General features: G+C 35.5%; 4 protein-coding genes across 4 annotated transcripts in view; all 4 read left to right on the forward strand.

Annotated features, from left to right (window-relative positions):
- The window catches only part of LOC101901413 (uncharacterized), a 9,035-nt gene extending 6,731 nt beyond the window's left edge, over positions 1-2,304 (forward strand). Inside the window, exons 3-4 of the mRNA XM_011293338.3 lie at positions 1,443-1,471; positions 1,544-2,304. Coding sequence (XP_011291640.2) covers positions 1,443-1,471; positions 1,544-2,257 — 743 coding nt within the window. The 3' untranslated portion in view covers positions 2,258-2,304. The remainder of the gene's footprint in view (positions 1-1,442; positions 1,472-1,543) is intronic.
- A 25,752-nt stretch (positions 2,305-28,056) lies between these two features.
- LOC101901247 (uncharacterized) lies at positions 28,057-30,189 on the forward strand. The gene is made up of 2 exons (XM_005181392.3): positions 28,057-28,139; positions 28,303-30,189. Exons 1-2 carry the CDS (start codon positions 28,137-28,139, stop codon positions 29,992-29,994), a joined length of 1,695 nt encoding a protein of 564 aa, XP_005181449.2. The 5' UTR covers positions 28,057-28,136; the 3' UTR covers positions 29,995-30,189.
- An 8,796-nt stretch (positions 30,190-38,985) lies between these two features.
- On the forward strand, positions 38,986-43,919 carry LOC101901078 (nuclear pore complex protein Nup58). Its single transcript, XM_011293334.3, has 2 exons — positions 38,986-39,143; positions 42,855-43,919. The coding sequence occupies exons 1-2, from the start codon at positions 39,078-39,080 to the stop codon at positions 43,866-43,868; spliced, it is 1,080 nt and encodes a 359-aa protein (XP_011291636.2). The 5' UTR covers positions 38,986-39,077; the 3' UTR covers positions 43,869-43,919.
- Positions 43,920-49,912: 5,993 nt separating this feature from the next.
- On the forward strand, positions 49,913-54,458 carry LOC101900897 (dentin sialophosphoprotein-like). The gene is made up of 2 exons (XM_059119010.1): positions 49,913-49,921; positions 53,520-54,458. The coding sequence occupies exons 1-2, from the start codon at positions 49,913-49,915 to the stop codon at positions 54,456-54,458; spliced, it is 948 nt and encodes a 315-aa protein (XP_058974993.1).
- The last annotated feature ends 17,631 nt before the right edge of the window (positions 54,459-72,089 follow it).

The following is a 72,089-nucleotide window of genomic DNA, read 5'->3' on the forward strand; positions in this document are numbered from 1 at the left end:
CAGCATAGACAATTTTCTGTCACGGGCTGTAGCATCCATTACGAACTTCAAATACGACATCTCAAACAACTTGGGTGGGTGTTGTACCTAAACTTGTCAAAATACCGAATATAGGGAGGTACTGATATATGGGGCCTATACGAAGACCTGGACCTGCATAGACAATTTTTTGTCACAGACTGTAGTTTCGATTACGAACTCTAAATACGTAATTTGAAACAATTCCGGTGAATAATGACGCTTAAATCATCAAAATACCGAATATCGGGCGGTACCGTTATATGGGGGCTATACGAAGACCTGGACCTACACAGACAATCTCCTGTCATAGGCTGTAGTATCCATTGTGAACTTCAAATACCAAATTTGAAACAGTTCCTGTGAATAATGTCGCTAAAATCAACAAAGTGCCGAATCTGGGGAGGTACCGTTATATGGGGGCTATATGAAGACGTGGACCTGCATAGACAATTTTCTGCCTTAGGCTGTAGAATCCATTACGAACGTCAAATACCAAATTTTTTAACAATTCCGATGAATAGTGTCGCTAAAATCACCAAAATACCGAATATGGGGAGGTACTGTTATATGGGGGCTACACGAAAACGTAGATCTACATAGCCCATTTTCAATACCAAAGGTCCTGCAGACATAACATGCATTTGAGTAAAATTTTATCAATCTACTTCAATATGTTTGAAAGCTAGAGTGATTTCTGCATACGGACGGGTATCGCTAAATCGACATAGAATTTTATGCTGATCACAAGAATGTATATACTTTGTGGGGTCTAAATTGTATATTTAGAGGTGTTACAAACGGAATGACGAAGATAATATACCCACCATACTATGGTGGAGGGTATAAAAACTTCGCCATCTTTTATCACAAAATTAGTTCCCTTTCCAAGTGGTCATCACTTTTTGTGCTCCACATAACTGGTTTTTAGTTTTTTTCCCTTAAAATTGAAATTAATTCAAACACATAAACACTGAATTCTAAACTAATTTCTTAACATGGGGAGAAACGGTGTGGCTTGGAGCAACGACCAAAACAAAAGATGGGCTTTATGATTTTATGCTCTGTCTATTGTTTGCGACTTTGGTGTTGGTCTTTTTTGGAATATGGTCTATTTTTTGTCTCAATACCGCCTCTATTTTGTTAATGAACCCATTAGAGCAATAGATGTGCTAAAGTTGAGGAGTTCCCGCTGACCAATTGGCAAAGATGATGATCATGATGATGATGATGATGCTTCTTGACTCATGCCGCCCATCAATCAAGTCGGGATGAATCGCTGAATGAAAGAAAGTTTTCCATTTGGCGAGACAAATAAATGTCTAAAAAGAACGCTTAGAATGGCAATGGAGAGAGAAATGAGGAGAACGATGAAGACATATATAAAGATGATGTCCAAGATGAAAGTTTTTAATTCGAAATAGTTTGGCAGTGGGAAAAGTTAAGCGAAATGGTGAGTGGCGGAATATTTTGATAACTTTGAAATGAATAATTTATTGTTTTGGCTGTTTTCCATTTGGAATAGGGTGCTCGTCTGTTTATTTTGGGAGTTTTGGTGGCCTTGGCTGCGGCCGATGTTAAGGAATTGTCGCGGGAATATTTGCCACCCAAGATGGCTGTTGCCGTAAACCGCGAATACCTGCCACCAGCTGAGGAGCCTAGTGTGTCCCAGTTTGTTAGTGTTCAAGAACCTACCACCAAGTTAACCCCAATTGTGGAGGTACAAACTCCAAGTGTCAAGATTGAGGAGGATGTACCTCAAATTCCTGAACCGCAACACGATGAAATTGAAAATAACAACATTGAATTGCCAACATTGAATTTGAGACAAGGTCCATTCCCCGGCGGTTTCCCTGGTGCTTTCCCCGGTGGCTTCCCCGGCGGCAATTTCCCTGGTGCTGTTCCTGGTGGCTTCCCAGCGGCATATCCAGCATATCCTGGTTTCCCTGGCCAAGGTTTCCCCGGACAAGGTGGTTTCCCTGGATTTGGTTTCCCAGGTCAGAATTTCGGTTATCCCGGCCAAGGATTTGTCAATCCCGGTTTTAATGGTTTCCCTCGTCCCAATGCTTTCCCAGGTTTTGGTAACTTCTTTTCCGAACAAATTAAGGAGGAGAACAACAACTCCGACAGCCAAGCTCAAAATGGTGACCTGAGCCTGCGTGATGCCACCAACAGCGAAACTGTTTACGACAAAGAAAACGGTGGTTATCTCTATAACAAACCAGTTAAAACTTTGTAAACAAAAAAATTTTTTGAATTACGAATCAAATGTTGATGGCTACAAAACTCGGTTAAAATAAAACGAAACGAAATTATTTGCTACAACAAAAAGCAAAAAAAAATGTCTATCTATTTCTGATGGTGAGGGGGGAAATTGTTATGCAAATTATCGTGCGAAATCAGGCAGACATTCACACTTTGCAAAATTTACAAAATTTTCAACGACAATATATTTTTTTTTTTTTATTTTTTTCCAAAACAAATGATGATGGACATCCGTTTACAAGCAATTTGGCGATTTTGTATAGTTCGGGTGTTTTTGGTTATTTTTTGTTTTATTTGTTGCTTTTCAATACATCTGCTTAAGTGGTAAGCGTGTTGGAAGAAAAATTTAAAAAAATATTATAAATAGCTTTTGTTTGTTACCACTTTTGTTGTTTGATTCATTTTGGGCGATAACATCTTCAACTGGAGCACCATCAATTGTTTACGGAGGTTATTTTAATGATTATTTAACCTGGGTCGTGAGCACAAATGGACCGACCACATGAATGTTAAAATATTGTAAAAATAAAACCAAAAACCCAGACGAAATAGCTGTAGACAAAACAATTTAGGCTACCATCTTCAACCGAAGGGCATCATTATACACACATGCTTGTGATTGTTGTAGCAATTAAAACAGAAGCACCTCGGAGCCTAACATGTGCAGATAATGTGTTACATTAATTTGTATGTCGAACTCTTCTTAAAGAAGGCATTAACACCATTACTCAAGTATTCTAAGACAAGATAATGGACGGATTATAAACAATTATTACACCGCTCTCGGTCATATATCCATTAGATGAATAATTATTACAGCAGGTTAGAAGAAGACATTCGTCAATGCCGATAGATATTTACGCACAAAATTTCTTAATCAATTTTGGCCCCTAAGTATTGTTCAATTCTCAGCGCATGCCAATATTTTTATACCCTTCAGCACTATGTGTTGGGGGTATTATAAGTTTGATTGGCCCTAAAATTATGTAACACCTCGAAATATGGGTTTCCCACATAGGAAAGTATATATGGATCTTCTTATCTCGCCGAGATGAGTCGATCTAGCTATGTATGTCCGCCTGTCCGTCTGTCCGTCTGTCCATGTTAATTTGTAATCAAGCTGCAGGTCGCAATTATGAACCGATCCTCACGAAATTGAAAATGGAGGTGGGGTTATGGTCAGAATAGAACCCTATTGTTTTTGGAGATGATCGCACGATATTTAGAAGTTGAAATGGACCAAAAATATACAAATTTCCTGATTTTGCAGTTGCTCTATAGGCCATAATTATGAACCAATCGACGCGAAAATTTACATGGAGTTAGAGTTTAGGAGTGGGCAGAATCCTACCAATTTGGGCGGACAATAATTAGCGGGTAAAATATACCCTAACTTTTTTGTAAGAAAATAGGAAAATGTCCACTAAGCTGCGAATATTTTCAACCCCAGCCAAATCACAAATACATTAAAAGATCACTTCTGACCATTACAGTGATGCTAATAGCCAAGAAATCCGATATATAGAAGAATAGGTAAAATATATATGTAAAAGAATTGCTCTTATTTATTCTGCTTATAAATCAATTTGGAATGGTCTCTTGCCAGAAAACGATAAAATCTGAGAAAATCGCGGAAAAATATACCAATAAAAAAGTGAATATCTCTTGTCGGTTTTTTTTTTTGTTGTATGTTCTATTAAATTTTGATGAACATTAGGTTCGATGGGGCTAAATCGACTGAATGTGTATGAAGTGTTATTTTAAAGAAGAATATACACTAATAGGAAACCTGTAAGGAAAAGTCAAAAATCGAGCAGTGCCGACTATATGATACTCTACACCATACATTTATTTCAAGAAGATCAAACCACTTATCAATATTTGGCTTTAGAACAGTTATAGTTTGCTATAGAGCGCACGATGTTAAACTACAACGATTATATTAAACAAGTAAAAAAGCTGCAAGTTCGGCCGGGCCGCGCTTTGAATACCCTCCACCATTTGGAACGAATTTGGCAATTCTCAAAAACAATAAAACCTCTTAAAAATTCTGTTAAAAGCTTAAAAATGCCAAATGTAGCTATTATATTAGGGTCTATATGACGACATGGTCCTGTGTAGGTAACATTTGTCATAAACCATTACAATATTCAAATGCGAAACTTAAAAAAAAAATCGGTAACAATGTAGCTAAAATCATCAAAATACCGAATATCGGGGGGTACCGCTATATGGGGGCTATAAGAAGGCGTGGACCAGCACGGACGTTTTTCTGTCTTAGGCTGTAGTGTCCATTACGAACTTCAAATACCAAATTTGAAAGAATTCCAGTGAATAATGTCGCTAAAATCATCAAAATACCGAATATCGGGAGGTACTGTTATATGGGGGCTGTACGAAGACGTGAACCAGCACAGAAAAATTTCTGTCTTAGGCTGTGGTATCCATTGCGAACATTAAATACCAAATTTGAAAAAATTTCAATACCAAAAGTCCTGCAGACATAAAATACATTTGAGTAAAATTTTATTAAACTACTTCAATTCGTTCGGATGCTAGAGTGATTTCCACAGACGGGCAGACGGATAAACGAACAGACGGACGGACATCGCTAAATCGACACAGAATTTTATGCTGATCAAGAATATATATACACTTTGTGGGGTCTAAAATGTATATTTCGAGGTGTTACAAATGGAATGTCAAACTTAATATACCCTCCATACTATGGTGGAGGGTATAAAAAATATTTATCGGAGCCGAGTTGCACAAAATGGAAACATGCGTCCCGAAATTCACTCCATTTGGGCTGATATTAAACACCAAATCAGATGAAACATATATAAGGGAGCTTTAGCTATATCTGAACCGAGTTTCAATGAAGTTCATGTACCTGTTTCTAGATTGAATTCGGTCGGATATGCCGAAATTCAGTCAATTTGGGCTGATATTAGACATTTGGTGCACAATTTACCCGAACTCGGTTGAGGATATATATGGGAGCTATATCCAAATCTAAACCGATCTTGACAAAATTGTATACACTTATTTCAGAGCTGTATCTGATATCTGGTACCAAAGATCATTGTTGTGGAAAGCATATTGCGTTTGTGAGGGATTTTAAACCCCAAATTGGGATAAAACATATATATGGGGACCATAGCAATATCTGATCCGATTATCATTTCAATACGGTTCTTCCTTGCGCCAAACAAATATTGTTTGCAAAATTTCACCTCAATCGGATAATAAATGCGACCTGCATTTTGTTTACAAAAATATATAGACGGACGACGGACGGACATACATAAATCGACTCAGAAAGTGATTCTATGAAGATCTTCAAAAGTAACGATCTTGCTTCCTTCTCCATGTTACAAACAAATGCACAAAGACACAATACCCTAACCACTATGTGGTGTAGGGTATAAAAACAGCTAAGTGTAGTCGGTCCGAACTTTTAATACCCTATACCATTTTGAAGCAACCTGAAATACCTCCAAAAATTTCGTCGAAAAATAGCGCTTAAAGGAAACCCGTTATATGGGGGCTATACGAAGACGTGTTCCTGAATAAGAAATCTTTGATATAGGCTGTAGAACCCTTTACGAAGTTTAAATATGAAATTTGAAACTATACCGGTAAAAATGTCGCTAATTTCTTCAAAATTAAAGAAATTCCGGAAAAAAATATCTCATCAAAATACCGAATAAAGTGAGGAGTCGTAATATATGGGATATACGATATTTAGACCACTGTTTCCAGGGGGTAAAGTACTCAGAAGGAACTCTTTGTTCGGATTTTCTGACAATTCTATTGAAAAAAAGTGGCTAAAATCATCAAATTACCGAATATTGGTGAGCTCCTTTATATATACGATATCGTGGAACGATATAATAACAATAAATATTTAAAATTGGACCCTTCTACCAGATTCACTCCAAATCTTGTGTTGATAGAAATATTGGGATGTATGACATTTGAGGAGAGGTACCAGAAGGAGTCGTCCGATATATTCCATCTTCACAACAGATCATGTATTTGTAGAATCATTACGATATGCTGAGTTTGAAAGGAATCGGATGCTCATTTTGCGTCTTTTTAGTTTCATGGCTATTTGAAATTTTGAACCTTTGTGGAGGAGGTACCAGAAGGAGTAGATCGATATACACCATTTTCACACCAGATCTTGTGCTGGTAAAAATATTAGAATATGTGCAATTTTAAGACAATCGGTTTCTCATTTCATATTTCATAAAAGTTATAAATATTCAAAATTTTGACCCTTTGCGGGGGAGGTACCAGAAGGGGTTTGGCAGATATATACCATCTTCACATCAGTTCTTGTGTTATTAGTAATATTGGGTTGTGTGAAATTTGAAGACAATCGGACTCTTATTTCACTTTTTCTAAGAGTTATGATCAGTGAAAATGTTGACCTTTTGCGGGGGAGGTACCAAAAGGAGTGGGCCGATGTTGCCAATCTACAAACTTGATCTAAGTTTGGCAATAGTATTACAATGTACTAAGTTTGGACACTCGGATACTTCTTTCTTGAGTTATCGTGCGCACCAGCCAGACAGACCGACGGACACCCCTCGATCGACTCTAAATGCCTGAAACGGATTTGGTCCCGTTATTTAAATGAGACACATTTTGACCTATTAAATGATATATACTCTCTGTAGCCATATGGTTGAGGGTATAAAAATGGAAAAAATCTTGCGATCACAATTCGGCAAAACTAAATAATTCTTGAATGTCCTGGAGCGTGGTGTCGGTCGGATCCTTGAACTGCATGAAACTGATCTGGAATTCCATCGAAAAATCATCATGACCGTTAAAGCCCATTCCCAACTCTTTGGCTACGTCGCATCTGGGGCTGTAAAATCCCAAGAGTTATAGTTGTTATGGTGGTGCCATTGAACTCTTTCGAAAATAAGTTATGGGGAATGACTAGTTATCTCCCGCAATGTTGAAGGGGATTCAGGTTTCAACTTGTGTACGTTCCACGTCTACGCCAACAACCCAATGACGATTCAAGACATCAAAGGCAGTCACATTTCGATTTGGTTATGCAAAAATTTCATGGAAAGTATGTGGTCCTGTGGGAATGTTCGTGGATAATTGATTGATTTTTTAATCAAAATCCAAAATCCAAATATTCTTTGGAGACTCCATAAAGTATATACATATATGGTCAGCATTACATTTTAGGTTGACTTAAAGATGTCTTACATATAGACAAAAATCAATATAGATTCAAAAATTTCAAGATATATAGGTCCACGTTTTCCCACACCCCAATATAACGTTATCCCTAGAATTTTTTTTTTAGATTTTTCATATCTTTGTGCTGGACGTTATTTAAATAAAACTTATTAAAGGAAGTTGTCTCTTTCCATTAAAGATGAACATTAAAACTTAATAATCAATTTACCTTCTTAAAATATACTAGAAACCTAAAAAGCTGTAGTATCTTGAAAATAGGTGTACCAAAATTACAATTATTTAACACATACCTTCTCTGACCTTGTATCCAAAATTTCAGCCTTTGTGATATCAATGTCAAATGAGACGATCTCGAATACTCGACAAGTACAAAACATATGAACCCTCGACTAGGAGAAAACATATGAATGAACATATGAGGGTGTCAGTGGGACTTTGAGCTTAGTTCTATCCTTTCGATTATGTCTAAGGTACATAGGACTGTCAAGTTCGAAGATAGGCTATCCATACTGCGATATTGCAAAATTTATGTCATTCCACAGGATTAAGTCATATTTTTTGGTTCTTTGAAGGAGGAAACACTTCTTGCACAAAATGATTAGTATATCACCGTTCGTTGGTATATCCTTTGGTGGCTGATACGAAAAAATTTTAGGACTAAAATTTATGTGTTTAAGTTTATTTTCCAGTTTAGTCCCCATATATAGGTGTTATCGAATATAAGAATTTTACCGAATTTCACTATGCAAATGACTGCAATTTAGTTAATATATATAGGAAAATCCCTTTAGGTCCAAACCAATTTTGGTCGATTTATTGAAATAATGCAATACAATCCTACAAATGCTTTATTTAGAACGAATTGAGGAGATAGAAGTCTAAAATTTTGCATACATTCATAGTTTACCAGTATGCACGTTAAGTTCGTAAATGGGCCATGTCGGTCGACGTTTTCGTTTAGACCCCATATATCAGTACCACCCGATATTCGGTATTTTCATGATTTAAGCAACATTATATCAAATTTCGTATTTGAGGTTCGTAAGGTATACTACAGCCTATGATATAACGGTACCTCCCGATAGTCGGTATTTTGATGATTTCAGCAACAATATTCACCGGAATGGTTTCAAATGTAGTATTGGGTACTGCACCCCCCGATATTCGGTATTTGCATGATTTGATCCATTATTTACCGGAATTTTTTTCAAATTTCGCAATTGAAGTTCGTAATGGGTGCTACAACCTATGACAAAAATTTTTGCATGCAGGTCCACATCTTCGTATAGCCTCCATATGACGGTACCTCCAAATACTCGGTATTTTTATGATTTGTGCAACATTTTTTACCGGAATTGTAATAAATTTCATATTTAAATTTCGTAATGGCTACTGCAGCCTATGAGAAAAAATGCGTATGTATTTTCTCGTTTTCGTGTATCCCTCATATAACGATACATCCCTATATTCGGTATTTTGATGATTTTAACGACATTATTCAATTGTTTCCAATTTGGTATTTGAAGTTCGTAATGGGTACTACAGCCTATGATAAAAAAACTCGTAAGCAGGTTCACATCGTCATATAGTCTCCATATAATGGTTTTCAATTAAGTGGTAGTTTTCGGATTTTTTTTTTTTTTTGAAAAATTTCAAGTTCCTTCCAAATGAGAGAGGGTATTAAAATTTCGGCCCGGCCGAACTTAGCTTCTTTTTTACTTGTTTAATTTTTTTCTGTATGGTGAAGTATATTAAAATTCAGCCAGACCGAACTTAATGCCTTTCTAGCGCTTTACTTCTTACATTTAATTTATATTTTTCGAATAAAACTTTATTGTACGTTGACCCTTCAACTTAAAAAAATTCTCGTTTTTTTATTAATTTGATTAATCTATTTAGTATGCGTCCCCAAGACTTTTACTCACGACATTATTTAAATATCATGCTTGTTTTTTTTTTTAATCTCTACAACTGTATAAAGCTTTCACATCCCCAGAAACAAAAGAAGAAAAATAAACCAACATTTTCATACAACTTTCAAAAAGATATGCAAATTTGGAAACAAACAAACAAAAGTAGGTGAATCTTGACCTCAGTCAATGGACATGCTATCACTTGGTCATTTGTTGGACAAACGATTTAGGTTTCCTAAATGCATAATTATTCAACCTCCGGTCAGCTGAATAATGGTGCTACAGCAGCTGATGGACGACCCATTCTGTTGTCACACGGCAAATGTGAATAGACTCGCGTTAGCTACTGCATCAAGGGGTCGTGACGCAGACTAATTTTATAAATTAGTGATAGTTTTTTTTTTTTTTCGAAACTCGTTCGCACGTACCCTATGAGGCAAACATGAATGATAATTTTGTTTAACGTTTGTTAACGCAAATGAATGGTTTTTTTCTCACATTAATTATAAAATATGTAAATCTATAAATATATCTGTTTAGTATTGTAATCTTTTAAACATTTGCCGGGTAGTTTTTTAATCAAAAAATGTGGACTAATTTAAAAAGTTGTAATAAAAGTTAGAACTATTTAAGTTTAACAAAAAAAACTTTCACTGATTTAATCAACTTCATTCTGCAGCATCTGATTTTGTTTAAATTGAGTACATCTTAAAAACTTAGATCTAGATCAATTACGACATTGGCAAAATTATTTCTGAGGATAATACAGCTGTGGGGGAAGAAGATATTCCAGGTGAGATACAAAATCTGCAACATAGTCAACGCTATAATATTTACCTTTTTTTTCAAATTTTATTGAATGAAAGCAAAAAATGTCGAAAGTAGCATCAAATTATAGAACAAGTTTATATTTGTTCGAATTGGTTACCCTTGACACGAATTATGACCTTCAAACGGCGAATGAAACCGTCACTCGGTGCCCGAATTTTGCTCTGCGGTATTTTGGCCAATTCCCGGCGAAGCGCTTGCATGAGGTGGTCGACACTATGGTATTTTTTAGTGCCAACCTTGCTTTCTAAAATACTACAGACACAGTAGTCCAACGGATTGGTATCCGGAGATTTTGGTGGACATTGTGCGTTGGAAATGAAGCGATGTAACCAATCTTGGGTGGCGCGTGCTGAGTGCGATGGTGCTGAGTCCTATTGGAATGTCCAAGGTCTGCTGCCAAATCGTTTACCCTCCAGAATATTTTCGCGATAATATTCAGCATTTACTCTGATGCCACGGTCGAGTAATACAAGCGGAAAGCGACCATCGGCTCTTATAGTGGCCCACACCGTCATCATGACCGGCGCTGGAGTGGTGACCAAACGAAGGTGCACATTTTCAGCTTTGGCAAGTAAACACGGCTAAGCGAAGCACCTCTTTAGCTATTTTGAGTCGATTTTCTTTCTGTTGCGGTGTAAGTTCTTGCACTTTTTGGAATTTCAATGGCTTTGCTCCGAGGTCATTTTTTCAATATTTGCCGAATGTAATATTGCGATATGTTCAACTCACGAGTTTTTTTTCGGCCACTGGGACGCGGCTTTCGACCAATTCGCTTCTTTTCGAACCATTTCTGCTGATGTTGGTGTTTTCTTCCGTCCACTTCCATGACGTTGTGCTACGGTACCAATATTACGGTAATGAGCGTGGGCTGATATTGGCCATTTGGTGCCCAATTAACCCGAAATCGGTTGAAGATTTATATGAGAGCTATATCGAAATCTGAACCGATCTCGATCAAATTTGGCAGAGGTATTTCTGGGCTGTATCTGTTGTCTGTACCAAATATCATTGTTGTCGAATGCATATTACGAATGTGAGGGACTTAAACACCAAATCGGATGAAACATATATGTGGCAGCAAAATTTGATGTACTTGCTTCTAAACTGAATTCAGTCGGATATGCCAAAACTCAGATCATTTGGTGCACAATAAACCTGATATCGGTTAAAATTGTATATGGGAGCTATATCCTAATCTGGACCGATATCAATAACATTTGACAGAGGTATTTTCGAATCGTATCTCATGTCCGGTACCAAAAATCATACTTCTGGAGTGCATATTACGCATATTTGGGACTTACAACCCCAAATCGAATATATAAAAGCTGTAGCTATATCAGAACCAATTTTCTCCAAATTTGGTGTACTTGCTTCCAGGCTTAATTCGATCGAATGTGTCAAAATTCATGTCGTTTGCACTGATATTGGCAATTTAGTGCACAATTAACCCGAAATAGGTTGAAGATATATATGGGAGCTATATCGAAATCTGATCCGATTTTTACCAATTTTAATATGTCTCGTCCTTTTGCCAAACAAATATTGTTAGCATAATCTCATCTTAATCGGATAATAAATGCGACCTGCATTTTGTTCACATGGATACATGGACGGACAGACGTACTGACATGCATACATCAACTCAGAAAGTATTTCTATGAAGATCCTCAAAAGTAACTATGGGTCTATCTCGCTTTCTTCTCCCTGTTACAAACAAATGCACAAAAACATAATATCCTTACCACTTTGTGGTGTAGGGCATAAAAAGGCTGACGGAGTGGATGACAATTGCTAGTTAAAGATAAACCAGTAAAGAAAGTCTTAAAGTCGGGCGGGGCCGACGTTTGGTGCACAATAAAAGGCAAATCGGACGAAGATATATATGGGAACTATATCTAAATTTTTACCGATTATCTCCAATTTCAATAGGGTTCGTCCTTGGGCCAAACAAATGATTTGTGCAAAATTTCATCTGGATCGGGTAATAAATGCGAACTGTATTTTGTTCACAAGAATACATGGACAGGCGGACGGACGGACATGCATAAATCGACTCAAAATGTGATTCTATGCAGATCATCAAAAGGAACTATGGGTCTATCTCGTTTCCTTTTGTCTGTTACAAACAAATGCGCAAAGACATAATACCCTGACCACCTTGTGGTGTAGGGTATAAAAAGCCTGTCAGGTAGATGTGAATAGTATTCCCACTCATGCAGCCACCGGACAGGCCATAAAACAATACGGCATAAATTCACACCACTAAAAATTAGCAAATGCGTGCCGCATCCCAATCCCACTTCAATATTAAAATATGTTTTCTAGGAATTTTGCAGTTGTAGAGCTCAAAACGTAAAACAAAAACATATCAAGTCGAACCATCTAACGAATGGTTTCGGTAGTTGCATATAAAACAAAAACAATACATCGAAGTGGAATTGAAAAGCAAATAAATAAATATGGCTGGGCGATACATTAACTCAGCAGCCAGGCACGCTGTGTGTCTTCAAGGCTTACACTCACAGACATCTCGATTAGTTTCGAACTACTGTTTGACCACAAACTGGTATCATCTGAATAAATATTAGACCAGCTGAACACTGCTCAGGTGGTAAGTGTTGAGCTATTAACATAATATGTCAAAATAAATCATTTTTAGATTTGTCAAAGAGATAATTATGCTTGGGTCGCCTTCTTTCATTCATAAAATGCATACAATACGCAGTTGGCTTGCCGTTGAGAGTGGTAGATTTGTATTTGGCGATATTAGTTACAAGGTTAACAATTAAATAACAATAAAAGTGGATATAAGAGAAGATAGCCATTTCAATTTAGCTCCAAATTAATTCATTTCCAGTCGTGCACATGTTGTTAGGCATTGTTGTTCGGGTTATAAATTACTTCCTATAAAACAACTTCAAATGGACGAAAAAAATTTTATTTTCAATTTTAGATTCAATTTTAGATCAGACATCAATCACTGTGATTTTATTATTATATTGTTTTCAACAATTATAATATAAAAGAAACAATCAGACACAACAATGCGACCTAGTTGATAGGCCGAAATTAATCATGGATTTAATTTTCGTTATAAACCTATAATTTCAATCAATGCCTTTGAATTATTTGTGCATACAGTGAAATGAAATATCATAACCAATAATTAAAAATGATTTATTGCATATATTTTTTATGACTTATAGTATTGGATGAGATTATAATACGAATAACAATTAATGAGTTCCTGCGGAAACAAATATTTGTTATTTTGCAGTAATTTGGCTACAGGTGTTTTATAGCAGAAAATATTTAAGAAATGGCTCAACAAATTTATCTTTTCGTTTGTTGCAATTCGAATTATTTGTCATAGTCTTCACAAAGTATACACTTTATAGATCAGTGTAAATTTCGTCAGCGAAAAGTCCACCTTAAAATCTTAGATTCGTTCAAACAGGCCGTGTTGGGTTTTTATAGCTCTGAAAATGTGCCATATTTTCAGTTTGAAAATTTCTTTTTAATTAAAGCTTCATACATCTTACTAGTCTCTCTCTCTGAACCTGGTGCGCTTCGCTACCCCTTTTGATTTTATATGCATTAAAAATTTTATATACAAATATTTTTTTGTTGAAAAAAATAAATAAATAAATCAAATTCAAAAATTAGAAAATCGCAGTTTTTGCAATACTTTATTGCGTAAACAAACTTTAGTGCGTACCAACGCGTGAACATGGCAGGAACAGCTGACCATGAGAAAAACAGGAACATGTCAAATTTAGTCCAAAATTTACTTTTACACTAAATTCCGTCACAACTACAATATTTCATTGAAATTGGAGGTATATACCGTGTTTGATGCATCAAATATGTGGATGAGGGAGAATATATGTGGGAGCTATATCCAAATCTTAACCGATTACTAATTTATTTGTCAAATTTATTATTGTAAACAAATTCCGCTACACATTCTAAATTTCTTTGGAATCGGATATACATATCGTGTTTGATGTATAATATAAAAGAAATCGGCCGAAATATATATATATATATGGGAGGTGTACCAAAACCTCAACCTATTTCAATATAATTTGGCAAATTTATATTTGTACCAAATTTAGTCACCCATTCCGAATTTCATTGGCATCGGTTATATCTATCGTGTTTGGTGCACCGAATATGTGAAATCGGGCGAAAATATATATGGGAGCTTTATCCAAATAGGAACCGATTTAAATATAATTTAGCAAATATATGTTCGTTTTAAATTCCGGCCGAAAATATATATGAGAGCTTTATCCAATCTGAACCGACTTCAATATAATTTGGCAAATATATTTTCTGATAAAATCCCGTCACTCATTCCAAATTTGGAGACTGTATCTGTAGTCGATCAATAGATATGTGCATACAAAGTATAAATTTTTAGGAGGTACCTCCGATTTTGATGCTATATCTCCAGTTCCAAAAGTTTTCGACTCCATAAATTACAAACTAACATATAAACATTTTCCTCTTTTAAATATATAGGTATATACATAGAAATCTTTCATTTTAAATTTTACGGAGGAGTATATTATTAAAACAACTGCACAATGGATCCACATTAAAATTATCTGTCCTAAACTATTTCAACTTCTCCATATATAAAAACCAACAGTGACTTCAATAACAAATGTCAGTATTTCAGCTCTTTCTCTTCGGCTAATACCAAACTTAGGAACATTCTGTAGGCATATCCAAAAAAATCTACATCTTTTCATCTTATACACCAACAATGATCCAAACTTAGTACTGTTTAGAACGTTCCACACAATTATAGTACGCCTTTGCAAAATTTCAGCCCTATCCCTTCACCCAATACCAAATTTAGCACCATTTAAAACTTTTCGTATAATTATAGTACACATTTCCGAAACCACCTTTATATGTCCAGCCTACACGTGGGCAGTAACCCTTATTCCAAATTTAAGATTTCAAGGAGTATCTGTACAGCCAATACCAAATAGGGCAAAATATAGTACTACAGGATGAGAAAAACTGTCGGAAATAGCATCAAATTTTAGAATAAGTTTAGATTTGTTCGAATTGGACACCTTTGACACGAATTATGGCCTTCAAATTGCCAATGAAACCGTCACACGCTGCCTGAATGCTACTTTGCGGTATTTTGGTATATTCCTTGCGAAGCACTTTTCTTATCGGAGAAAACCAAATTCGGCAGTTCATCACTTTTGTCTAAGCGAAGCAACTCTTTAGGTCTCTTGAGTGTATTTTCTTTCTGTTGCGGTGTAAGTTCTTGTACTTTTTGGAATTTCAATGGCTTTACCCCGACCTCATTTTTCAATATTTGCCGAATGGAATATTGCGATATATTCAGCTCACGACCCATTTTTCGGCCACTGCGACGAGGTTTTCGATCATGTTGCTTCTTTACTTTTCGAATCATTTCTGCTGATGTTTTCTTTCGTCCACTTCCTTGACGTCGGGCTACGCTACCAGTATCACGGTAACGAACGATGGAACGTGACACAAAAGATTTATTCACATTTAAATGGTGGAGTGCTCTAAAGATAGCCACTTGTGGCCAAATATAAATAAACTAGCTGAACCCGGTGCGCTTCGCTACCCCTGTTGATTTTATATGCATTCAAAATTTTATTTACGAACATATGTTGGATAAAGAAAAACAAATTTAAAAATTAAAAAAAAATAAATATTGCACTAATTTAATGCGTTAATAAACAAAATCATTACAAAAGCAGTAACATGACATGCATACACGAAGGATTTGTCCTTTGGATTTATTTATTTCATAGCAAATACCAAGCGTGCAGGAAACTGCAATTTTTTTAAGTTGAGTGGCATTTCTATTGCAATTAGTGAATTCGAGATAGCAACATACTTCGCCGTAATAAGCGTATTTCAAATAAATTGTTGTGTTGTTTTTTTAGTGTTAGCCTAAGGCGTTGTGGGTCAATGGTTCTTATTAAAATCATATCCCAGTCTGATCCGATTTAAATATAATTTTACAAAAATTACTTTTACACCAAACTCCGCCACACCTTTCATATTTCATTGAAATTGGTGCGTCAAATATGTGAAATCGGCCGAGAATATATATATGGGAGCTATATCCAAATCTTCACTAATTTCCAATTAATTTATCACATTTATTATTATAACCAAATTCCGCCACACATTCTGAATTTCATTGGAATCGGTCATATATATCGTGTTTGGTGCATAATATGTATGAAATCGGCCGAAATATATATGTTAGCTATATCCAAACCTCCACTGATTTCAATATAATTTGGCAATTTTTTTCTGGTGCCAGATTTTGTCTCTCTCGCTTTGGGTGCATAAAATATGTGAAATCGGCTGAGTATATAAATGGGAGCTATAATCACATCTGAGCGTATTTGAATATAATTTGTCAAATTTATTTTTGTACCAATTTTAGCCACTCATGCCGAATTTCGTTGGAATCGGAAATACGTATCGTGTTTTGTGAATCAAATATGTGAAATCGGCGGAAAATATATATGGGAGCTATATCCAAATCTGAACCGATTTTAATATAATTTGACTAATTTATTTTCTAATCAAAATCCCGTTACATATTCCAAATTTCTTTGGAATCGAACATACATATCGTATATGGTGCATAAAATACATGGAATCGGTCGAAAATATATATGAGAGCTATATCCAAATCTGAAACGATTTTAATATAATTTGACAAATGTATATTTGTTTTAATTTCCGCTACACATTCCAAATTTCATTCAAATTAGAGATACATAGCGTGTTTGGTGCATCAAATACATGAAATCGGTCAAAAATATATATGGGAGCTATATCCATCCATATCCATATATTTAATTTGAGAAATTCATTTTGGCTCCCAATTCCGTTACTTATTTTAAATTTCATTACAATTGGAAATACATGTCGTGTTTGGTCCACCAAATACATGAAATCGGCCGAAAATGTATATGGGAGCTATATCCAAATCTGAACCGATTTCAATATAATTTGGGAAATCAATTTTTTAGATAAAATCTACCACACGTTTCAAATTTCATTGAAATTGGGGATACATAGCGTGTTTCCTGCATAAAATGCTTGAAATCGGCCGAAAATATATATGGGAGCTTTATCCAAATCTGAACCGATTTCAATATAATTTGACAAATTAATTTTCGGATTAAATCCCGTCACACATTCCAAATTTCATTGGAATCGAACATTCATATTGTGTTTGAGGCATCAAATGAACGAAATCGGTCGAAAATATATATGGGAGCTATATCTAAATCTGAACCGATTACAATATAATTTGGCAAACATATTTTTGTTCCAAATTCCGTTATGTATTCCAAATTTGGAGACTGTATCTTCAACCAATCAATAGATATGTGCATATAAAATCTAAATTTTTGGGAGGTACCTCCGATTCTGATGCTATATCTCCAGTTCCAAGTGGAAATTCAAAAATGTATATAGCCTATGTTACTTTCAGGCGATATTGCAGTATATATGGAAATTTTCAGGAAAATCTATTCAGCGGTTTTCGAGTCCATAAATTACAAACAAACAAACAAACAAACAAACAAACATACAAACATTTTCCTCTTTTATAGATATAGAAGATCACACTATAACGCTTGCATTCTATCACGAATAACCTTTTTTTTTTGGAAAATTTTCACCAAAATGTTTTTGTACGCTTGTAAACAATAGAATGTGCAGTCACTGGAATAATTTTAATAGCTGTCAGACGAGTGGCTTTAAAATGACAGCAGTCTGAAGTTGGTTGCACTGCCGTGCCTTTGCACTGACAGTGACCCTAATGTCAAATATCAGTACAATTTAGTACCTTCCGTATGCTTACTGATCAAATTTCCAACCCAAACTCTCTTTCTAACCCAACCCACCAGCAGTGACTCCAATAACAACTTTTCAAATTAGCAGCTTATTCTGTTCACCCAAAAAGGAATTATACCAAATTTTGTACTATTTAGTATTTTTTCCAAAACCACCTTCCTATATCAACTCCATTTCCGGGTATTGACTCTCGTACCAAATTTCAATTTTTTACCACTACCTGCTCACAGAAATACAAATTATACCAGATTTTGTGAATTTTAATACACGTATTTTTAGGTTTTGTAAAATTTAGTATTGTAAAAAACGTTTACAATATCATATCTCTCAAAATTTCAGATTACCAAATACCAAATTTAGTACCATTTCGTACTGTTTTGTACGTATTTCCAAAACCACCTCCAAATCTTAATCCTACACACTAACATCCCACTGCCAAATTTCAGATTTCAAGCAGTATCCATTCACGCAATATGTATTATCTAGTACCTTTTCTACGCTTGATGAACGCATTTCCAAACCAATACTTTATATTTGCCCTAACCCTCTCAATGCCAAAATTTTAAATTTCCAGATTAATCCGTTAAACCAAATTCAAAAATGTCAAATTTAGTACCATTTAGTTGTTACTGAATCTGTATCCGTTCTCAAAATACCACAAAGTACAAAATTTAACGCTTTTTAGTAATTTTAGTACACTTTTAGTCCAAATTTCAAAAAACCCAGCCTTATTTGACACCTTCGCACCAAGAGTGACCCTCATCCAATTAGCAATGACATTCGACAACATAAAGTCAAGTCTAGTGAATATGGATTAAGATTAAGGTTTCGAACGTTACTTTCAACCGATTTCAAATTTAGAATGCTACAAATATTAATTGATTTATTAATAATTAAATTGCCAATATGAACTCTCATTTGCTGTATGTGACTGTACTAAATATTCATAGTGACATTGGATATCACAAAGTCGGCCCTTGTTAGCTCTACTTTCATAATCCTTCATAAAAAAGAACAAGTAAGCAAAGGCTATAGTCGTGCGGAGGCGACCATGTGATACCCTACAACACTACAATATGTTAGAAGCTCCCTTATGTCCAAATCCATTTTGGAAGATTTCGCTTTTAAAATTATGTCACGGAACACTGCTTAGATATTACCCTTAGCATTTTGACCAGGGACATTTGCCCAATATTTGCAGTTATTGTGGTCCATTTTACAGCTACATATAATCCAAGGGTCATCCAAAATACTAGAATTCTTCCCTGTCCTTAACTCTCTTCTCAGGCGTGTCTATTGGCTTTAATTGTGTGCTCAGGAAATTTTTTCTGTTTTTGGTTTATTTGAACCCCTAAAGGAAAGGTCCCTCTGCATCTCCAAATTTAGACTCATCTATATGATTTGCTTGTATAGGATATTTGGCTGTATTCGTCAACGAAATCAGCATAAAAAGCCAGAAGTTCGCCTTTTTTGTATTTTGGATTTCGTCTGTAATTTATTTTCAGTGTTTCGGTAGAATGGAAATGATGGTATTTTTTCACACAAAAGTAGTGGTCCATTCTACTCGCTGTCCTAAACTCAAACTTAGTGCGAGACTTCGTGTTCTTTGGTTTCTATTTGTGACCATTATAACGGCTGCAAAATCAGGAACATTTTTGTTGTTGATCCATTTCAACCCCTAGCTCTTCTGAGCCTAGCCTCACCCTTATGAAAATTTTTCTGAGGATCGGACGTAATATATATAAAATATCCCTAACCTGTGTTGTAAGGTGAAAAAAATATTACAAAATGTACACTTCAATATTATAAGTCAAATTGAAAAAATCGCATGCGATAAAAAACATGAAAGAATAAAAAAAAATGTCACAAAATACTGCAAAATCTATATTAACATCATAACTGAAAACGTTTTATGCGATTTTTTTAGATTTTTTATTTTTATGCCAAGAGACAAAATTTGTCAAAATCGGCCAGCCATTCTTGAGATATAAGCATTCAAGCTAACATCCCCTCCTTTTGCATATACAAATTGTATATATTTCGCTATATATCCGATCTATTTACTATTGGCATCTACGTAACGGTTAGAATTGACCTTTTCGTCTATTTGTGATTTCGACGGCATTAAAAATATTTGCGGGTTAATGAAAAAATTTACTTTTATTAAACACAAATGTTATGGTCTATTTCACCTACTAAATATTACCCGATGACCATCAAAATTGGAAGGCTTCTGCCCAGCCCTAAACCCTAGCGCCGTGCTAACTTCCGCTTCGATTGGTCCATAATTGCGACCGTCCGTCCGTCTGTCCATGTTAATTTGTAATGACTCTACAGGTCGCAATTATGGACCGATCCTCACGAAATTGAAAATGGAGGTGGGGTTAAGGTCAGAATAGAACCCTATTTCCTTTGGAGATGATCCCATAATATTTAGGTGTTGAAATGGACCAAAAACTGAAAAATTTCCTGATTTTGCAGTTGCAAATTTTTCAGTTTTTGGTCAATTTCAACACCTAAATATTGTGGGATCATCTCCAAAAGAAATAGAGTTCTATTCTGACCTTAACCCCCCTCCATTACATACATAGCTAGAACGACTCAGCTCGGCGAGATAGGAATATCCATATATACTTTCCTATGTGGGAAACCAATATTTCGAGGTGTTACATAATTTTAGGCCCAATCAAACTTATAATACCCCCAACACATTGTAGGGTATAAAAATCGCGTAAAAATGTGAAATTTTAAAGTTCAAACTAACAAAAAACCGACGCAGCTGAAAGGGGCTGAAAACGTGTACCTTCCTCTTTCATATGACAATAATACGTCCAATGAAAACTCAAAATGCAAAATTCATTGAGACTGCAATCAGTGAAATTCCGAATATAAAGAGGCACTACAATATGCGGACTATACAGTATGGTAGAGCTAATTTAGAATTTAGTAAGAAAAGGATTCATATCATAATAAGGGTATACCCCGATTTCAAGTATTTTTTATATTTTTTCAAACTTATTTTGAAAAATTTTGGTAACCTGAGAATTTAAAAAGAAGAAATGTCCTTTCAAAAATTATAAGTATGGGTCCATGTTTTGGCATAACCCTCATATAAAGTATCACGCTGATTTTAGCTTTCCGAACCTTGCCATATTTTTCAATTGATTGGCCCATATTTGGCATCATGCCTTCTAAGAGGTGAATGTTTTAGAGTAGCACCAATATAAAGGTTCCTCCTGATTAAACCTAACACAATTTCAAATATATTTATGTTCTTGTTTCACAAATATTTCAACTATCTTAAGAAAGCAGCATCGAAATGTCTAACTTGCTCGAATATGCGTGTTCGCATTTAGTTAATAATGGTTTTTACGTTTATAACACAAAATGCAAAACAAAACATCAACAATAATCGCTGAGATTTCATTGTTATTTTAAATAGTGGCGTTTATGTTCATAAATTTTATTTGTGCAAAAATAAGCCAAAGGCAAAATTTGATTGATTTAAACTAAATATTTGCATAAATACCAGTATTAGGCATGCCAATCAAAGATTTGGTTCACCATCATAATAGGTAATAATTATGATGACATTTTTTTTTCTCAAATTTTTATTGTCTATAATATTATGGGCTTAGCAATGCAAAAAATGGAACAAAACCTAAAACTAAAAATATATTATGGTAGGCGTAATCCTTGAAAACAAAAAGCAAGGCCGAAATCATGAAAAAATGTCTAGACTATTTTAATACAATGTTGTGAGGTAACAACAACATATATCTGTCAACACCGATGATACAAAATATCAAAATTGTATAATTGGCATTAACTAAATGTGCTGATTTTTAAAGTGTACATTGAGTATCTGACCATAAGGATCAAATATGTTACCATTAATATTAAGCGATTATGAAGAGGTCGATTTTTATTCCATTATATCTTCATAGTCTACAAAATGTACATATTGTACTAAAAGATGGGAAGTAGCAATGAACCGTAAAAAATAGGGTTTCATTTGCATGGGGATATGGAAAACCAAACCTTTCATTAATAGTGAGGAGTTGTGACAAATATGTTCCTTCAACATTTGACCACTTTTTGTACCCTCCACCATTCATAGTATGAAAGGTGTATTAAGTTCGTCATTCCGTTTGCAAACAACGAAATAATAATTCTTCATCAGAGTCTAAGTCCGTCTGCTGTAATCAGGCAAAAATCAAAACGAATTAAGATAGGAAGCCAAAATTTTGCAGAGAGCAGTATTTTGTCTGTAGCAGGTCAAGTTCGAATATGAGTTGTGTCGGTCCACCATATCGTATAGCTCCCATATAACGGTATCCCCGATTCTTAGTGTTTAGATGATTTTAGCCGCATTTTTATTGGAGTTGTTTGAAATTCTACAGTAGTTCTTTGTGAGGATTTACCCCTGAAAGAGTATTGTCCATATAGGCCCCCCTGACATCCGGTATTACAGGGTGAGATAAACAAAAACTACAACAAAGTCAAACGCCATAATTTTTTTTTTTAATTTTATTGAATGAAAGCAAAGAATGCCGGAAAAAGCATCACATTTTAGAATAAGTTTAGATTTGTTCGAATTGACCATCTTTGGCATGAATTATGGCCTTCAAACGGCCAATGAAACTGTCACACGCTTCCTGAATGTTGCTCTGCGGTATTTTGGCTCATTCCCGTCGAAGCGCTTGCTTGAAGTGATCGACACATTGGTATTTTTTAGTGCCAACTTTGTTTTCCAAAATACTCCAGACACAATAGTCCAACGGATTGGTATTCGGAGATTTTGGTGGCCATTGTGCGGTTGAAATGAAGCGAGGAACCTCATTTTGTAACCATTTTTGGAATGTCCAAGGTCTGTGGCCAAAATGTTTGCCTGCCCATGGCTTTAATACACCCTCCAGAACATTTTCGAGATAATATTCGGAATTTATTCTGATGCCACGATCGATTAATATGGGTGGATAGCGACCTTCGGCAGTTATGGCGACCCACACCATCACCATGGCCGGCACTTGAGTTCTGGTGGCCAACCGAAGGTGTACATTTTCAGTTGACCTCTTTGGCAAGTAAACACGATCATTTTCTTTGTTTACAAACTGCTAGACAACGAATGTTTTCTCATCGAAAAAAAACCAAATTCGGCGGTTCACCATTTTCGGCCAAGCGAAGCAAGTCTTTAGCTCTTTTGAGTCTATTTACTTTCTGTTGCGGTGTAAGTTCTTGCACTTTCTGGAATTTCAATGGCTTTACCCCGAGCTCATTTTTCAATGTTTGCCGAATGGAATATTGCGATATGTTCAACATTGCGACGCGGGTTTCGATCAAGTCGCTTCTTTACTTTTCGAAGCATTTCTGCTGATGTTGCTGTTTTCTTCCGTCCACTTCCTTGACGTCGCTACCAGTATCACGGTAACGAGCGATGGTACAAGACACAAACGATTTATTCACATTTAAATGCTGGAGTGTTCTAACGACAGCCACTTGTGGTTTTCCAGCCAAATATAAAAAAAGTCATACTATCGCGCTTGAATTCCATCACGAATAATTTTTTTCTGGAAAATTCTCACCAGACGCTTAGAAACAATATAATGTGCTGTCACTAGAATAATGTTAACAGTCTGAAGTCGGTTGCTGTTTTTTCATTTTTCAAATTTTTCTATGGAATTATCTGAAAATCCACGCAAGAAGTTCCTTCCGACTCTACCCCCTGGAAGGGTATCTATATCTATAAAAGAGGAAAATGTTTGTTTGTTTGTAATTTATGGACTCGAATACCGCTGAACAGATTTCCCTGAAAATTTCCAAGTATACTATAACGTCGCCTAAAAGTATACATTTTTGAAATTCCACTTGGAACTGAAAATATAGCATCATAATCGGAGGTACCTCCCAAAACTTTAGATTTTATATTCACATATCTATTGATCGATTACAGACACAGTCTCCTAATTTGAAATGCGTTATGGTATTTGGAACAAACACATTTCAATGAAATTTGATATTTGTGGTGGAATTTTTCGAAAAATTTGTTTGCCAAATTAAATTGAAATCTGTTCAGATTTGGATATAGCTCCCATATAAATTTTCGGCCGATTTGACATATTTGATGCACCAAACAAGATGTGTATGTTCGATTCCAATATAATTTGGAATGAGTGACGGAAATTGATCAGAAAATAAATTGGCCAAATTATATTCAAATCGGTTCAGATTTGGATATAGCTCCCATATATATTTCGGTCGATTTAACATATTTGATGCACCCAACGCTATATGTTTGTCCGATTCCAATGAAATTCGGATAGAGAGGCAAAATTTGGTACCAAAAATAATTTGCCAAATTATATTAAAATCGGTTGAGGTTCGCTATATATAGCTATATAGATCTATATTTCGGCTGATTTCATGTATCTTATGCAACAAACATGATATGTATGTCCGATTCCAATGAAATTCAGAATGGGTGACTTAATTTGGTTACAATAATACATTTAATCGTTTCAAATTTCGTATTTAATGTTTGAAATTGGTACTTCAGTCTAATACAAAACAAGTAAAAAAAATTCCACCATTTGGAACGAATTTGGCTATTCTCAAAAACAAAAAAATCCGTTAAAAATTCTGTTAAAATCTTCAAAATACCGAATGTAGCCTTTACATTAGGGTCTATACGACGACATGGACCTGCATAGGTAACTTTTGTCATAAGCCATTACAATATTCAAATGCGAAACTTAAAAAAAACCAGTAAAGAAAGTCTTAAAGTCGGGCGGGGCCGACTTTATGATACCCTACACCACTTTGCTAATTAAGTAGAGCTCCACATAACAATTAAAAGTTTTTATGGGAGAATTCAATCATACACGCTATGATTATAATTATAATTTAAAGTTCAAAAGATTAAATATGCAGAAGCAAGCACAAGTAATTTGAAATCGGGTAAAGATATATATGGGATCCAAACCTGAACCGATCTCGATAAAATTTGGCAAAGATATTTTTGAGCTGTATTTTATATATTTCCCTGAATATCGTTGTTACGGAGTGCATATTACGGCTGTGGGTAACAAATATAACAAATCGGAGGAACAATATATATGGAAGCTATAGCTATATCTGAACCGATCTTCACCAAATTTGACATACTAGCTTCTAGACTCAATTCGGTCGTAAGTGCCAAATTTCATCCAATTTGGACAAATATTAGACGTTTGGTGCACAATAAAAATTAAATCGGACGAAGTTATATATGGGAGCTATATAAAAATCTGAACCGATCTCGATAAAATTTAGCAAATGTATTTTTGAGCTGTATTTGATATATTTCCCCAAATATTGTTTTTGCATAGTGCATATTACGGCGGCGGTGGACAAAAATAACAAATCGGATGAACAATATATATGGGAGCTATAGCTATATCTGAACCGATTTCGATCAAATTTGGCATACATATTTTCGGGCCTAATTTGGGTGTATACGCAAAATTCCATACAATTCGGGCTGATATTACACGTTTGGTGCACAATAAAATGCAAATCGGACGAAGATGTATATGGGAGCTATATCTAAATTTTGACCAATTATCTCCAATTTCAATAGGGTTCGTCCTTGTGCCAAACAAAAGATCTTTGCAAAATTTCATCTGGATCGGGCAATAAATGCGACCTGTACTTTGTTTACAAAAATACACGGACAGACGGACGGACGGACAGACGGACGGACATGCATAAATCGACTCAGAATGTGATTCTATGCAGATCATCAAAAGGAACTATGGGTCTATCTCGTTTCCTTCTGCCTGTTACAAACAAATGCACAAAGACATAATACCCTGACCACCTTGTGGTGTAGGGTATAAAAACAGTGAATAATGTAGCTAAACTCATCAAAATACCGAATATCGGGAGGTACCGTTATATGGAGGCTATACGAAGACGTGGACCTGCAGAGACAATTTTCTATCATAGGCTGTAGTATCCATTACTAACTTCAAATAGCAAATTTGAAACAATTCCTGTGAATAACATCGCTAAAATCATTAAAAATACCGAATATCGGGTGGTACCGTTATATGGGGGCTATACGAAGACGTGGACTGACACAGACAATTTTCTGTCATAGGCTGTAATATTCATTACGAACTTCAAATACCAAGTTTGAAACAATTCCGGTGCATAATGTCGCTAAGATCATCAAATTGCCGAATAACGGGAGGTACCATTATATCGGGCCTATTCGAAGACGTGGACCTGCACAGACAATTTTCTGTCACAGGCTGTAGTATCCATCACGAGTTTCAAATATCGAATTTGAAACAATTCAGATAAATATTGTGGCGAAAATCTCCAAAATACCGAACATCGGGAGGTACCGTTATATGGGGGCTATACCATTTTCAATACCAAAAGTCCTGCAGACATAATATACATTTGAGTAAAATTTTATCGATCTTCTTCAATTGGTTCGGAAGCTAGAGTGATTTTCACAGACGGACGGAGATCGCAAAATCTATATAAAATTGTCCATATAACAGTACCTTCCAGTATTTTGATAAATTTAGCGATATTGTACACGGCAATTGTTTCCAATTTTGTATTTGAAGTTCTTTATAGGTACTACAGCCTGTAATAACAAATTGCATATATAGGTCCACGTCTTCGTCCACGTACCCATGTAACGATACCTCTCGTTTTTTGGTATTTTGATGATTTTAGGAATATTATTCATCGGAATTGTTTCGAATTTCGTTTTCAAAGTACGAAATGATGAATATGACAAATAGCGGTTTTCATTCAAGCGGTATTTTTCTTGCTTCTTTTTATGTTCCTTCCAAATGGTGGAGGGTATTAAAAGCTTGGCCTGGCCGAGCTTACTTTCATAATCCAATAAATTTTCCCCGTAGCTACTAAAAAAATGAAATTTGTCCAGAAAGTTATAGAAGACAGAAGTTGTTACCTGTTTTTACTCGAACCGAACTTATATCATTTCATTCCCTTGAAAAAACCAAAATTTCTTAAAATCGAAAAAATAACGTAAATGCATCTCTTCTATTTTAAATTACGAAATCCACCTCAAAATTATTCCCACGAACCCTTGGGGAACTCTTATCTCTAATGAGATCTTTTGTGTAGGTGAGAAACGTTTACTTACAGACACACTTTGATTACGGAGTCAAGAGGTCACCGCATAAAAACCTCTAACCTTCATTTACATATAATGGCAAATAAAGGTGTTGATTTTTAATAAATTTAAAAAAAAAGATATTAGCATCATAAAATGGTACCAAAAAATAGGGGATACAGCAACAAATACTCAGCCAGACGTGAATGTGATAAATCATTCTAAAATGAAAAAAGACAACCAGACAAACAAACAAACGAGCGACCGAACAAACAATCAAAGTGCGTTAATAAATTGTACTATTGTTTCTTTTGATGACTTTAGAAGAGCATGAGAAGATGTTTGACCGGCTTGCGGCTGCGTCGAACAACTGACACAGTCAGCCAGTGACTTACTGACCACAACGTCTAAACGCCATCACTTTACGAGGCCCTGAGCTGGTTATGAGCGTCGATTATGCGTTGAGCAGCGAGCAGTAAAATCATTTTGAACTGTTACTGGCATTACCGCTGCTGTTGCTTATCTAAAGATTATCTGAGATACATAAACTGAAAAGTTTATGCTGTATTATGGCATCTCTGTGTGTTGAGGCCCCGAGGCTTGATATGCAGATGGTCAATGTTGTTGGTGGTGCTTCAAAATTTGTAGTTCTCTCCAAAAACAAAAATTCCACGATTTTTTCTCTTGTCGCATTTGGTGTTGTAAGTAAAACGAACGATATTTGGATGATCTTCCAAGTTGTCTTATAAATTGTAAGGGCCAACCATTGCAGATCATCAGTCGAGCTTTTACATTCGTGTGCTATACAACCCCCCTTACAATAAGCCTTAAGCACTGAATACAAAATGGTTAGTGTGATAAAGTTTAGAGAAAAAAAAAAAAGAAAAATTATTTACGAAAACAAAATTGGAAAAAAAAAATTAAAAAAAGTGAACTCTAGTGGTTTTTCCAAAAAAGAAAATAGGAAAATACGAAATGTTTAATGTGTCATCTGTTTTCCCCTTCTTCCAGAAAATCTTCTTTGTTGTGAGTCTGGCTGTTATGGCCTCTTTGGCTACTGCCGATGTCAGTGAGTTGCAAAAATACAATTATCCTGCCCCATCATCGGCATCCAACGCAGTGGCTTCCTACAGTCCCGGCCATCAGTCTTACTCTCAATCCTCTCAAATCCATGTGGAATCGATTAGACCTTCAGTGGCTGTAGCCAGTTTCACCATGCATCATACAACTGGTGCTGAAACTTCTGCCCAATCGGTCTCTACCTCTGGATCTTACAGTTCTGCCACACAACAACAGCAAGGTTATTCTGCTCCAGCTGCTGGTCCATCAAGTGAGTATCTCCCACCGGCCAGCTCTCATGTTCATGAGCAAACATATAACGCTGCTGCTGAAGGATCTCACTCATATGAAGGTGCTGCTAACAATGGTGCCTACAACTATCAGCCAGCTGCTGCTGCTCCAGTACAACAACAATCCTACACAGCTCCAGCTGCTGCTCCAGTCCAACAATCATACTCTGCACCCGCCCCTGTCCAGCAACAATCGTATGCTGCTCCTGCCCCTGTCCAACAAAGTTATTCTGCTCCTGCTGCTGTTTCCACCGGTACTTATAACTATCAAGCACCAGCTGCCGCTACTGCTCAACAATCCTATGCCGCTCCCGTTCAACAAAACTATGTCGCCCAGCAATCCTACTCTGGTGCTGAACAGACTCAACAATCCTATGCTTCAGCTTCCTCTAGCAGCGTTGCTGTAGACAACGGTTCCTACAACTATCAACAACCTGCTCCAGCTGTTGTGGCCCAAGAACAGGGAAGCTATTCCGCCCCTGCCCAACAAACATATTCTGCTCCAGCTGCTGCTGCTCCAGTTCAACAAACCTATTCCGCTCCCGCTGTTGCTGACAATGGTGCCTATAACTATCAAGGACCAGCTGCCTCAAATGTTCAGCAATCGTACTCGGCTCCAGTACAACAGGAGTCCTACTCTGCCCCCGCCCCCGCACAAGAAACCTACTCGGCCCCAGTCCAACAGAGTTATTCTGCCCCAGCTGCTGCACCTGTCCAACAATCCTACTCTGCACCAGCCCCGCAAGAATATGCCCAACAATCTTACTCCAATACAGCTGATAACGGTGCTTATAATTATCAAGGTCCTGCTGCCGCCTCAGTGCCCGTTCAACAACAATCATACCCAGCACCAGCTGTTGCTCCAGCACCCACTCCAGTTCAACAGAGCTACTCTGCCCCTGCCCCAGTCCAACAAACCTATACAGCTCCAGCTGCTGCACCAGTTGACAATGGCGCCTATAATTATCAAGGACCCGTTGCTGCATCGGCTGCCGTTCAACAACAAACTTACTCTGCCCCCGCACCTGTACAACAATCCTACTCTGCTCCAGCAGCAGCTGCTGCTCCAGTTCAACAACAACAATCCTATGAGGCCCCAGTTGCTGCTGCCCCAGTCCAGCAATCCTACTCTGCCGTCACAGTTGATAACGGTGGTTACAGTTATCAAAATTCTGCCAGTCAACAACAATCCTACACAGCCTCATCCAGCGCCGAATCTCATGCTACCCAACAAGCCACCAACCAATACTCTGTTCCCGCTCCACAAAAGGTTACATTCCCCGCCAGCTCAGGTCAAGATGTTGGCACTGTTTATGGTTCAAATGGCGGTTATGTCTATAGCAGAAGACACTAAATGGAAAATATTTCCACATTCAGTTGTGATATGAAAGGATTTTTTTCGGAACCCAAAAATTCCGAAAATGTAGTTTCATTGTTATTGTTGTTTTTATAGTACATTGTTAGAATAATTTTTAGCTCAATTGTTGTTATCTTTTTCGATTATCATCATTTCATTTTTGTTTTAGTTTTATTAAATAAATGACGAATTTATTAGTTAATTTGAAGTCACTTCTTTGATGGAATTTTGGGGGACAATGCCAGTTCTATGCGAATGAATGATAATTAAAATATTGCACTTTTGTGGAGGGAGGTACCAGAAGGAGTTGGCCGAAAAATCCATTTCACATCAAATCTCTGGTTGGAAAAAATAAGGAAAACTATTAGGGTATACCAAGATTAGAAAGAATCGCCGAATTGTTTCGCAAGTTATGAGAGATACAAGTATTGGAAGTTGTGACCTTTTGTGGGGGTACATGAAGGGGTGTTCCAGTATATTTCATCTTTATGCCATATCATGTGCTGGTAAAAATATGGTGATGTGCTAAGCTTAGAAGCAATCAGATGCATATTTCTAATTTTATTCGAAAAAATTATAACTCCTGAGTGATGCAGGTATCAGAAGGAGTGTGCCGATACATCCCATATTCAAACCAGATCTTTCTTTGGTAAATATGTTGGGTTGTGTGAATTTTAAAGAGATTTGGATTTGCTTATATCGCTTTTATGAATGTTATGTTATTTAAAATGTTGATCCCTTTGTGGGGGGTGATACAAGAAGGAGTAGGTCGATATCTATCTTCAGAACATATCTTGTGGTAGTATAAACATAAACATGTTTGAAGTTTAAAATGAATCACATGCTCTTTTCGCATTTTAGAAGGATATAATTACACAAAATTTGACCGGTTTTGAGAGTTTTATCTTAGCAAATTTTGATCCTTTGTGGCATAGGTACTTAATGTAGTGAACCGATATTATCCATTTTCGCACTTGGCAAAAATATTGGTAGTTGCTAAATGTACACAAAATCGAATGATCCTTTCTCTTTCTATGAGGAAAATTATTTTCTTTGAAAATGTTGTCCTTTCGTGGAGGAGGCGCCACAAGGAGAGGACCGATGTTACTCATATCCGAACTCGATCTAAGTTTTATATAATACTAGCTGGCCCGGTCCGCGTTGCCGGCCCCTACTTTTAGTTTTTTTATTGCATATTTTTTAAGGCATTATAGAACACTGATCTGAATGATTTCAAAATAGTCAAAGATAATTGGTCTTTTACACCCATTACCTTAAGATAGGAATTAATTTATTTTTGTCATTTAAATTGTGTGTTGGAAAACCCATAAAGTCCATATTTTTCTTCATAGTATAATTCAATAACGATCCAAAAAATAATATTCGTGATTTTTTCATGTTTCTGCCACAATTTGATATTTCGGAGTTCAAAGCATGTAGACGTACATCCCACTTCTACGTTCCCAGCCAATATTCTCTTGAGAGTTAAAAATTCAATAGTATACCAAATTTTTTTTTCTGACCAAACATTGGTTAGGAATGTGGATTTGCGGGTACACTAATGTGGGAACTATACTTAATAAAATGCCTATGTGGACAATTATCTGTAAGACGATTCTCTATCCCAGAGTAGCCTAAATACAATTTTTTAGCCAAATCAATTGATGAATGTGATCAAGACCAAGATGGACTCTACTCCAAAAGTCAAAATATTATGAGAAGAGGTTTTTTACACCCGTAGAAACAAAGATGTCAAATAAAGGCCTGAAAAATGAAAGAAAAATGTCGAAAACCCCGAATATAGCTTAAATTATATAATGGTTATACCAAAACGTGATCATTTTTTGCGAGGATGGTTTCTTCTCAAATTACCAACTTTTGCTAAAATGCGTATGAGTAAAATATGGTTAAAATGTAAACTATACTTGAAAAAGGAGTGTACCCTTATCCGGGGGTCATATATCGTGACCTGCAAAAGCGATTTAAGATATCTTGAAAGTTTTTTTTTTCCTAAATGTCCAATTCGCTCTACCATTTTGCACCATTTTGCTCCAATGAATTGCATTTTGAGTTCTCATTGGGCGGATTACTGTAATATGAAAGAAATAGGTTCACATATAAGGGTTATACCAAAGCATGGTCCTATTCTTATAATTATTTGAAAAAATGTGTTGTTCTTCTTAAAATCTCAAATTACCAACATTTGATATACATCTGATATATATTTTGAACAACTGATTATTCATGAAACCCCTAGGAAAAATTTAAAACTCTATGGTAACTTTTGCGAAGTATGGAGCAAAATATTTGAGGACCTTTGTGTTTGGTTAAACTATATAAAATGGACCCTAAAAACGTTTGATCCCCCTTTTTGGGATTGTTATGTACCAACCAAACTGACTACTGATGATAGCGCATAGTCACCGTATAACGTTTCATGGGAGTTAAGGTTACTTTTAAGGTTTCCTTTTCTTTCCAAATTTTCAATTTGCTCCACTATTTTATATAGTTCGCATATAACAGTGCTCTTCATATTCGGTATTTCACTGGTTGCAGTCCCAATGAATTTTGCATTTTAAGTTCTCATTGGATGGATTATTTCCATATCTAGTCAATTTCCATTGAATTTTTTTTTTTTCGATTTTTCCCGATTTGAGAATTTTTGCCATGAGATCTCTTTTATCGTGTTTTTTAGCGATTTTGAAAAAGTAATTATCTTTTAACATTGGTCTAACCGCGTTAAGTTATTTCGATATCATTTGACTGACTTCCATGCAACCCGCCATCAATTTCAGTTCTCAAGAAATCAAGTCAATTAAATAAATTGGTATTAATATTCGAATTAAAAAAAAAAATATAAAAAAAAAACACTACAAATGTACATTAGAAAAAAGTAAGTCAAAATGGAAAAAAAAAAATCATGCAAAATAAAACATTACTATTGTACATTTCAAAAGTCAAAATGAAAATGTTAATATATCACATTTTTACGGGATTTTTTTGAATATTATCCTTTTCGGAAAAGAGACAATTCCGAATTTGTATGAATCGTTAAAATCGGATCAGCGGATCTTGAGTTATAAGCGTAGTAACTAACACAACTTACATTTATATATATAGATTTCGATATGGAAGGTTTGGACCAAATCGAGTACTCCCTTTGAGAGACATAGTGAGCTCCAGCCAGGCTAACAGACGGACACACCAAATGTCTTGAAACAGATTTGGTCCAAAATGACCTAGGGTCTTCTCACGAGAAGGCCATTGACGACCAGGATTCCTTCTCCTAGAAGAAGAAAAGATCTTCTCGCAAAAGATAAGAAGGTGTTCTCATAAAAAATAACAAAAAGGTCTTCTCGAAGAAGACGGTTTTCTCATAGAAAGGATAAAGTCTTGTCATAGAACATGAGGAGGTCATCTGATGAAAGATGAAACGACGAGAAGGTCTTCTTATTGAAGATGAGAAGGTCTTAATGTTTCTGTGCAGTATTTTTTTTTTTTTTTTTTTTTTGAAAATTTCGACCTTTTGTGGAGGATATACCACAAGGAGTGGACCGAAGTTGGCCATCTCCAAACGCGATCTAAGTTTGATAATAATATTACGATATACCAAGTATGGATCAAATCGGATACTACCTTCGAGAGTTATCGTGCGTACCAACCACGACGGACATCGCTAGATCGACTCCAAATGTTCTGAAACGGACTTGGTCCAAAGGGTCTAAACCCGTTATTTCGATGAGGTACATTTTGGCTGTATCAAATGATATATGTCCTCTCTAGCCGTATAGCTAAGAGTATAAAAAATAGGGCCTTTTCGGTTAAGAGAAGACGAGAAGGTCTTCTCAGAGGCGACGAAAAGTTCTGCTCATAGGTGATGAGAAGGTCTTCACACAGGTGATGAAGAGGTTTTCTCATAGAGGCCGATAATATCTTCTCACAGATGGTGAGAAGGTGTTCTCAAAAGACGAAAATTATGTTAAAAATTCTGTTAAGATCTTAAAAATACCGCATGTAGCCGTATATTAGGGCCTATACGACGACGTCGACCTGCATAGGCAACTTTTGTCATAAGCTGTTACAATATTCAAATGGAAAACTTGAAGAAAAAAAATCTGTTTATAATGCAGCTAAAATCATCAAAATACCGAATATGGGGAGGTACCATGGAGGTTATAAAACATGGATCTGCAGAAAATGTTCTGTCATAGGCTGTAGTATCCATTACGAACTTCAAATACCAAATTTGAAATAATTCCGGTAAATAATGTCGCGAAAATCATCAAAATACCGCATAGCGGGAGGTATCGCTAAAAACCATATCAATCAATACCCAATATCGGGAGGTACCGTTATATGGGGCCTATACGAAGACATGGACCTATATGGCTCATTTTCTGTCCTAGGCTGTAATATCTATTACGAATTCAAATACCCCTTTTGAAACAATTCCGGTAAATAAAGTTGCGAAAATCATCAAAATACCGCATAGCGGGAGGTACCGTTATATCGGGGCTATACGAAGCCGTGGACCTACATGACCCATTTTCAATACCAAAAGTCCTGCAGACAGAATACACATTTGAGAAATTTTTTATCAACTTACTTCCTTTTTTCGGAAGCTAGAGTGATTTTCACAGACGGGCAGACGGATAGACCGACAGATGGACGAACATCGCTAAATCGACATAGAATTTTATTCTGATCAAGAATATATATACTTTGTGCGGTCTAAAATGTATATCTCGAGGTGTTACAAACAGAATTACAAACTTAATATACCCTCCATACTATGGTGGAGGGTATAAAAAATAAATAATCAAATAAAAGGGAATTATAAAAAATAGTGTAACTTTGGTTCACCTTTAAATATTCTCTCACTATATTTTGCTCAACCCTGATTGAAACCCTCTATGACATGTGCTTATGCCAATCAAGATGTAAGCCCAATGCCATGGTCATAAAACTCATAGCTGTAGACACTGCTATTGTTATGTTCATATGATTAAACTATTTTTATTGTCGATGATCTTAGCAATATTAATTTTGAATTTAAATACATTTCTAATATTTCAGAGCGATATTAACAATGCCAAAAAAAAAAAAAAAAAAAATATAAGCAACATATATGTATGATAGCTATGTGAATTAGGGTTATTAGTCATTGCTTTGGATTTTTGTATAAAATATTACAGTTCGTCATGGAAATGGTTTCGGGTGTTTAATTAAGAACTGATATTTAATATAGCTAAATATTCAACCTTTATTTTTTTATTTATTTATTTTTGAAATGATTAAGCCGTGGATCTCTCTGCTCCTAATACCACATCATTGTTGTGGTAAGATATAAAGATTTCACGGGCATATGATTGATTTGGCAAGCCGCCATCTGCTGTTCATGCAAATGATGGGTTATCCAAATATTGTTGCAACATTATTGAAATGTGTGATACTCATTTTTCTTGTCTTACCGACAGTTTTAATACTGTCACTGGTTTCGAAAATAAAAAACAAAATTATAAATAACAATTGCGAGTTCTAAAAGACATGTTAATTATTAAAAAAAAAAAGATTTCAGGAACGAGTTCCGTTATGCAGAGTCTGTGCCATTCAAGAAATTTGGGACCATTGTTTAAGCCTGGCAACAACAACGCAACGCCAAACTTGTCAAATTATCTAATTAAAAATACCATTTCTGGTAGGTGTAGATTATGTTATATATTGAGAAAAAGATTTTGAATAAATCTAAATTTATTTGTATTCGACTGTGTTAAAATGATTTATAGCCGTTAATATTTTAGCGCACATCATCATCAATAGAGAGTTTATATAAATAATTTGTTTTTATACATAAAAAATTCTACCAGAACCATATATGTAGGCACTCCCAAAGGGGATTGATGGTATATTTATTTTCTCATGCCTGTTTGTAACAGATTGAAATATTTGTAGGAATTCTGTTAAACCCAACAAAACTTGTAAGCTATATGAAACGAATAGCCCATTAAAATATAATATAAACTAGCAAATGTCCGCTAATTCGAAAATATAACGAAGAATTTCAGCTCTACAGCAACTTCAGACTGCTGTCATTTCTAAGCCACTCATCCGACAGCTGTTAAAATTATTCCAGTGACAGATCATTATATTGTTTACAGGCGTACAAAAGCATTTTGCTTCGCTTGGCCGAAAATGGTGAACTGCTGAATTTGGTTTTCTCCGATGAGAAAACATTCGTTGTCCAGCAGTTTGTAAAAAAAACAAAGTGATCGTGTTTACTAGCCAAAGAGGTCAGCTGAAAATGTGCACATTTGGTTGGCCACCAGAACTCAAGCGACGGCGATGGTGTGGGCGCCATAACAGCCGATGGTCGCTATACGCTCGTATTAATCGACCGTGGCATCAGAATAAATGCCGAATATTATCGCGACAATATTCTGTTTTTTTTTTGGTGGTTTTTGAAATGTGTACTATAATTGTGGAAAAAGTACTAAATGTGGTATTGGGTGAAGAGATAGTGTTGAAATTCTGAAAATTGATAGTGATTTGTTCGAAAAGTATTAAGTGGTACTAAACTGATCTTGGGAAGGGGCAAAGCTGAAATTTGATTTTGAGGTCACTGTTGTTTTCCAGACGTTGAAATAGTTTTGGACAGAAACATTGGATGTGTGTCTATTGTATGTCCAACCATGCTAAGGTTGTACTAATATCCTCCTCGGTAAACTTCAAAATGACAGATTTTGAAAAGTTTTTTTCTTTTTTTTTTAAAGGTTATCATTACCCTCTTATTCTTTCTAAAGAAGAAAAACTTGAATAATTATAACATTTTTAATACTAAACAATTAAAAAGCTGTATGTATACCCTCCACCATTTCAAAACAATAAAAGACCGTTAAAAATTCTGTTAAAATCTAAAAAATACCGAATGTAGCTGTTATATTAGGGTCTATACGACGACATGGGCCTGCATAGGTAACTTTTGTCATAAGCCATTACAATATTCAAATGCGAGACTTGACAAAAAAATCGGTAAATAATGTATCTAAAATTATCAAAATGCCGAATATCGGGAGATACCGTTATATGGGGGCTATACGACATTCTGCACAGACATTCTTCTGTCTTAGGCTGTACTATCCATTACGAACTTCAGATAAAAAATTTGAAACAATTCCGGTGAATAATTTCGCTAAAATCATCAAAATACCGAATATCTGGAAATACTGTTTTATGGGGACTATACGAAAACGTGGAACTGCGCAGACAGTTTTCTGTCTTAGGCTGTAGTATCCGTGACGAACTTCAAATACCAAATTTGAAACGATTCCGGTATCGGGAGGTACCTTTATATGGGGGCTATACGAAAACGTGGACCTGTGCAGACAATTTTCTGTCTTAGGCTGTGGTATTCATTACGAACTTCAATTACCAAATTGGAAGCAATTCCGGTGAATAGTGTCGCTAAAATCATCAAAATACCGAATATCGGGAGATACCGTCTCATGGGGGCTATACCAAAACGTGAACCTACATGGCCCATTTTCAATACCAAAGTCCTGCATACATTTGAATAAAACTTTATCAATCTACTTCAATTCGTTCGGAAGCTAGAGTGATTTCCACAGACAGACAGACAGACGGACGGATATAGCTAAATCGACATAGAATTTTATGCTGATCAAGAATATATGTACTTTGTGAGGTCTAAAATGTATAATTCGAGGTGTTACAAACGGAATGACAAACTTAATATACCCTCCATACTATGGTGTAGGTTATAAAAAAGAGCGAATCTAAAATTTTAAAGTGGTCTTTCCGATGACGAAGTACCGGCCACTTACTAGTCTGTATAAAAAATGGTGGCTGTTTGCGTAGCAAAATTGAAAATAAAGGAAGTGGGAGAAACATAAAAACACAATCAATTAATATTTTTTCCCACTGAACAGTGGACTGTATATTTTTTATAGGGTGGTTGTTCGTGGAACAATATTACCTTCGTACAAAGGGTTTTTAGCAGTAGGACGTAATCCTATGCTTGTTAGTACTCATAGAGTCGGTAGAATACTGTAAAGGCGGCAATTACAAACGTCACTCCTTAGGGAATGTCATTACCTTTGACATTATGTACGAAGTACAAAGTCGTATTAAGAGGTAGTAGACATTACCTAAGGAGGAGAAAAATCACCCGTGTTACAAATATGTAATATTAACGCAATTTAATGAAAATTAAGTTTAAAATTAAACAGTGGCAAAAATAAAAATTGCTGCTGGAAACTTCAAGCTCAACTCAAAGTCTATTTTCATTCTGTGCCAATATCATGATTCTAACAGACAGGCAGCTATTATTAATATTTTTTAAAGTAAGATTCGCTGGAAAAATTTGAATTATTACCATTGTGTAGGTTCTATACGAAAATGTGGACCTGCATAGGCAAATTTCTGTCATAGAAGGTAGTATCCATTACGGACTCCAATAACCAAATTTGCAATAACTCCAATGAAAATACCAAAAATAGGTTGGTATTGTTACATGGGGAGTATGTGGGCATGTATTGGCAATCACTTGTACCCGTTACGAACTTCAAATACCAATTTAAAATAATTCCGGTGTTGTTGTTGGAACATCATTTAAAATCTTTCAACTGATATTAATTTTTTATGAGGAACAATAATACAGTATTGGGTCTATTATATTTAAAAAATCGAATGTGATTTCCTTTCTCTAGTTTACCGTGACTCAACCGGTTCGATGATATCAGATTTGGTTTTTTTTTGATAACTAATCTTTTCAAAAACCAATTGTACTAATGAAATTAGGGTGTGCAAAAGATTACAATTAGATTTTTGGATTATTAGCTGAACTGATTCCAGTTTCTTGATTTAATTAAATATGCAAAAAATTATATTTCTCTTAAGAAAAAAATACAATCAAAGAAACTTAAATATATGGATGGACTTATGTTAATTCTGCAATTTGTGCAAGAAGTAATTTTGCAGACTAACAAGTTTTGTACTTTGGTAATATTTTTTAGAAAACGAAAACAAAATTGTCTGAAGAAATTTGTCTATAAATATCGATAATGTTGTTATTGCCATTTCAGTACCAGCCGTCGATATCATTGTGCAAATTGCCGGATCACAAAATGGTTAGTGAAAGTGTAGAAATTACAGTTTGAAAAGTTAAAATTACATTTTAATGTCGAAATGTGAACCAATTGTGAAAATACATTCTGTTCGATAAGAAAACTTTCAAATTATGGACGTAATATAAAGAAAATTCATTCATTGGGTGGAACCACTGATGTATTCTGTGATGTGATAAATTTTTCTAGTTAATTTTGGAAATTCTCGTAGCTGATATTAACATATGTCCGAAACATACGCGCAATATGAACAAAATTTTTAATCCATAGTGTTGTTGGAATAAACAAGTTAAAAAGAATCCGTTCGTTTTGCCGACTAATGTATACCCTAAGCCACTATTAAATTTATATATATTTTGAACTGCGTTATGATTATTGACCCTTGACCCTTTATGAGGGGAGATTCGAAAGGAGTAGGCCAATTGTATCCATTTCGTATCTGACCTAAGTCTCATATAAATGTGTCAGATTTGGGCTATATCGACTACATCATTCACCTTTACATGAGAAATGTAGTAATTTTTGGAAAATTAAGGAATGTGAATGAGGTACCAAATATAGTGGACTGAAGTATTTAACTTCATTTAATACTAAAAAAATAGGGGCGAGCATCTAAAATTTATTTCCAAGTTTATCCGAATAATTATTCAAAATATAAACCTTTTATGGGGGAGGTACCAGAAAGTGCACGTCGCTGAATTCCATATTTACATCAGATCTCAGTTTACCAAGTTTATTGAGAATTGTGACCCTTTGTGGGGGAGATACTAAAAGGGGTGGGCCGATATCTATCATCTTCATGCCAGGTCTTGTGTTAGTAGAAATATGGTGATGTGTGTAATTTAAAATAAGTAAAAAAGTTGTAAGTTCGGCCAGGCCGAACTTTTAATACCCTCCACCATTTGGAACGAATTTGGCAATTCTTAAAAACAATAAAATTCGTTAAAAATTCTGTTAAAATCTTAAAAATACGGAATATAGTTGTTACATTAGGGTCTATACGACGACATGGACTTGCATAGGTAACATTTGTCATAATATTCAAATGCGAAACTTAAAAAAAATCGGTAAATAATGTAGCTAAAATCATCAAAATATCAAATATCCGGAAGTACCGTTATATTGGGGGCTATACGAAGACCTGAACCTGCAAACACATTTTTCTGTCTTAGGCTGTAGTATCTATTACGAACTTCGAATACCAAACTTTGAAAAAATTCCGGTGAATAATGTCGCTTAAATATACAGGTACCGCATAGGTACAGTTATATGCGGGTTATACGAAGACGTGAACCTGCACAGACAATTTTCTGTCATAGGCTGTTGTATCCTCTACGAACATTAAATACCAAATTTGAAAGAATTCCGGTGTATAATATCGCTAAAATCATCAAAATACCGAATATCGGAAGGTACGGTTATATGGGGGCTATTTAAAGACGTGAAGCTACACAGACAATTTTCTGTCTTAGGCTGTAGTAACCATTACGAACTTCAAATACCAAAATACGGTTATATGGGGGCTATTTAAAGACGTGAAGCTACACAGACAATTTTCTGTCTTAGGATGTAGTAACCATTACGAACTTCAAATACCAAATTTGAAACAATTCCGGTGAATAATATTGCTAAAATCGTCAAAATACCGAATATCCGGAAGTACAGTTGTATGGGGGATAAACGAAGGCGTGGACCTTCACAGACAATTTTCTGTCTTAGGCTGTAGCATCCATTTCGAACTTTAAATACCAAATTTGAAACAATTCCGATGAATATTGTCGCAAAAATCATCAAAATACCGAATATCGGGAGGTACCGTTATATGGGAGCTATAACAAAACGTCGACCTACATGGCCCATTTTCAATGCCAAAAGTTTTGCAGACATAATATACATTTGAGTAAAACTTTATCAATCTACTTCAATTCGTTCGAAAGCTAGAGTGATGTTCACAGACGGACGGACATGTCTAAATCGGCAAAGAATTTTATGCTGATCAAGGATATATATACTTTGTGGGGTCTAAAATATATATTTCGAGGTGTAACAAACGGAATGACAAACCATACTATGGTGGAGGGTATAAAAAATCGGATATATATATTTTGCCAAATGTTTACCCTTTATGTGGGAGGTACCAGAAGCAGTGGACTGACATATTCCATCTTCACGCTAGATCTTGGGCTAAATATTGTGCTCTGCGAAAGCTGAAGAGAATCGGAAGCTTACTTCGCATTTTATAAAAGTTTTAATTATTTCAAATTTGGACCTTTGGTGTAGGAGGTAAATGTTGGAATGGACCGATATTTTTCATTTCCGCACCTGAGATACAAATATTGGGATTTGCAAAGTTTAAATAAAATGGGTTAATATCATTGAAATAATTTTATGTGAAAATATTTTTGTGGGGAGGTACAAGAAGGAGTGGACCGATATTGCCCATCTCCGAAGTCGAAATAAGATTCATAATAATATTACGATGTAAAGGAGGCATTTCTAAAACATCCACCATATCTTAACCTCAGATACAAATTTGATCTCTGTCTTTCCCACCATTGCCAAATTTAGTACCATTAGGTACAATTATAATATATCCATAATCAGCTCCTTCTCTCAACCACAGACACCAACAGTGACATCCACATGACATTTCAGGGTATCAGCTCTATTCCTTTACCCAAATTTAGTACTATTTTGTACTTTTCGTACAATTATAGTACACATTTACAAAATTACTTCTATATATCAATAAAAGATACCAGTAGAGATATCAATATCAAATTTTGGGATTTCTGCTCTATCCCTTAACCCAGTACCAAATATATTATCGTTCAGTACTTTTCGTACAATTATAGTACATATTTCCGAAACTACCTACATATCTTCAGGCTATACATGAACAGCGACCCTAATACCAAATTTTAGATTTCAAACACTATCTGTGTACCCAATACCAAATTGTACTAAATATAGTACTATTGTGCTTGTCGTGCACTTCTAGTACACATTTCCAAAACCCTCAGCATGCATAACAAATATCTGATGAAAAATGTTGGCTCTATTCCACATAAACCCTTTTATACATCTATCCTAGATAGATATTCTAAGAACCCCAATATTTATGAGCGAAATGGATTCCCATTGGCTTAAAAAGTAAATCCCGTCGGACCTTTTTTGGATATAGTCCGGGTTCACCTCGAGTTATTTTATAGTTATATTTTCCAATAATATTTCTTAATTTTTCCACGTTGAGTTCTCTTTGTGCAGAAAGGTGATAGTATCAACAAGTAAAAAAGGATATATCTTCGGCTTGGCCAGACTCTTAATACCCTTCACCACATTGAAGGAACTTAAAAATTAAAAAAAAAAATCCTTCGAAAAAAAAACCTCTCAAATGAAAACCATTATATGGGGGCTATACGAAGACGTGGTTCTGCATAAGTTATTTTTGCCATCGGTTGTAGTGCTCATTACGAACTTTAAATACGATATTTTAAGTAATTCCGGTGAATATTGTCGTTAATATCTTTAAAATACAGAATTAAGGGAGGTACCATTATAGGGGACATATACGAGCAGAAACTATTTTCTACCATTTTTGATGCAAAATGTTTGCCTGTATATCACTCCTGACGTCGCAATTTGCAAAATATTTATTGAAAAGGTTTGGAAAAGTAAATAAAACAATAATCTTTTCCATTTTTTTCCTTTCAGAAACTTTTCACTGCCACCCTAGTTGCCCTGGTTGCCTTAGCTGCAGCTGATGTTAGCCATTTGAAAAATACATATTTACCACCGAGCAAAGACCATCATCATCATCATCACCATGCCGGTTCGTCGGGCAGCCACTCATCGCCGGTAGCAACATACAGTTCCACTAGCTATTCTGCCCCAGCTGCTACCTTCAGTTATTCTGCTCCGGCTGCTGCATCGCCTTCTAAACAATATTTGGCTCCAGCTGCTTCTAGCTCCTCATTCAAATTCTCGGCACCGGCTGCCGCTAAACAATATTCTGCACCAGCAGCAACATATAGCTCTACTAGCTATTCGGCTCCTGCTGCTTCCAGTTCCTCATTTAAATTCTCCGCACCGGCTGCCGCTAAACAATATTCAGCTCCAGCTGCAACATATAGTTCCAGTAGCTATTCTGCTCCTGCTGCATCGGCTCCTGTTAAGAAATATTCTGCACCAGCTTTTACCGCATTTGCAGCCTCAAAGCCATCCAACCAATATTTGGCTCCAGCTGCATCAAGTACATTTGCCTCGAAATCGGCACCTGCCCAAAGCAGTTTTACCTACTCTGCACCCTCTGTGACATACAGTTCTCAGAGTTCTGCACCGGCTTCTTCATATTCGGAGAAATCTTATCAAGCTGCACCAGCCTCATTTTCTTATAGCGAAAAATCCACTTACTCAAGTCCAGCTGCTTCCTCAACCGACTACAACAATTATCCAGCTCCCACAATAATCTATGCTGCACCATCTGCCTCCTCACCCAGCTATACAGCACCATCTTCTTTTACTGGCAGCTCTGGCTCTGGCAGCTTCTCTGCTCCAGCTACAACAAATTCGCACTTCCAATCGGCTGCTGCCTCTCCTGCCAGGACTTATGCCTACTCAGCTCCAGCAGCTTCAAATTTCGTGGCAAAAACTTCATATTCTGCACCGGCTGCCTCCAGTCAAGGTTCTGGTACAGCTTATGCTGCCGATGGTGGTTACATTTACTAGATCTAGATGAAAATTCCGTTTAAATAAAATTCGAAAAGCTTCCGAGAAATATTTTCACTCCTTTATTTCAATTGGGGGTTCTTCGGTCTTGGACAAATACAAAATATTCTTTTTTCTTAAAATACGATTTTTATCATTTTCAGAAGTTTTCACATAAATATGATTAGATGACACGGTGTTCCAGGGTTTATAGTATTGGTTCCCCGGTACCGGTGGATGGGGATAATCAATAATGAATTGGTATTTTAGGGGTACTCCATCGGGTTCTCTGAGTATCAAATCACTGGGCTGTACAAAAACTTTACCCTTACCAATTATGGCATTTTCAAATTTACCAGTTCCCTCAAAAGGTAAGCCATTAACTACCGGATAAAGCATCAACCAGGTCAGGAGAATTTTTATCAAAAGCTTTTCAAGTAATTGTTCCATGATCTGAAAGAAGTTATGAAGCTTTTAATGGCCAATTTATATTTTATTTCCACCAATTGCTCTACTTACCCAAATTTGTAATGGCCTTCTTGTTGCTGTTGCTGCCGATGTCGATGTTACTTAAATCCAAGTCTTAACTAAAAACTTTTTGTGAATGCACTTTCTTTTATACCGGACAGGTTGGGTATTACAGCAAAGTTGTCGTTGCACACCACCAGGCCAGTGCCCTACTGACTACAGTTCCGTTCAAAATAATTATTTCGATTATTCAAAGCCATTCAAAGAACAAGACGTGAGCGGACTCCATTGATGTGTTTATCAAATGCCATTGCAACAACAAATACAACACATTCAATACCAATAAAAAATCTCTTTAGATTTGTGCTGATCTTGTGCTAGCGATTCAAAGCAGCATGTCCCATAGTCGTCATCTATTCGTGGCCTGATTGAAGTGCAGCACTTTTTTTCTCGTTTTGCGTGGAAGAAAGTGACAAAATATTTAAGATTACATTTTATTGATGCACTTTCATTGGATGTTATGTTGTTGTTGCCGTTGTTGTTGTAAAATGCAAATTTACCAGCTTCTCTTGTTAAAATAAAATGTAAAATTTTAATGAACAGTGGTGAGCAGGGGACATAATTTTTGATTTTTATTTGGCGAAGTTAAATGAAAGTTTTATTTATGAGTTGGCTGGAGACCTCAAGAAATTAAGCGGCTAAGTTCAATATAGCCATTTATGTTGAAGTTTCAAAAAATAATTTACCTCATTATACCCTACACCACAAGGTGGTCAGGGTATTATGTCTTTGTGCATTTGTTTGTAACAGGCAAAAGGAAACGAGATAGACCCATAGTTCATTTTTATGATCTGCATAGAATCACTTTCTGAGTTGATTTATGCATGTCAGTCCATCTGTCCGTCCGTCCGTCCGTCCGTCCGTCTGTCCATGTATTCTTGTGAACAAAATGCAGGTCACATTTATTATCCGATTGAGATGAAATTTTCCAAAAACATTTGTTTGGCCCAAGGACGAACCCTATTGAAATTGGAGATAATCGGTCAAAATTTAGATATAGCTCCCATATATATCTTCGTCCGATTTGCTTTTTGTTGTGCACCAAACGTGTAATATCAGCCCGAATAGTATGGAAGTTTGCACATACAACCAAATTAGGCCTGAAAATAAGTATGCCAAATTTTACCGAAATCGGTTCAGATATAGCTATAGCTCCCATATATATTGTTCATCCGATTTGTTATTTTTGTCCTCCGCAGCCGTAATATGCACTCTGTAACAACAATATTTGGGGAAATATATCAAATGCAGCTCAGAAATACCTTTGCTAAATTTTATCGAGATCGGTTCAGATTTGGATATAGCTCCCATATATAACTTCGTCCGATTTACCATTTATTGTGCACCAAACGTCTAATATGCGATGGAATTTCGCACACACGACTGAATTTAGTCTAGAAGGTAGTATGCCAAATTTGGTGAATATCGGTTCAGATATAGTTATAGCTCCCATATATATTGTTCATCCGATTTATTGTATTTGTTACCCACAGCCGTAATATGCACTCCGTAACAACGATATTCAGGGAAATATATCAAATACAGCTAAGAAATATCTTTGCCAAATTTTATCGAGATCGGTTCAGATTTGGATATAGTTCCAATATATATTTTTATCCGATTTCAAATTAATTTCGCACCAAATGGGCAACACAAGTCCGAATTTAAAAGATACAAATGCTTCGGCATATTTAGTCCTTTGAATTTAAATTATAATTATAATCATAGCGTGTATGATTGAATTCTCCCATAAAAACTTTTAATTATTAAGTGGAGCCCAACTAAATTAGCAAAGTGGTGTAGGGTATCATAAAATCGGCCCCGCCCGAATTTAGGATATTCTTTACTGGTTTTCATATGGAATTCGCTCCTTGAAATATGAAGACTGATTGAACTATGAGAATGTTTAAAACTGTTTTATACCCTCCATCATATATAGTATGGAGGGTATATTAAGTTCATTACTTCGCTTGTAACTCATCGAAATAATAATTTTAGAACCTACAAAGTAAATATATTTTAGATCAGCGTAAAATTCTAAGCCGATTTAGCCCTGTCCATCTGTTCGTCAATTGTAATCAAGCTAGAGTGAAAACAAATTAAGGTTTAGCTCCTTACCCTTGCACATATCAGTTTTTTGTCTGCAGGCAAGTCGTGTTCGAAGATGGGCTATATGGGTGTACGATATCGCTTATTTTCCATATAACGGTACCTCCCATTATTCGGTATTTTGATGATTGTAGGCAAATTTTTCAATGGAATTGTGTGAAAATCCGCACAAGAAGTTCCTTCTGAGTACTTTACCCCTGAAAGAGAATTTTCTATATAGTTCGACGATATTGTATAGCCCCCATATAACGGTAACTCCCTATATTCGGTATTTTGATGATTTTAGCTACAGTTTTTAATTGAATTGTCTAAAAATCCATCCCAGAAGTTTTTTCTGAGCCCTTCACCCCCTGGAAGAGAAATTTCTATTTAGGTCCAAGATATCGTATAGTCCATATAGAATTCGTAATGAAAACTACAGTTTGTGACAGAAAACTGTCTATGCAGGTTCAGGTCTTCGTATAGGCCCCATATATCAGTATCTCCCTATATTCGGTATTTTGACGATTTTAGGTACAATATTCACCGAAACTGTTTGAAATTTCGTATTTGTAGTTCCTAATATGTACTACAGCCTGTGACAAAAGATTGCCTATGCAGGTCTAGGTCATCGTATAGCCCCGATATATCAGTACCTCCCTGTATTCGGTATTTTGATGATTTTAGATGCACTATTCACCCGACCTTTTTTCAATATTCGTATTTGAATATTTTAATGGCTTATGACAAAAGTTACCTATGCAGGTCCATGTCTTCGTATAGATCCCAATATAACGGCTATATCCAATAATGTTAAATATTAAACAAAATTTTTAACTTTTTTTAATTTTCCAAAATGGTTCCAAATGGCTGGGGACATTCAAAGTTCGGCCCGATTGAACTTACTGCTTTTTCCTTGTTTACCGTTAGCCAATGCAAGGGCATTGTGAACGTTTCTTAATAAAGTCATATCATAATCTGAACCGATTTCAATATAATTTAAATCTATTTTTTGACCAAATTCCGTCACGCCTTCCATATTTCATTTAAGTTCGAGATACATAGCGCATTTTCTCTAACAAATATACAAAATCGGCTGAAAATATATATAGGAAACTAGCTGAACCCGGTGCGCTTCGCTACCCCTGTTGATTTTATATGCATTCAAAATTTTATTTACGAACATATGTTGGATAAAGAAAAACAAATTTAAAAATTAAAAAAAAATAAATATTGCACTAATTTAATGCGTTAATAAACAAAATCATTACAAAAGCAGTAACATGACATGCATACACGAAGGATTTGTCCTTTGGATTTATTTATTTCATAGCAAATACCAAGCGTGCAGGAAACTGCAATTTTTTTAAGTTGAGTGGCATTTCTATTGCAATTAGTGAATTCGAGATAGCAACATACTTCGCCGTAATAAGCGTATTTCAAATAAATTGTTGTGTTGTTTTTTTAGTGTTAGCCTAAGGCGTTGTGGGTCAATGGTTCTTATTAAAATCATATCCCAGTCTGATCCGATTTAAATATAATTTTACAAAAATTACTTTTACACCAAACTCCGCCACACCTTTCATATTTCATTGAAATTGGTGCGTCAAATATGTGAAATCGGCCGAGAATATATATATGGGAGCTATATCCAAATCTTCACTAATTTCCAATTAATTTATCACATTTATTATTATAACCAAATTCCGCCACACATTCTGAATTTCATTGGAATCGGTCATATATATCGTGTTTGGTGCATAATATGTATGAAATCGGCCGAAATATATATGTTAGCTATATCCAAACCTCCACTGATTTCAATATAATTTGGCAATTTTTTTCTGGTGCCAGATTTTGTCTCTCTCGCTTTGGGTGCATAAAATATGTGAAATCGGCTGAGTATATAAATGGGAGCTATAATCACATCTGAGCGTATTTGAATATAATTTGTCAAATTTATTTTTGTACCAATTTTAGCCACTCATGCCGAATTTCGTTGGAATCGGAAATACGTATCGTGTTTTGTGAATCAAATATGTGAAATCGGCGGAAAATATATATGGGAGCTATATCCAAATCTGAACCGATTTTAATATAATTTGACTAATTTATTTTCTAATCAAAATCCCGTTACATATTCCAAATTTCTTTGGAATCGAACATACATATCGTATATGGTGCATAAAATACATGGAATCGGTCGAAAATATATATGAGAGCTATATCCAAATCTGAAACGATTTTAATATAATTTGACAAATGTATATTTGTTTTAATTTCCGCTACACATTCCAAATTTCATTCAAATTAGAGATACATAGCGTGTTTGGTGCATCAAATACATGAAATCGGTCAAAAATATATATGGGAGCTATATCCATCCATATCCATATATTTAATTTGAGAAATTCATTTTGGCTCCCAATTCCGTTACTTATTTTAAATTTCATTACAATTGGAAATACATGTCGTGTTTGGTCCACCAAATACATGAAATCGGCCGAAAATGTATATGGGAGCTATATCCAAATCTGAACCGATTTCAATATAATTTGGGAAATCAATTTTTTAGATAAAATCTACCACACGTTTCAAATTTCATTGAAATTGGGGATACATAGCGTGTTTCCTGCATAAAATGCTTGAAATCGGCCGAAAATATATATGGGAGCTTTATCCAAATCTGAACCGATTTCAATATAATTTGACAAATTAATTTTCGGATTAAATCCCGTCACACATTCCAAATTTCATTGGAATCGAACATTCATATTGTGTTTGAGGCATCAAATGAACGAAATCGGTGGAAAATATATATGGGAGCTATATCTAAATCTGAACCGATTACAATATAATTTGGCAAACATATTTTTGTTCCAAATTCCGTTATGTATTCCAAATTTGGAGACTGTATCTTCAACCAATCAATAGATATGTGCATATAAAATCTAAATTTTTGGGAGGTACCTCCGATTCTGATGCTATATCTCCAGTTCCAAGTGGAAATTCAAAAATGTATATAGCCTATGTTACTTTCAGGCGATATTGCAGTATATATGGAAATTTTCAGGAAAATCTATTCAGCGGTTTTCGAGTCCATAAATTACAAACAAACAAACAAACAAACAAACAAACATACAAACATTTTCCTCTTTTATAGATATAGAAGATATATCCAAACCTCAGCCGATTTCAATATTATTTGGAAAATTTGTTTTTGTACCAAATTTCACCACACATTCTGAATTTCATTGGAATCAGATATACATATCGTGTTTGTTGCATAAAATACATGAAATCATCCGAAATATATATGGGAGCTATATCTAAATATCAACAGATTTCAATATTATTTGACACTTATATTATTGTAGCAAATTCCGTGACTCATTCTGAATTTCATTGGAATCGAACATCGGCCGAAATTCGGCCGTTTTCAGTATAATATGGCGAATGTATTATACTCTACTATGTGTTGGGGGTAACTTTTGGCTTTTTTATGCTGATTTCGTTGACGAATATAGCCAAATATCGTAGACAAGCAAATTAAATATATGAGTGTAAAATTGGAGATACAGAGGAGATTCTTGCATTTGGATATAATCGCAAAGTTTTTAGGGGTTTAAATACCAAACCAAAAGCAGAAAAATTTTCCTGATCACACAATTGAAACCAATTGACACGTAATTTTGCATGAGAAGAGAGTTAAGGACATGGAAGAAGTCTAGCATTTTGGATGACCATTGGATTATATTTAGTTGTAACTAATAGCAAAACCGAGTGTGTAAATATTGATCAAAAAGCTAAGGGTAATATCGAAATCTTCCATATAGGATTTGAACTTCTACCATATTGTAGTGTTGTAGGATATCACATGGTCGGCCCCTTACGACTATAGTCTTGTATTACTTTTTTGAACCAAATTTCGTCTCTCAGTCAGAATTTCATTGGAATCGGACATACATATCGTGTTTGGTGCATCAGATATGTGAAATCGGCCGAAAATATATATGGAAACTATATCTAAATCTGGAAAATTTGGAAATATTCGGTAAAATTTGTCCAGCTGTTTTTGAGTCTTTAAATTACAAACAATCAAAAATTAGCTAATGTGGTTGACAACGAATGTATATAACTTCTTTTGGGAGGATTCAATAGGATCTATATAACATTAGCTCTATCTACTTTTACCAAATTTAGCATGCTTACTTCCATAGTCTTCCATTATCCATAAGATGATTGGTGCATCATTTTTTCCCTTGGAATTACACTTTTGCTAAGACACCGTCCGAATGTCAAATAATCTAATTATCAACGAAGTGTTAATTTAATACAAATGTTACTTGACATAAAGCATTTTAAGCTTTTAGTTATCAGAAAAAAAAAACAGGAAGTAAAACAAAGACATGAAGCATAAACACTGATAAAAGGGGAGGTGAGTGCGAAATCGGGATACACTACATCACAAGATTTGAACAGATATATTTTAAAATATTTATTGGATATTGGATTATACCGGACAAAGGAGGCGCCGAAATTCAGGTTATTTGGACTGATAGTAAGCATTTGATGCACAAATAACCCGAAATCGGTTGAAGATATATACAGAGAGAGAGATGAAAAAACTGCAACCAACTTCAGACTGTTATCATTTCTAAGCCACTCGTCCGACAGCTGTGAAAATTATTTCAGTGACAGCTCATTATATTGTTTACAAGCGTACAAAAGCATTTTGGTGAGCATTTTTCATAAAACTTTTGTGTCTTGTACCATCGCTCGTTACTGTGATACGGGTAGCGTAGCCCGACGTCAAGGAAGTGGACGGAAGAAAACAGCAACATCAACAGAAATGGTTCTAAAAGTAAAGAAGCGACTTGATCGGAACCCGCGTCGCAGTGACCTAAAGTTGGTTCGTGAGCTGAACTCATCACAATATTCCATTCGTCAAATATTGAAAAATGAGCTCGGGATGGAGCCATTTAAGTTCCAAAAAGTGCATGAACTTACACCGCAACAGAAAGAAAAGTAGACTCAAAACAGCTAAAGAGTTGCTTCGCTTGGCCGAAAGTGGTGAAATGCCGAATTTGGTTTTCTCCGATGAGAAAACATTCGTTGTCCAGCAGTTTGTAAACAAACAAAATGATATGAACCATCGGTTGGCCACCAGAACTCAAGCGCCGGCCATGGTGATGGTGTGGGCCGCCATAACAGCCGAAGGTAGCTCTCCGCTCTTATTAATCGACCGTGGCATCAGAATAAATTTCGAATATTAACGCGAAAATATTCTGGTGGGTGTATTAAAGCCTTGTGTACGCAATCATTTTGGCCGCAGACCTTGGAAGTTTCAACAGGACTCAGGACCATCGCACTCAGCACGCGCCACCCAAGAATGGTTACAAAATGAGGTTCCTTGCTTCATATTCAACACATAATGGCCCCCAAAATCTCCGGATACCAATCCGTTGGACTATTGTGTCTGGAGTATTTTGGAAAGCAAGGTTGGCACTAAAAATACCAAAGTGTCGATCAACTCAAGCAAGCGCTTCGCGGGAATGAGCCAAAATACCACAGAGCAACATTCGGGCAGCGTGTGACGGTTTCATTGGCCGTTTGAAGGCCATAATTCGTGCCAAAGGTGACCAATTCGAACAAATCTAAACTTATTCTAAAATTTTATGCTATTTCCGACATTTTTTGCGTTCATCCAATAAAATTAAAAAAACAAGTAAGCAAAGGCTATAGTCGTGCGTGGCCGACCATGTAATACCCTACAACACCATAATATGTTAGAAGCACCCTTATGTCCAAATCCATTAGCTAATAGAGCATTGCCCAAATTTTACCCTTAGCTTTTTGTCCAGGGGCATTTGCTCAATATTTACGCACTCGGTCTGTTGTTTTGCAAGAGGTTCCACTGTATTGCCAAATTTAGACAAATCTTCTCTACGATATTTGGCTATATTCGTCAACGAAATCAGCATAAAAAGCCAGAAGTTCGCCTTTTGTGTATTTTGCCTGTAAGTTATTTTCAGAGTTTCGGTAGAATGGAAATGTTGGTATTTTTTCACACAAAATTAGTGGTCCATTCAACCCGCTGTCCTAAACTCTAACTTCATGCAAGATTTCGTGTACTGTGTACTTTGGTTTCTATTTGTGACCTTTATAACGGCTGCAAAATCAGGAAAATTTTTAGTTGTTGGACCATTTTAACCCCTAAATATAGTGCGGACATCTTTAAAAACAATAGGCCTAGCCCTTCTGAGCCTAATCCTACCCTTATGAAAATTTTCGTGAGGATCGGACGATAATTGCAATCTGAATATAATAACCCCAACCTGTGTTGTAAGGTCAAAAAAATATTACAAAATATACACTTTAATATTATAAGTCAAATTTAAAAAATCGCATGCGATAAAAAATTTGAAAAAAAATTAAAAAATGTCACAAAATACTACAAAATCTATATTAACATCTTTTTTGGCATATTTTTCTGCGATTTTTTAGATTTTATACTTTTTATGTCAAAAAGGCATTCCGAATTGACAAAATTTGTCAAAATCGGTCCAGCCATTCTTGAGATATAAGCATTCTAACTAACATCCCCTTCCTTTGTATATACACATTGTATATATTTCGCTATATATAACCGATATATTTACTATCGGCATCTACATAAAATTCAGAGACAAGTCATTAACACTACTTCAATTTAAAAGAGAAATAACACAAATTACATTTTAAGAAAAGCTTTACATCGTCAGAATGTAGGCCAATTAAAATATGTTGAGAAAAAACAACGTAGGGTATCCATATGTATTTCGCATGTTGATATTTTGTCTTTGGCTGCAATTATCACTTCCCCAATGGAATAACCCATTGTCAGTTTCATAACGAAACAAATGCATTTTTAGGGTGTCTATAAATATAGAAAACATTGTGACCACAAGTTTAGTTCCATTCAGCAGAAGTGCAAAGCAGCTACCAACAATGGTAAGATATGATCTTTGAAGCAAATATAAGACATATAAAATAAATGTTTTTTTTTCCAAACAGAAACTGTTTATAGCTTTATTTCTGTATACGACAACTATAGCTATAGCAGATGTCAGCCTTTTAAATAAGGAATATTTGCCGCCGTTTCCGTATTTCAAAACCATCTATAAAACTGCGGATAGTTCTTCAATTTTTACCTCTGACTCTAGTTTCTTGGCCTCAGGAGCGAACTTTAATGGTGATTTTGAAAAATTAATTGATGTTGATGCACCGGCCATAGACTCGACTAAAACTGATTCAACTGATTCTACTGTTCATAATATACCATTAAGTTTCTCAACGAAATCCAATACAGATGACAGTGAATCATCATTGGAAACGGAAAATACAGCTGGCTCGACAGGGGAATCAAGTTTCTCCGTTTCATCAATATTGCCGGAACCAGGTTCATTTTTATCCAGATTATCTATTGGATCATCTGCATCAGGTTCATTAACACCAGTTACATCTGACGATATTTTATCTTTTTCGTCGAGTTCTTCAGTGCAAGAAGATACTAAAAATTCCGATGAAGTTACATTGTCGTCCAATACAGATTTATCTGAGGATACTAGTTTCTCCATTTCTTATGATTCGGGCTCACTCACATCCAGTATATTCACGGAATCATCTACAACAGAAGATCTTAATACGGATACATCAGCTACACATATTTCTAACGCAGTTACAACTTCATCATCCAGCTCTCCACTCCCGAAAGATGACTCAAACATTTCAGTAGCTTCTTCAACAACTGTTACGACGTCATCGGTCAATTCGACAAATGACAACTCATTGGACTTAGACAGCGATACTAATATTGATACTATTAGTGGTGATAAATCAGCTCCAGCTATTACAATTTCAACCAAATCATCTGATTCAGAATTAAATGATTCGTCTAGTAATTCCGATAAAGTTGGTACTGTTTATGCTGCTGGTGGTGGCTATATTTACTGATCCTTATAAATTGTCACATCCAATATTTGTGAATATGTATTTTCATAATAGCCCTCAAAATTTTCAAAAAAAAAATTAGTTTCAAAGTATCAGTCGATTTTGCCGCAACCTATTTCAGTTTGTAAAATATGTTTTGACTTATGTTTTCAAAAAAAAATTAGTTTCAAAGTATCAGTCGATTTTGCCGCAACCTATTTCAGTTTGTAAAATATGCTTTGACTTATGTTGATCCTTTATAACTCTAATAAAATTATTTGTATGTGCAAAATTTAAAGAAAATCAGACATCTAAAAACCATTTTTTTGGGCATAAATTTTAATCATAATTTTAACCTTTTGGGGGGCAGAGGTTCGGGAAGGAGTAAGCCCATAAAATCCATGTTCACATCAAATGTCTGGTTGACAGAAATATTTAGATATACCAAGTTTGAATAGAATCGATGACTTGTTTCGCAAGTTATGAAATATATAAATAGTTACAATTGTGACCGTTTGTGAGGAGGGTACCTGCAGGGGTAGGCCGATATCTATGATTTTCACACCAGATCTAGCGTTAATTTAAATATTAATAATATTGATGGCATGTGTGACATTTGAAGTGAATCAGATGCTTATTTCATATTTTATACGAGTTGTAATTATTCCAAATTTCGGTCCGTTGTGAGGGAGGTACTAGAAGGTGTAGTCCGATATATCCCATCTTTAAATCACATCTTGTGTTAACAAAAAAAATGGGATGTGTAAAATTTAAATAGAATCGAATGAATATTTCGTATTTTCTAAGAATTATAAATATTGGAATTCACAAAATTTGAACAAAATTGATGCGTTCTTGTTTTTTTTCTCTGAAAATTTTAGTCTTTTGTGGAGTAAGTACCAAAAGGAGTGGACCGATATATTCTATCTTCACACCGGGTCTAGTGTTAATATAAAACAAGTAAGCAAAGGCTACAGTCGAGCGGGGCCGACCGTTGAATACCCTACAACACTATAATAAACAAAACTATATAAAACTATATTCTTCAACGAAATCAGCATTAACGTAATAGTCGGAAGTGCGTCTTTCCTGTATTTGTGAAAGTCACTGGAATGGAAATTTTCGTATTTTGTCTACAAAAGTTGGCAAACTATTTCACACATTGAATATTTTTGGATGGCCATCCGAAACTGTATGGCTTTTGCAATGTGCGGTAACCCCCATTCAAATGTGCGCAAGGATCAGGCGATAATTACGACCTGCCGACAATTTTGCAGTTTTTTGGTCCATTTCAACCCCTAAATATATGGCGATCATCTCCAAAAAGAGTAGGCTTCTATTCTGACCCTCATCTTATCCCCATGCAAAATTTCGTAAGGATCGGGCCATAAATGATATCTGTATATGATATCCTAACTACTCAGTTTTGTTAGCTGTAGAAATATTACCAAATGTTTAATTATACCCTACAACACTATGTGTTGGGGGTATTATAAGTTTGATTGGGCCAGAATTTATGTAACACCTCGAAATATTGGTTTCCCATATAGGAAAGTATATATGGATCTTCCTAGCTCGCCGAGCTGAGTCGATCTAGCTATGTATGTCCGTCCGTCGGTCTGTCCGTCTGTCCGTCTGTCCATGTTAATTTGTAATCACTCTACAGGTCGCAATTATGGCCCGATCTTCACGAAATTTAAAATGTAAGTGGGGTTAATGTCAGAATAGAACCCTATTTCTTTTGAAGATGATCGCCAAATGTTTAGGGGTTGAAATGGACCAAATACTGAAAAAATGTCGGATTTTGCAGTAGCTATACTGGTTGCAATTATAGACCAATCGACGCGGAATTTCGCAAGTAGCTAGAGTTTAGGGCGGGGAAAAAGCCTACCAATTTGAAAAAATTCAAAATTGTTCATTAAACCGCGAATATTTTAAATCCCGGCGAAATCACAAAGCCATGACAAAGTTACTTCTGATCTTTACATTGATGTTAAGATCCAAAAAATCGAATATATAGCAAATATATGCGATATATATGTCTATCAAAGAAGATATGCTTGAAAGATCTCTTATATGTCGAGAACGGCTGAACTGATTTCGACAGTTCCCATTAATTCAGAATGGCCTCTTGGCAGGAAAGGAAACACGTCTAAAAAACGCATACAAATATCTCTCTAAAGATGAAAATATTGATTTTGTAATATTTTCTCATATTTTTTCCATTTTGTCATATTTTTGGCATAATTCATTTTGAATTAAACATTTGGTAATATTTCTACAGCTAACAAAACTAAGTAGTTAGGATATCAGGATATCATATACAGATCGCATTTATGGCCCGATCCTTACGAAATTTTGCATGGGGATAAGATGAGGGTCAGAATAGAAGTCTACTCTTTTTGGAAATGATCGCCATATATTTAGGGGTTGAAATGGACCAAAAAACTGCAAAATTGTCAGCAGGTCGTAATTATCGCCCGATCCTCAGGCACATTTGAATGGGGGTTACCGGACATTGCAAAAGCCAAGCAGTTTTGAATGGCCATCCAAAAATATTCAATGTGTGAAATAGTTTGCCAACTTTTGTAGAAAAAATACGAAAATGTCCATTACAGTGACTTCTTGGAGAATTCACAAATTCGTTAACGCTGATTTCGTTGAAGAATATAGTCAAATGTCTGTATTTCATATAGATGCGTTTCAGTCAAAAACCAATAATAAATGTTAATCTTTTGCCACTTCTGATAGATTATGGGTCTTTGGGAAATATTGGTTCCAGATCTAGGAAGACCATTTACGTGCAACATCTACCAATAAATAAATAGTTTAAGTTGCTATTATTCGAAAATTAGAGAACGAAACCTGATGGTTTTCTTTTATTATTTGTCACAATATCTTGTGGAATTCTTTCGAGTGTCTCGCCTATATAAACTGTATCGTTTATTGTAGTGTTGTAGGGTATTCAACGGTCGGCCCCGCTCGACTGTAGCCTTTGCTTACTTGTTCAAAATGAAAATATGCCAAAAATATGACAAAATTGAAAAAAAAAAAATGAGAAAAATGTTACAAAAGCAATATTTTCATCTTTATAGAGATATTTTTATGCGATTTTTTAGACGTTTTTTCTTTCCTGCCAAGAGGCCATTCTGAATTAATGAGAACTATCGAAATCAGTTCAGCCGTTCTCGACATATAAGAGATCTTTCAAGCATATCTCCTTTGATAGACATATATATCGCACATGTTTTGCTATATATCCGATTTGTTGGATAATAACATCAATGTAAAGGTCAGAAGTAACCTTGTGATGGCTTTGTGATTTCGCCGGGATTTAAAATATTCACGGTTTAATGAAAAATTTTGATTTTTTTCAACACAAAAGATATGGTCTATTTTACCCGCTAAATATTATCCGATGACCACCCAAATTAGTAGGCTTCTTCCCCGCCCTAAACTCTATCTACATGCGAAATTTCGATTGTCGATTGGTCTATAATTGCGACCTGTATAGCTACTACAAAATCCGACATTTTTTCAGTATTTGGTCCATTTCAACCCCTAAACATTTGGCGTTCATCTCCAAAAGCAATAGGGTTCTATTCTGGTCCAAGCCCCACCTACATTCTAAATTTCGTGAAGATCGGGCCATAATTACGACCTGTAGAGTGATTACAAATTAACATGAACAGACGGACAGACGGACGGACGGACATACATAGCTAGATCGACTCAGCTCGGCGAGCTAGGAAGATCCATAGATACTTTCCTATGTGGGAAACCAATATTTCGAGGTGTTACATAATTTTTGGCCCAATCAAACTTATAATACCCCCAACACATAGTGTTGTAGGGTATAAATATAAATATCTCCGAGTTAAAATTAGCTGTTAAAACGCATTATTCGAAAACTTTAAATGTCATGGATTTTTAAGAAAATATGTGTTCTAAATTAAAACCAGTAAAGAAAGTCTTAAAGTCGGGCGAGGCCGACTTTATGATATCCTACAACACTTTGCATATCAAGTAGAGCTTCACATAACAAATAAAAGTTTTAATGGGAAATTTTAACAATTTGGTGCACAATTAACTTGAAATCGGATAGGTATATATAAGAGCTATATCTAAATCTGAACCGATCTCGATAAAATTTGGCAAAGGTATTTCTGAGTTGTATTTGATATTTTTCTCCAAATACCGTTACTACGGTGTCCATTTTACGGCTATGTAATTCCACAAATCGGATGAACAATATGTATGGGAGCTATAGCTATATCTGAACCAATCTTCACCAAATTTGACATACTAGCTTCTAGACTCAATTCGGTCGTAAGTACCAAATTCCATTTGGGCTAATTTTAGACGCTAGGTGCACTATAAAAGGTAAATCTCACGAAGTTGTATATGGGAGCTATATCCAAATCTGAACCGATCTCGATAAAAGGTATTTCTGAGCTGTATTTGATATATTTTCCCAAATATTGTTGTTATAGAGTTCATATTACGGCTGCGGAGGTCAAAAATAACAAATCGGATGAACAATATATATGGGAGCTATGGCTATATCTGAGCCGATTTCGATCAAATTTGGCATACTTATTTTTAGGCCTAATTTGGTTGTGTGCAAAATTCCATACTATTCGGGCTGATATTACACGTTTGGTACACAATAAAAGGCAAATCGGACGAAGATATATTTGGGAGCTATATCTAAATTTTTACCGATTATCTCCAATTTCAATAGGGTTCGTCCTTGGGCCAAACAAATGATTTGTGAACTGTACTTTGTTTACAAAAATACATGGACAGACGGACGGACATGCATAAATCGACTCAGAATGAGATTTTATGCAGATCACCTGTTACAAACAAATGCACAAGGACATAATACCCTGTCCTCCTTGTGTTGTAGGGTATAAAAACAAGTAAGCAAATCCTATGGTCGTGGACCGACCGTGTGATACCCTACAACACCACAATATGTTGTAAGGCTCCTTATATTCAAATCCATTTTGGAAGATTTTGTTTTTGATATGATGTCAAAGAGCGCTACCCTTAGCTTTTTGACCGGGTGCATTTCCATTTCCGTCACGTCGTTAGGTATTCAAAACAATTTCACACGAACGTTTTGGTCCATTTTACAGTTAAATGTAATCCAATGGTCAACCAAAATGCTAGACTTGTTCCCGGTACCTAACTCTAACCTCATGCAAAATTCTGAGTGGATTGGTTTTTAATTGTGACCCGTAGGACTACTGTAAAATCAGAAAAATTTTTATGTTTTGGTACATTTGAAGCCCAAAATATACATCTTCAAAACAATAGGCTTTAATTCTGACCCTAACCCTATCCCCATGCAAAATTTCGTGAGAATCGGACGATAATTGCGACATGGATACCCGAATACCCGAACAAACAAACCAACACTGTTCTATTAATAGACAAGGCACGGTCGATGAAGGGTTTTTTGTTATAACAGACAAAATCAACTTACATGGTTATGCTACTTCGTTCATGTAAAACGAAAGCATAACAATTGGAGAGTGATGAAAATGTTTATAAGTGCGGTTGTAAGATTTAGAAGATTTTCCAAAAGAATTTTAGTTTTATTTAATTCTTTGGTTCCTCTTCTATTGAGCTTGCGATTTCGTCACTTGGGTACAAAATGATTTTTTTTTTCATAGAAGTTATTTTTAAAATAACTTCTGGGGGAGTATCCCATACAAAAAACAAGGGAACTGATGAGGATTGGTGGCTCTTTCAGAAACCTATGTATTCCCTGCCTTACCCCTGGTAAACATTACCATCGTTGTCCACTAATAAACAAACGTTGTTTTTATAAAAACAACAATAAGGGATTCAGCCTCAGCATTTTGCAAAAACAAAATGGTATCCCGAACAAAGAAGCCAACACTGATAACCATAAAATCCCAACACTCTATTCAATTTGTAAATGACCGAAACATCTAAGAATGTTTCAAATTTATGTCGCAATAAAAGTAATCATTTGGTTTGATTGTTCAATAAATGTCATTTTATTTGTTGATAAGACAATTTATCGCTATTGGGTAATAGATTCCAGTTACCGGTTTGAAGAAAGTAAAAGTAGAACCAACGGCATTTAATTATTCATATTCTTCAACGAAATCAGCATTAACGTAATAGTCGGAAGTGCGTCTTTCCTGTATTTGTGAAAGTCACTGGAATGGAAATTTTCGTATTTTGTCTACAAAAGTTGGCAAACTATTTCACACATTGAATATTTTTGGATGGCCATCCGAAACTGTATGGCTTTTGCAATGTGCGGTAACCCCCATTCAAATGTGCGCAAGGATCAGGCGATAATTACGACCTGCCGACAATTTTGCAGTTTTTTGGTCCATTTCAACCCCTAAATATATGGCGATCATCTCCAAAAAGAGTAGGCTTCTATTCTGACCCTCATCTTATCGGCATGCAAAATTTCGTAAGGATCGGGCCATAAATGATATCTGTATATGATATCCTAACTACTCAGTTTTGTTAGCTGTAGAAATATTACCAAATGTTTAATTATACCCTACAACACTATGTGTTGGGGGTATTATAAGTTTGATTGGGCCAGAATTTATGTAACACCTCGAAATATTGGTTTCCCATATAGGAAAGTATATATGGATCTTCCTAGCTCGCCGAGCTGAGTCGATCTAGCTATGTATGTCCGTCCGTCGGTCTGTCCGTCTGTCCGTCTGTCCATGTTAATTTGTAATCACTCTACAGGTCGCAATTATGGCCCGATCTTCACGAAATTTAAAATGTAAGTGGGGTTAATGTCAGAATAGAACCCTATTTCTTTTGAAGATGATCGCCAAATGTTTAGGGGTTGAAATGGACCAAATACTGAAAAAATGTCGGATTTTGCAGTAGCTATACTGGTTGCAATTATAGACCAATCGACGCGGAATTCGCAAGTAGCTAGAGTTTAGGGCGGGGAAAAAGCCTACCAATTTGGGTGGTCATCGGATAATATTTAGCGGGTAAAATAGGCCATATCTTTTTTGTTGAAAAAATTCAAAATTGTTCATTAAACCGCGAATATTTTAAATCCCGGCGAAATCACAAAGCCATGACAAAGTTACTTCTGATCTTTACATTGATGTTAAGATCCAAAAAATCGAATATATAGCAAATATATGCGATATATATGTCTATCAAAGAAGATATGCTTGAAAGATCTCTTATATGTCGAGAACGGCTGAACTGATTTCGACAGTTCCCATTAATTCAGAATGGCCTCTTGGCAGGAAAGGAAACACGTCTAAAAAACGCATACAAATATCTCTCTAAAGATGAAAATATTGATTTTGTAATATTTTCTCATATTTTTTCCATTTTGTCATATTTTTGGCATAATTCATTTTGAATTAAACATTTGGTAATATTTCTACAGCTAACAAAACTAAGTAGTTAGGATATCAGGATATCATATACAGATCGCATTTATGGCCCGATCCTTACGAAATTTTGCATGGGGATAAGATGAGGGTCAGAATAGAAGTCTACTCTTTTTGGAGATGATCGCCATATATTTAGGGGTTGAAATGGACCAAAAAACTGCAAAATTGTCAGCAGGTCGTAATTATCGCCCGATCCTCAGGCACATTTGAATGGGGGTTACCGGACATTGCAAAAGCCAAGCAGTTTTGAATGGCCATCCAAAAATATTCAATGTGTGAAATAGTTTGCCAACTTTTGTAGAAAAAATACGAAAATGTCCATTACAGTGACTTCTTGGAGAATTCACAAATTCGTTAACGCTGATTTCGTTGAAGAATATAGTCAAATGTCTGTATTTCATATAGATGCGTTTCAGTCAAAAACCAATAATAAATGTTAATCTTTTGCCACTTCTGATAGATTATGGGTCTTTGGGAAATATTGGTTCCAGATCTAGGAAGACCATTTACGTGCAACATCTACCAATAAATAAATAGTTTAAGTTGCTATTATTCGAAAATTAGAGAACGAAACCTGATGGTTTTCTTTTATTATTTGTCACAATATCTTGTGGAATTCTTTCGAGTGTCTCGCCTATATAAACTGTATCGTTTATTGTAGTGTTGTAGGGTATTCAACGGTCGGCCCCGCTCGACTGTAGCCTTTGCTTACTTGTTCAAAATGAAAATATGCCAAAAATATGACAAAATTGAAAAAAAAAAATGAGAAAAATGTTACAAAAGCAATATTTTCATCTTTATAGAGATATTTTTATGCGATTTTTTAGACGTTTTTTCTTTCCTGCCAAGAGGCCATTCTGAATTAATGAGAACTATCGAAATCAGTTCAGCCGTTCTCGACATATAAGAGATCTTTCAAGCATATCTCCTTTGATAGACATATACATATATCGCACATGTTTTGCTATATATCCGATTTGTTGGATAATAACATCAATGTAAAGGTCAGAAGTAACCTTGTGATGGCTTTGTGATTTCGCCGGGATTTAAAATATTCACGGTTTAATGAAAAATTTTGATTTTTTTCAACACAAAAGATATGGTCTATTTTACCCGCTAAATATTATCCGATGACCACCCAAATTAGTAGGCTTCTTCCCCGCCCTAAACTCTATCTACATGCGAAATTTCGCGTCGATTGGTCTATAATTGCGACCTGTATAGCTACTACAAAATCCGACATTTTTTCAGTATTTGGTCCATTTCAACCCCTAAACATTTGGCGTTCATCTCCAAAAGCAATAGGGTTCTATTCTGGTCCAAGCCCCACCTACATTCTAAATTTCGTGAAGATCGGGCCATAATTACGACCTGTAGAGTGATTACAAATTAACATGAACAGACGGACGGACGGACATACATAACTAGATCGACTCAGCTCGGCGAGCTAGGAAGATCCATAGATACTTTCCTATGTGGGAAACCAATATTTCGAGGTGTTACATAATTTTTGGCCCAATCAAACTTATAATACCCCCAACACATAGTGTTGTAGGGTATAAATATAAATATCTCCGAGTTAAAATTAGCTGTTAAAACGCATTATTCGAAAACTTTAAATGTCATGGATTTTTAAGAAAATATGTGTTCTAAATTAAAACCAGTAAAGAAAGTCTTAAAGTCGGGCGAGGCCGACTTTATGATATCCTACAACACTTTGCATATCAAGTAGAGCTTCACATAACAAATAAAAGTTTTAATGGGAAATTTTAACAATTTGGTGCACAATTAACTTGAAATCGGATAGGTATATATAAGAGCTATATCTAAATCTGAACCGATCTCGATAAAATTTGGCAAAGGTATTTCTGAGTTGTATTTGATATTTTTCTCCAAATACCGTTACTACGGTGTCCATTTTACGGCTATGTAATTCAACAAATCGGATGAACAATATGTATGGGAGCTATAGCTATATCTGAACCAATCTTCACCAAATTTGACATACTAGCTTCTAGACTCAATTCGGTCGTAAGTACCAAATTCCATTTGGGCTAATTTTAGACGCTAGGTGCACTATAAAAGGTAAATCTCACGAAGTTGTATATGGGAGCTATATCCAAATCTGAACCGATCTCGATAAAAGGTATTTCTGAGCTGTATTTGATATATTTTCCCAAATATTGTTGTTATAGAGTTCATATTACGGCTGCGGAGGTCAAAAATAACAAATCGGATGAACAATATATATGGGAGCTATGGCTATATCTGAGCCGATTTCGATCAAATTTGGCATACTTATTTTTAGGCCTAATTTGGTTGTGTGCAAAATTCCATACTATTCGGGCTGATATTACACGTTTGGTACACAATAAAAGGCAAATCGGACGAAGATATATTTGGGAGCTATATCTAAATTTTTACCGATTATCTCCAATTTCAATAGGGTTCGTCCTTGGGCCAAACAAATGATTTGTGAACTGTACTTTGTTTACAAAAATACATGGACAGACGGACGGACATGCATAAATCGACTCAGAATGAGATTTTATGCAGATCACCTGTTACAAACAAATGCACAAGGACATAATACCCTGTCCTCCTTGTGTTGTAGGGTATAAAAACAAGTAAGCAAATCCTATGGTCGTGGACCGACCGTGTGATACCCTACAACACCACAATATGTTGTAAGGCTCCTTATATTCAAATCCATTTTGGAAGATTTTGTTTTTGATATGATGTCAAAGAGCGCTACCCTTAGCTTTTTGACCGGGTGCATTTCCATTTCCGTCACGTCGTTAGGTATTCAAAACAATTTCACACGAACGTTTTGGTCCATTTTACAGTTAAATGTAATCCAATGGTCAACCAAAATGCTAGACTTGTTCCCGGTACCTAACTCTAACCTCATGCAAAATTCTGAGTGGATTGGTTTTTAATTGTGACCCGTAGGACTACTGTAAAATCAGAAAAATTTTTATGTTTTGGTACATTTGAAGCCCAAAATATACATCTTCAAAACAATAGGCTTTAATTCTGACCCTAACCCTATCCCCATGCAAAATTTCGTGAGAATCGGACGATAATTGCGACATGGATACCCGAATACCCGAACAAACAAACCAACACTGTTCTATTAATAGACAAGGCACGGTCGATGAAGGGTTTTTTGTTATAACAGACAAAATCAACTTACATGGTTATGCTACTTCGTTCATGTAAAACGAAAGCATAACAATTGGAGAGTGATGAAAATGTTTATAAGTGCGGTTGTAAGATTTAGAAGATTTTCCAAAAGAATTTTAGTTTTATTTAATTCTTTGGTTCCTCTTCTATTGAGCTTGCGATTTCGTCACTTGGGTACAAAATGATTTTTTTTTCATAGAAGTTATTTTTAAAATAACTTCTGGGGGAGTATCCCATACAAAAAACAAGGGAACTGATGAGGATTGGTGGCTCTTTCAGAAACCTATGTATTCCCTGCCTTACCCCTGGTAAACATTACCATCGTTGTCCACTAATAAACAAACGTTGTTTTTATAAAAACAACAATAAGGGATTCAGCCTCAGCATTTTGCAAAAACAAAATGGTATCCCGAACAAAGAAGCCAACACTGATAACCATAAAATCCCAACACTCTATTCAATTTGTAAATGACCGAAACATCTAAGAATGTTTCAAATTTATGTCGCAATAAAAGTAATCATTTGGTTTGATTGTTCAATAAATGTCATTTTATTTGTTGATAAGACAATTTATCGCTATTGGGTAATAGATTCCAGTTACCGGTTTGAAGAAAGTAAAAGTAGAACCAACGGCATTTAATTATTCATAGTTTGTGTCTCATTTAAATATGTATGTCTACAGAACACAACGTTTACGTGATCTAATGATCAGTTGGATACACATATACTTATAAAAAGATGCCGGTACAAGAGACTTTTGCTAATTTTTAAAAAAGAAAGTCATGTTAGTTACTACGCTTATAGCTCAAAAACGGCTCGACTGGTTCACATCGTTTCGGTATGGTACCGTGGTATAAAAGTATAAAACTAAAAGAAAAACAAGTAAAAAGCTGTAAGTTCCGCCGGGCCGAACATTGAATGCCCTGCACCATTTGGAACGAGTTTGGCAATTTTCAAAACAAATAAAATCCGTTAAAAAATTCTGTTAAAATCTTAAAAATACCAAATGCAGCCGTCATATTAGGATCTAAACGTCGACGTGGACGTGCATAGGCAACTTTTGTAATAAGCCACTACAATACTCAAATGCGAAACTTAAAAAAAAATCGGTGAATAATGTAAATAATAGGGAGGTACAATTATATGGGTGCTATACCAAAATGTGGACCTGCACAGACAATTTTCAGTGATAGACTGTAAAATTCAATATGAACTTCAAATACAAAAATTTAAACGATTCTGGTGAATAATGTCGCTAAAATCATAAAAATATCAAATATCGGGAGATACCGTTATATTTGGGCTACACGAACACGTGGACCTGCAAAGACAATTTTATACCCTCCACCATAGTACGAAATATACATTTTAGACCCCACAAAGTACATATTCTTGATCAGCATAAAATTCTATGTCGATTTAGCGATATCCGTACGTCTGTCCGTCGAATTGATGTAGATTTATAAAATTTTACTCAAATGTATATTATGTCTGCGGAACTTTTGGTATTGAAAATGGGCCATGTAGGTCCACGTTTTGGTATAGCCCCCATATAACGATACCTCCGGATATTCGGTTCTTTGTTGATTTTAGCGACATTATTCACCGGAATTGTTTCAAATTTTGTACTTGCAGTTTGAAATGAATACTACAGCCTGTAACAGAAAATTGTCTACGTGGGTCCACGTCTTCGTATAGCCCCCGTATAACGTTATCCCCCCAATTTTCGGCATTTGGATGAATTTAGCGATATTATTCACCGGAATTGTTTCAAATTTGGTATTTGAAGTTCGTAAGGGATACTACAGCCTAAGACAGAAAATTGTCGGTGCACGTCCGCGTTTTAGTATAGCCTCCATATATCGGTACCTCCCTATGTTCGGTATTTTGATGATTTTAGCTACATTATTTACCGAAATTTTTTTTCAAGTTTCGCATTTGAATAATATAACGGCTACATTCGTTATTTTTAAGATTTTAACAGAATTTTTAAAGGATTTTATTTTTGAAAATTGCCAAATTAGTTTCAAATGTTGGAGCGTATTCAGAGTTCAGTCCGGCCGAACTTACAGCTTTTTTACTTGTGCTATCTGAAATGTTGGCATTTGTTAAATTCGAAGAGAATTGAATGCTTATTTCGCATTTTATAAGCGTTTGTTATTCAAAATTCTGACATGTTGTAAGGGATAATCCAGAAGGAGTGGTCCGATATCATTATTTTTAAACCCGATTTTGTGTTGATAGAAATATTGGCATGTGAACAAATTGAAGACAATCGAGCTCTTATTTCACTTTTTATAATAGTTATAATTATTCCTCTTGTGTGGAAGGAGTGGCTCGATATTTTCCATTTTCGTACCTAACATAGCACGGATACAAATATTGGGATTTCCGAAGTTTGGACAAAATTAAATAATCTCTCTTCTTTTGGACGGTAAAATATTTTCTGTGAAAATCTTGACCTTTTGTGGGGGTGGTACCAGAAGGAGTGGACTGATAATGTTCATCTCCGAACTTGATCTAAGTTTGAAAATAATCGGATACTCCCTTCGAGAGTTATCGTGCGCACCAGTCAGGCAGATAAAGAGACGGACGGAAGGGAACTAAGATCTAAAACCTCTATTTCGATTAGGCACGTTTTGGCCATAACCATATGGTTGAGGAAAAAAAAAAAAAAAAAAAAACAACTTTTTGAATTTGATATATTAATTTGAAGTTACAAGGCTTTAGCTACGGAGTTGTGTTTTTCAAATCTAAACATTAAGCCCTACCATGGAAATACTTGAAATCGGGTTTTTTACGAAGAAGTCAGGCAGTATGACCCATTTTTATACCCTCCACCTTGGAATGGAGGGTATATTAACTTTGTCATTCCGTTTGTAACATCCCTAAATATTCGTCGTAGACCCCATAATTTATGTATATTCATATCAGCATAAGATTCTAAGTCGATTTAACGATGTCCGTTTGTCTGTCCGTCTGTCTGTTGAAATCACGATACAGCCCACATTATTTGACGTAGAGCGCCAAAATTTAGCAGAATAATTTGTATTGTGTCTAGTATGGTTGGTATTGAAAATGAGATATATAGGTCCAAGTTTTGGTATAGCCCCCATATAACGGTACCTCCCGATATTCGGTATTTTGAGGATTTTTGCCAATTTTTTTTTTCATGGATTTGTCTGAAATTTTGTATTTGTAGGTCATAGTGGGTCCTAGTTCGTGTGGCGAAAAATTGGATTTATAGGTCCACGCTTTGATATTTCCCCCCTATAATATTGTATCTCACGATATTCGATTTTTTGGTATTTGTTAACATAATGGGTTCTGGCTCCGTTGGCGAAACATTGTATGTATATGTCCTCGTTTTTGTATAGCCCTATATAGCGATACCTCCCGATATTCGGTATTTTGATGATTTTTGCCACATTTTCCCACGAATATGTCTAAAATTTGGTATTAGTGGGTCATAATTGGTTCTAATGTTTGCATTACCCAAAGGTGGAGGGTATTAAAAGTTCGGCCCGGCCGAACTTAATGTTTTTTACTTGTTATACCAATGATCGCAATTAAAAACTCATTTGTTTTCTGCATCTATCGTATACTTATATACATTTATTGAATGATGGGTAATGAATCACATTCTCTGCAATTATTTTTTATGCCAATATTCTGTGGCCGAAGCACCAAAACCAGGTTGAACATATGTTGTGGATATTGGAACATTTTGATGGAATGTAAATTTAGATATAGGAAAAGATTGAGTTATAATATGCCGGGTAACTTTTACCGGTGCAGAGTACTGAGTTGTAAACGCATAACGTGTAACAGGAAGGGACGCATAGCTTGAGGAAAAGGATGTTGGGACAGCAAAATTAACAAATGACACAGATTGGCCGGGGAGACCTGCATGCGACTGAAGAAATCCACCAAGACCGGTGGATATCAAAATCGTTAACAAAAAAACGATCAGCAATTTCTAAAAAATACAAAGTACAGAAAATTATTGGTTCCAACACAAAAATTCTTATTTTTAACTTACCATATTTGTTTCCAAATTACAGATTGGTTTTCTAATGAATAATTTCTGTGAATTGTTGTTTATTCTTTTATACAAAAAAAATGTAGGAGAAAATCAGTTTTGTTTTTTGAATGTTTCAGTCAGATGACATTCGAATTTGTTTATCAGGTTATAGATAAATCGTGTATTTACTTATCTGCTATGGACACAATTTTAACAAAAACACCTATGCTTTGTGAATGGTGCGAACAGTTTAACGGAAATATTGATTATTGAATTGAAGTGTTTGTATACACAAATGTACAACAGGATGTGACAAATGATAAATTTTTTTTTAATTGGGAAATTGGATCTCTGTTGTTGTTGTTGCGCAAGCGGATAAGTTTATTTCATTTTACCCTACACCATAAGACGGAGATTTGTCATTATGTCGAAATACTCGCAAACAATTCTTTCAAGTAAGTAAATATTTTATATTAGTTAAAGCTGCAATTCAGTTTGAGAAACATGCGTTTATATATCACAAAAATTTATGCAAACAAATTTCACATTTTTAAAGAGACGCTATACTTGAAAAATTCAAACATTTATGAGGGTGTACGAGAGAGAGTATACCGATGTGGCTCATTGTACTACCTTACTTAAAACTAAGCGAAATGTGATTTATTATTTTTATACCCTACAACACTATATGTTGGGGGTATTATAAGTTTGATTGGGCCAAAAATTAGGTAACACGTCGAAATATTGGTTTCCCACATAGGAAAGTATATATGGGTCTTCCTAACTCTCCGAGCTGAGTCGATCTAGCTATGTATGTTCGTCCGTCCGTCTATCCGTCTGTCAATGTTATTTTTTATCATTCTACAAGTCGCAGTTATGACCCGATCCTGACGAAATTTAGAATGTAGGAGGGGCTAGGGCCAGAATAGAAGCCTATTCCTTTTGGAGAAGTTCGCATTATATTTAGGAGTTGAAATGGACCAAAAAAATTTTCCTGATTTTGCAGTTGCTCTACAGGTCGCAATTATAGACCAATCGGCGCGAGAGTTAGCATGGGCCTAGAGCTTAGGGCTGGGTAGAAGTCTTCCAATTTTGATGGTCATCGGGTAATATTTAGTGTGTTAAACAATCATAATATTTGCGTTAAATAAAAGTCAAATTTTCCATTAAACCGCGAATATTTCTAATCCCGGCGAAATCACAAATAGACGAAAAGATCAATTCTGACCGTTACATAGATACCGATAGTAAATATATCTGATATATATTGCGAAATATATATATATGCAAAGGAAGGGGATGTTAGCTAGAATGCTTATATCTCAAGAACGGCTGGATTAATTTTGACCAATTTAGTCAATTCAGAATGCCCTCTTGGCATAAAAGAATAAAATCTAAAAAAATCGCATAAAAAGATGTCAATAATGACGTTAATATGGATTTTGTGTATCGCATGCGATTCTTTCAATTTGACTTATAATATTGAAGTGTATATTTTGTAATATTTTTCACCTTACAACACAGGTTGGGGTTATTATACACAGATTGCAATTATCGTTCGATCCTCACGAAAATTTTCATAAGGGTAGGGTTAAGCTTAGAAGGGCTAGGCCTATTGTTTTCCAAGATGTCCGCAAAATATTTAGGGGTTGAAATGGACGAACTACTAAAAATGTTCCTGATTTTGCAGCCGTTATAAAGGTCACAAATAAAAACCAATGGACACGAAATCTAGCATGAAGTTAGAGTTGAGGACAGCGGGTAGAATGGACCAATACTTTTGTGTGAAAAAATAACAACATTACTTACAGATGATATCCGAAATACACAAAAGGCGAACTTCTGGCTTTTTATGATGATTTCACCGAATATCGTAGACAAGCAAATCATATAGATGAGTCTAAATTTAGAGATAGAGAGGGTCATCTTGCTTTTGGAGATGATTGTAAAATATTTAGGGGTTCAAATGACCCAAAAACAGAAAAAATTTCCTGATCACAGAATTGAAGATAATCGACACGCCTGAGAAGGGAGTGGAGGACAGGGAAGAGGTCTATCATTTTGGATGACAATTGGATTATATTTAGCTGTAAAATGGACCACAACAACCAACAGCACGACGGAGTGCGTAAATTTTGGGCAAATGTCGCTAAGGGTAACATCTGTGCAGTGCTCCATGAAATAATTTCAAAATCTTTCAAAAGTGATTTGGACATAGGGGGCTTCTAACAGGGTATCACAGGGTCGGCCCCGCACGACTGTAGCCTTTGCTAACTTGTTTTTATTATTTTCTTAAGTCTATAGATTACAAAATCCTTACAGGATAATTTGAAAACTAAATTGCTATATACAATTGAAACAAGTTTTTTTTTTATATAAGGAGGACAAATGTAGAGGTTAAGGAATTAAACTATGTTTAAGTGCAAAGTTAATTTCCGTTTTAAAGACTCGCGACTCTCTGATAGACCACCTAAATTATTAAATTTATTAAATTCAAGGAAAAGGCGACGTAAAGGGTCATTATTGGCATAGTTGTAGAGTAAACATTTATATTAAGCAATTGATAGCTTCGCATTGGTCTGAACTCTACGTTTATGTGCATTTTATCTAGAACAACATCTGACAATACAGGGAGAGATGAAAAAACTGCAACAACGTAAAATGGCATAATTTTTACATTTTTTTGAATGAAAGAAAAAATTTTCCAATTTTAGAATAAGTTTAGATTTGTTCGAATTGGTCATCTTTGGCACGAATTGTGGGCTTCAAATGGCCAATGAAACCGTCACACGCTGCCCGAATGTTGTTCAGCGGTATTTAGGATTTGTTACCATTTTTGGGTGGTGCGTGCTGAGTGCGATGGTTCTGAGTCCTGTTGGAATGTCCAAGATCTGCGGCCAAAATTTTTGCGTGCCCAAGGCTTTAATAAATCCTCCAGAATATTTTCGCCATAATATTCGGCTTTTATTTTGATGCCACGGTCGATTAATACGAGCGGAGAGCGACCAT

This window comes from Musca domestica, unplaced genomic scaffold, assembly GCF_030504385.1.
Source record: "Musca domestica strain aabys unplaced genomic scaffold, Musca_domestica.polishedcontigs.V.1.1 14, whole genome shotgun sequence".
NCBI lineage: Eukaryota > Metazoa > Arthropoda > Insecta > Diptera > Muscidae > Musca > Musca domestica.

Excerpts from the sequence above, each read along its gene's own strand:
- LOC101901078 (XM_011293334.3), top strand. The coding sequence starts at position 39,078 with ATGTTGTTATTGCCATTTCAGTACCAGCCGTCGATATCATTGTGCAAA. Across the intron at positions 39,144-42,854 it reads AATTGCCGGATCACAAAATG|AAACTTTTCACTGCCACCCT; the intron begins GTTAGTGAAAGT and ends TTTTCCTTTCAG.